Source organism: Microtus oregoni, unplaced genomic scaffold (assembly GCF_018167655.1).
Source record: "Microtus oregoni isolate MIOR12 unplaced genomic scaffold, Mior012 000038F_ref0000394, whole genome shotgun sequence".
NCBI lineage: Eukaryota > Metazoa > Chordata > Mammalia > Rodentia > Cricetidae > Microtus > Microtus oregoni.
In genome coordinates, this window is record NW_024543097.1 from 11,444,937 (window position 1) to 11,517,025 (window position 72,089).

Consider the following 72,089-nt stretch of genomic DNA (forward strand, 5'->3'; position numbering starts at 1 on the left):
AGTCTTTTGGGGGAGAGCTGGGGAAGCAGGATCTAAACTAGGCTCTCTGGGACAAGACTAAGCCAACCCCACTGAGCACCTGTGATATGGCTCAGGAACTGACGACATTATGACACACACACCTTTGATCCAGAGACCAGGAAGAGATAGTAAATATTTCTTGAGGTCATGGCTCTTACTTGACCTTGCAATAATTAGCTGCCTCTTGATAATTCAGAAAACTAGCCAATGTATTGTAACCCTGTGTGTTCTTGCTCCAGACAGAGTAATGTTCTCTGAATGTGTCTCATTGGTTGAACACTGTGGTGGTTTGAATGAGGTGTCCCTGGACAGTCTTGGGCGTTTGAATACTTCGTCCCTAGCTGATGTTGCCATTTGCAGAGGCTTGGGACACTTGGCCTTACTGAAGAGAGTATGCCATTGCAGGTGTTGGGCCATGTTAAGTTAGCTCTCTCTCTGCTTCCTGCTTGCAGTTCAAGAAGGAAGCTGTTAGCTTCTGGCTCCAGACACCGCATCTCTGCCAACATGGATTCTTATTCCCCTGGAACCATAAGCCCAAATACACTCTTTCTTTTATAAACTGCCTTGGTCCTGATGGTTTAATCGCAGCAACAGAAAAATAACCAATACAGGCACATTTGATCATCAGAGTCTTAGCTGCATGAAGTTGGCCCCTGACATTCAGAAAGGAATCACCAAAGGTTTTGGGAATGGCAAAACTGGGCCCCCAGATGGATATGTCTTCCTAGATCTCCTCTCTGGCCACCCTTCCCTACTGACAACAGCTTCTATCTAATGAGATACTGAAAATATACAGCTCCCCGAGAACCCATGTGACAGTCTCCATTTCCCTATGTAATCGGTGATTTCATTCACGCCCATCATCTCGATTACCATGCGTGCTTCTGACTGTGGTCTGGTTTCCAGTGCAGATCTGCCGGCCGAACACCCATCGTTTACTCAACATTTCTCCATGAATGTCTCAAAAGCACAGTCTAGCCTCCTGATTGTTCCGTCCCTGTATCCCGGCCCTCAATCTTGTTCCATGAATGGCATCACTCACCCGTGAAAGTCAGAAGTTGAGGTAGCCTTCACTGCCCCAGTTCCCCTTCCCACCTTACTGATTACCACCCTAATCGGTAACAGATCGGTTATTGATCCCACATGAAGAGATTGTGTTTTTCTGCATCTCCATCAGTTCCTACCCTGGCTTATGCTGCCACCCCCTGCCACAGCTTCCACTGTCATCTGGACTGTAGCAGGTCCTCAACTGGTTCTCCACTTCTCACTTTAAGCCAGTCTCCACAGTGCAATAAAAGAAATTTTACAGACTGCTCCTGAGACACCACTGTTGGGTGGGAGAGATGGCTCAGTGATTAAGACTGCTCTTGCAGAGGACCAGAGTTTGGTTCCCTGGGTCACGAGGCTGTAACTACAGCCCCAGGGGATCTGATGCCACATTTTGGCCTCCCTGGGTACTTATACTTACATATGTATACATACATAATTTTGAGAAAGACTCTGTTTTTAAACCCTTTGATGATTTCTCATTTTCCAGTGATAAAGAGCAACTCATTAGCATTCTTTAAAACAGTCTACATGACCTAGAAAAATATTCTCAGTGTGACCGGATTTAGAACCAACCAGGAGACACACCTGCGGTCAGTCACTCTCAGCCCTCCAACTTGCCTGCCATGGTGGTGGATTGTCCTCCAACAGTGACCCAAAACACACGCTCTCTTCCTTAAGCTGCTTTTATCAGGTGTCTATCACGCAACGGAAAAATAAAGGACACATCTGGCCTTTTCGTTTCCTCTCTCGTTTTGTGCTTCAGGGTTTATGCACTGTGATTACATCAGTCTTCCTTATGGATTTAGAATGAGCCTGGCTTACGTCCTTTAGTCTTTACACACGCTGCCTATTGGCCTTCAGAGCACACTTCTTTTTTTTTTTTAATTTTTTTTTTTTTTTTTTTTTGGTTTTTCGAGACAGGGTTTCTCTGTGGTTTTGGTTCCTGTCCTGGAACTAGCTCTTGTAGACCAGGCTGGTCTCGAACTCACAGAGATCTGCCTGCCTCTGCCTCCCAGTGCTGGAATTAAAGGCATGCACCACCACCGCCCAGCAGAACACACCTCTTATCGCTCTTGCAAGAGATTTTTCTCTCGAACCTCAAATCAGTTATCTCTGGTCACTCGCACGCTACTCGACTTCTCTGTTTCTTGTTTACTGCAATTTGGATAAAATAATTATTCGACCTTTGTCTCTCTAGGTCGAGTGTAAGCCTGCTGTGTAGAAACTGTATCCCAGCATTAGTCGCCAGCATCTTCCACGATACTAGATGTTGTTCTTAATTCCCGTTTGTCCTATGGGGTAAAGACGATTACGCAGGGAAAGGACACAGACACGCGGCGGTACCACGTGGTAGGTACACTTTTTAATGGGAAGGGAAAACACACTAGGAAAAGTGAAAGGAAGGGACCAAGGGAAGGGTTAAGAAGGGGAGGGAAAGGGCGAACTCGTGGCTTGTCCTTGCTTTTAACAGAGGATGCAAAGGCTTCTGGGAAATGTGTCCCGCGCTTGCCGTCCAGAGGGATGTTGGGAGTTGTAGTGTTGCAAGGGAACAACATTTCACCCTTTTGGTTTGATTAAAAAAAAATTGGGGGACCTTAAAGGGTAGGGAATGGGGGCGTAGTCCAGTCTCTCATGGCTGCTTCCTGCTGACTTTGGGCGTTGAGGGGTCCAGGGAATGTCCGATTATCTTGGCAATGTCCCACTGGCGTTTGCGGTCGCTGGTGCAGTTGGTCATTGATGTCCATGTCCAGGGTTGCTGGCTGGTGTAGTCGGTCGCTGATGTTTGAAGTCCTGGCTGTCGTCTGAGGCTGCTGATTGAAGAAATCTGTGTGGCTTTTCCTGAGTAGCTGGGTCATCATTAAGATGCTGGAAGGCAAAAGTTGCATTAGTAAAAGAAAAAATTAAAAGGGGGGGGATTTTTGGAGAGCTGGGGTGAAGAGAGGGGGGGGAGAGGGTCTTAGGATGTCCGGGGATAAGAAATGATAAAAAAAAATTAAGTGATACTTATTCCTTTGTGATACTTATTCCTTTGTGTTTGATCCGTTGGGCTGGCATCCCGGAGCTTAAGGAAACTGTCTTAAAAGAAATAGATTCTAACCATACATCTCTTAACATTTTAGGGAGCCGCTGCTGCAGTCAGCGGCTGACCTGTTACGTAAGAGCTTTGTAGAGGAGAATCTGCTTACCACTTGTCTTCGCATTTGTTGGGGGTACCTGTAACGACAGCTAGACGGTTATTTATGAATTTAAAGAAGGGAGGGTGTGTTAACACAGTGACGGATCGGGACCATTGTTGTCCTTAGACTGTAGTAGGGGGGCTGAATCCGGCGTCCTTTGGAACTTAAGAGTACAGGGTCCGGTTTGAGTCACCGTGTATGAAGGATTATCTTGAGCCAGTCGAAGTGGAGTTCTTGTGACATCTTATCAGGATCTGTCCAGGTGAAGGCAAAGATGTTCTGAGACTGAGGGCTCGGCTGGCCTGGCGGGTGCGGTGATCACGTGGCAATGATTTCTGGCCTTGTCATTCCTTGAGTGGTAGATCTTGAAGGCCATCTCCAGGATCTGTGCCTGTGGAGTTAAGGGACCCTTCTCCAAACGTCTGAGTTTCGCCTTGATGTCTGAGTAGGACTGGTTGACAAAGTGGGACATCAGGAGCTGTCTGCCCTCGTTGGATTCTGGGTCCATGTTTGTGAACTGTAGCATAGCTTTGGTGAGACGGTCAAGAAATGCGGAAGGATTCTTGTTTGTATCCTGAAATATTTCTGCAAGTTTAGAATAATTGACTGGTTTGAGAGCCGCCTTTCTTAATCCCACCAGAAGGCAGGTTAAGAATCGGTCTCTGGACAGAATGCCCCCGGGGGAGTTGTAATCCCAGTGGGGTTCCTGTTCGGGCACTGCCTCTGCACCAGGTGGGTGAGAAGGCTGAGTCTGGTGTACTTCGTCAGCATGCAGTCTCGCCTGCTCCCAGACCCGTCGGCGTTCCTCAGGAAGCAAGTTGTTAAAGAGAATCATATAAATATCATGATAAGTTAGGCTGTAAGATTGGGTTAAATATTGAAACTCTTTTGTGAAATTAGTGGGGTTAGCCGTATATGACCCTAGTAGCTTAGAAATATGTGAAAGTTCCGATAAGGCGAAGGGGACGTGCACCCGAAGTGGGCCCTCGACCCCAGCTACCTCTCGTAAGGGCAGAACGGTAGCTGGTTTGGGTTGATCAGGGTCTGCTGCTGCGGCAGCGGCTCGCGAGCGCGTAAGGGGAGGGGTGAAATTAGGCGCAAGGCAGCGGGTGGGGTTAGCGCCTGACGGGGTCTTGGAAGACCGAGGCAGAGGGGTGGGGCGGGGAGGTGAGACGGAAGAATCCGAAGTCGATTCGGCCCGCCTATTGCTCCTCCTGTGCTGGGAAGAAATTGTTAATTGTCTTCGCAGTCGAGTCCTGCTGCGAGAGAAGTTAGGTGAAGCTGGATCGGAAAGGCTGGGATATATGAGACGGGGGGAATGAGATTTTTTGGGGGATTCAGAGGAACAGGAAGGCGACCCAGAAGGATGTTTACGTGGAACTCCTGGAGACCTAGGAATGGAGCGTTTAGAGGCGTGGGGAGAAGGTGTAGGCGACTCCTTTTTGTACCTAAAAGAAACTTTTGAAGGAGGGGGGATAGAGGAGGTGGCCCCCAATTGGGTAGGGCGGGAAGGAGTGGTGTCACGAGGTCGGGGAGGCGGGGGGTCGTCATCGGGGTCCATGGTCGGAGCGGAGGGTTCCTGGAGGGAGGGTAGAGCCAAAAACATGTGAGCCGGTGAACAGTGTGACGAGGTAGATGGGTCAGTTTTTAGAGCCATATAAAAGAAGGCCATCACGTACATTAATTCCTTCCATTTAGCTGACCGGTGACAAAAATTTGCCAGCTCCCGCAGAGTGTCCGGGTCAAATGATCCCTGAGAAGGCCAGCGAATAGAGCCCTGTAAATTGTATTTAGGCCAAGTTTTGGAACAAAGCCGTGTTAACTTGGAAAGTTTTATGGAGGGAATGAGGGCGTGGGGTTCGAGAGCTTCCAGAAGCTGCCCGAGCGGGGAAGATGGGGGGACCGGTTTAGAATTTTTTGAGCCCATGGCCGAAGTGCAGCCCAGCCGCAAAAGGTACCAACAGAGTACCGCGAACACGGCAAGCCAAAAACGCAGGCGTCCGTGCGAATTTGGGGCGTGTTAACACTTAACTGCCCCGAGCCCAGCAACCGTACGGGAGAGAAAGTCCCGGCTGGGAGGAGGCGATTAAGCTCTTTAGGGCAAAGGGCCCGGAGGCGCCACAAAAAGTGGCCCGAAAGTGGACAGGAAAAAGTTAGAAAAAAAAGGAAGAAAGAAGGAGAAAAAAGCCCGGAGCACCGAACTCCGGGTGCGCGGACTGAGCGTTTCGGCCGAGGGCAAAAAAAAAAACTCGGGGAAATGGGTTAGCAACCTAGCCTTAGCCCGAGGTGTGCAAAGAAAGCCGGCCGGACAGTCTTTGAACGCCCCAGGGGGAAGGAAGCCAACTCAGGGTAACTCACGGATCAGGATGAAGCTGTTGAAATGGCCGTGGAAACAGGTGGTGGTGAGCGAAGGCTGTCGGTTCTTTGGACCTTGTCGGTGAAGCCCAGAGGCAAAGCCTCGGGTACCGGACGGAGAGGTCTCCGAGTCGATGCGGCGGCACCAAAATGTTGTTCTTAATTCCCGTTTGTCCTATGGGGTAAAGACGATTACGCAGGGAAAAGACACAGACACACGGCGGTACCACGTGGTAGGTACACTTTTTAATGGGAAGGGAAAACACACTAGGAAAAGTAAAAGGAAGGGACAAAGGGAAGGGTTAAGAAGGGAAGGGAAGGGGCGAACTCGTGGCTTGTCCTTGCTTTTAACAGAGGATGCAAAGGCTTCTGGGAAATGTGTCCCGCGCTTGCCGTCCAGAGGGATGTTGGGAGTTGTAGTGTTGCAAGGGAACAACACTAGACACACAGAAGTATTTTTAAAACTTAACACTAACACTGTAACAGTCCTGGGCACTGTTCCAAGCTTTTGTGTTATAACCCATTTAACTATTGTGACAAATCTGGAATGTACGCCTTCATGTCTCACTTTGTAGATGTCAAATAGGTAAAGAAAGATGTAGTGAGTTGCTAAGATCACATAGTGGAAACCAGGACTTGAACCAAATAGTTCAAAGCTGATGTTTGTACTGCAGTATGAATTCTAATTGGTCTTAATAAATAAAACCTGGAGCCAGATATTGGGGTGAAAGCTGAAGGATCAGGGAAGCAGTGCAGCCACTAGAGAGACATTTTACCTCGACCAACACCCAGATCAAAGGGACAATCATGTCCTCGGACTCTTTCCTAGACTCCTCTTTTTTTTTTTTTTTTTTTTTTTAGTTTTTCGAGACAGGGTTTCTCTGTAGCTTTGGAGCCTGTCCTGGCACTAGCTCTTGTAGACCAGGCTGGCCTCGAACTCACAGAGATCCGCCTGCCTCTGCCTCCCGAGTGCTGGGATTAAAGGCGTGCGCCACCACCGCCCGGCTAGACTCATCTTTAAACTGCAAATGTCTCCACCAAACCTCAGACTGCTCCCGAGCTTTTGTCTCCTTCCACCTTATACACCTTTCTCTGCCCAGCCATATCACTCCTGTCTCTACCTCCCTAGTGCTGGGATTAAAGGCATGTGATCCCAAGTGCTGGAATCATCTTTGTGTGGGCTCTGTTTCCCTTTTAGAAAGATTCAATCTTGTGTAGCCCAGGGTGGCCTTGAACTAACAGAGGTCCCTCTGCCTCCGTCTTCCAAGTCCTGGGGGATTAAAGGTGTGTGTCACCACTCCCTGGCATTTAGTGGTTTAGCCCTACACTCTGATCTTTGGGCAGGCTTTGTTAAAATACAGACAAAATATCACCACATTGTACTTTTACTGGTTGTATTTTATTAGTCTTAATGTTTATTAACAGCACTCTTCCAAATGCTCACTGATTCCAGTTATTCAGGAAATTACTCATAAACAAACTCATTGCTATAGAGCACTTTTATACTGAAGGTTAAGTTTACCTGTAGAGAAGGAATACTTTTGACAGACTGTCTGAGACACGATCTTGTAGTTTAGTCCAGGCTGGCCTCAAACTTGCAGTTCTCTAGCCTTGACTTCTCAGTTGCTGATACTTACAGGTGTGCACCAACATATCCAGGTAAGATAGGTGTCACTTGTACAACCTTGAAAAAATACTGTCGAGCCCATGGAGATAATTGGTCTAAAGGTGAATACTTTTAGTAGTACAAACCAGTTGAAATAACTGAGTAACTGAAATAAGTTTTCATATCTCTGAGGCTCATAAAATTTAGAGAACTGTGTTCAAGAATATGTATATGTTTATAGACATATATTTAAGGATACTAGAAAGACGTTTCTGGGTTGTCTGAATCAATCTAAGAAGAGAATAAGCATTAGTTCCCACGTTTTCCCCTTCTGTTAAACAATAGAAGTTGATTAGTCTTCCATTGTTGCCTGGACTACTGTGGGGTGTCGTTTATGGTGGCAGCGGGAAGAGTAAAAATACACAGACTCTGTGGCTGGAGAGATGACTCAGCAGTTGAGAGTACACCCACACTGGGCAACTCGCAACTGCCTGCAAGTCCAATGATAAGAATTAAACACCCTCTTCTGACCTCCATAGGGACCAGGTATGCGCACGAAGCACATGCTACATGCAGGCACTCACATGTACACATACAATCAAAACAAATCACTTAAAAATTCCCAGAACGGACGTGGGGCAGTGTTCTCCTTCCTGGGTTCGCTCCAATTCTGAAGTGAATGTCCTCATCTGTTTTCATTTCCATAGCTGACAACACAAGTCACACTTGCCAACTGTTACAAAGTTGAATAGTGTGTGCTGATGTTTTTTAGAGTTCTTTGTACTACAAGAAAGACACTAATAAATGCCAAAGCACAGATCGCTTAAACAAGCGTGCTCGTTTATGAGGGGCAGATGATTCCGGAGCAGCATTAATAGTAATAGAAGACTAATCCTAACATCTTGCATGTGTTCCTAGAAGAGTAGCTATTTAAATTCTTTTAGTAGTTCCTCCTCTTTTTTTTTTTAATTTTTTTTATTTTTCAAGACAGGGTTTCTCTATAGCTTGTTGGCTCCTGTCCTGGAACTAGCTCTTGTAGATCAGGCTGGCCTCGAACTCACAGAGAGATCCGCCTGTCTCTGCCTCCCAAGTGCTGGGATTAAAGGCATGCGCCACTACCGCCCGGCTCCTCCTCCTCTTTTTGAGATGTGGCCTCACCATGAAGAGGTGGATGGCCTGGAGCTCATTATGTGTACTAGGCTGGTTGAGATAAAGCCCCACGTGCCTATCCCTTCTGAGGGTTGGATTAAAGGCATGCACCACCATGCCTGGCTTGGTGCTTAGTTCTTATGAGTATACGTACATGACTTGCTAGTTTTTTGGCTTTTTTTTTTTTTTTGGTTTTTCTTTTTTTTTTTTTAAATATTTATTTATTTATTTATTATGTATACAATATTCTGTCTGTGTGTATGTCTGCAGGCCAGAAGAGGACACCAGACCTCATTACAGATGGTTGTGAGCCACCATGTGGTTGCTGGGAATTGAACTCAGGACCTTTGGAAGAGCAGGCAGTGCTCTTAACCACTGAGCCATCTCTCCAGCCCCTTTTTTTTGGTTTTTCGAGACAGGGTTTCTCTGTGGCTTTGGAGCCTGTCCTGGAACTAGCTCTGTAGACCAGGCTGGTCTCGAACTCACAGAGATCCGCCTGCCTCTGCCTTTCTAGTGCTGGGATTAAAGGCGTGCGCCACCATCGCCTGGCTTTTGGTTTTTTTTTTAAAGTAACACCAAGAAGCATTTGATTCCAGTGGTAAATGACTTACACAGGAAGAAGTTTCTGCAATCCACCCAATGTGGGTGTCACATTAAGCCACCGTGAATGGACATTCGCGGTCCCATTGCAGACCTCTGTGTGAGATTCTGCAGACTGTGGGCACACTGAGGATTCCTATGCTTCCTAATGAGAGGTGTCTAACCAGAGGTGAAGTGGTCATTTAGCCAAGGCTAGCATGTCCATACGAGAGTTCTTTGGCAATCACAATACTGGAGTTTGTCAGGACTCTTAGGTCTTCAGTTCAGAATGAGATGGATGTGCAACACCATCTTATGGACAGGTTATCAACCCCAATTCTTTTTAAAACTAAACTAAACCCACAAGCTCTCTTTCAAATTGTGTGTGTATACACACATACATATATACACATATACATATAATTGAAATATATTTTATATAAATTGACATTTCAAAAAGGCCTTTGTGGTTAAAAAGAATTCAAAGTAAAAGCAAATTTGCTTTTCAAACAATTTAAGCACCTCCATCTTACTCGGCTCTTCATGACTGAAGAGCTGTGCCTGAGGTTTGGCATTGTCTTTTGTGAACACTTCCGAGGTGGGGCAGTGGCGTGGACTCTATGTGGGCCCTCAACTTCCTAAACTGTGGGTTCCGTGTCCTTATGAGGTCACGTAACTGACTGTGGGGTTGGGAAAGGTTTCACAACAGCAGAAGGTTTCTGAACGCACAACAACAATCAGAACCAAACGTCAAAGGAGTGGTGAATCCAGAGGCTTTCTGGCGGTGCTCCTCCGGTCGCATTATCACGGCAGCCTTGGTTCTGAACAATGGGACCTGTGTTCTGTGCATGCCATCTCATAGGTCTAATGGTTGCTGCCTGAAACACCGAGGCTCAGATTTGAGATGACTGTGCTATGGACTGCAGTGTTTTTTTTTTTTTAACTGTAGTTTTCTAGTCTTAAAACAAAAGACATTTATTGTTCTTGATCATGTATCCTTGTGTGGGTCCGTGCACAGAGTGCAAGTGCCCCCAGAGGTCAGAGGCATGGCTGCCCCTGGGGTTGGAGTTTCAGGCATCCGTGGGCAGCTTGCCCTGGATGCTGGGCAACAAACTTAAGTCTTCTGCAAGAGCACATGTGATTTTAACTGCTGAGCCACCCCTTCTGCCCCCGTCTTCTACTCCTATAAAGACATAATGCCTTACGGAAAAAAAAGACTTAATATTTTCCTATCATTGTTTCTTCGAACCTGTCAAACTTACTCATCTTTGGGCTGTATTATGTTAGAATATTTAGTTTTAAAAATTGGAGTTTGGGTTACTGACTTGAATTTCACTGAAAAAAAAAAAGTCCCTAAATAAATTTGGCTGGGGATTAGGATAGAATTTCCAACTATTTCTGAAATGTTTCCAAACCTATTTTTGCCCTTTTGCACTAGGTATTTATATGAAATGATTCTCAGCACTGGTAATTATAAATCAAAATAGCAGTCAACTCCAAAAAAAAAGTTGAAAATGTTGAGTCCAGAAGTATCAAATATTCAGCCAAGAATAACTTTATTTAAAAACGAACAATCGAAGCTATCTCATTTCTATACAAACTTGCTTTTGTCTTAAATAGATAAACTTTTTGGTTTGCTTTTTGAAATTTACCTTCAAAATTCATTTTTAGGTTAGTATATAAAATAAGGCGTTTCATTACGAAAACAAACTTCTCTACGATCTATTATCAGTGTTTGCTTTGTACCATTATAATATATCCTATACACCCAGAGTGGCATAAAATTTTCTCAGGTGAAAAGGAGGGCGAGCTGAAAAAGTTTAAGTAGCTTTGGTATATATAGACGGTCCCATTTTCAACATTTGCTTCCTGGGGAGTTCTAGGGTGCTTCTTCGTGGCAACAGCATCAATATGTCCTTTGTTTGGCTTGGAGCTTCCTAGAGATTTAAATTCAAGCAGCACCAAAGGACACAATAAAGGTTTATTTTCTACAGCACATCCATTTGTTTTGTTTGCTCTTCCTGTCCCTGGATACGCTGGCAATGGGCTGAAGGTCTGTCTGCAACTTTGCTGCCTGGCATTTTTCCTCGTTTGGTACAGGCTCTCCTTAGTGATGCAGATAAAATGAGTTCCTAGCAGGAGAACGTGGCAGATTTATTTGGCTTGGGTTTGAAATGAGTTGTAGACCCAGCACGTGAATTTCACGCTGTAGGACCGGACATTCGTTGCTAGCCTGATTACATGCGTCTAGCACACATTTCCCCTGGAACCCATTTGCTTTTGAGCGAGGTGTGTTGCCTAGTCTGTTTTTGCTTGGGTGGGAGGAAGATTTGGGAGGAGGCAGCCTTAGAACACCAGGGAGAACAGAGCGCGCCACCGCAGAGGGCGGAAGGAATCCCGAGCCGACCAGACGGACACGCCCTGCCGCTCTCCCATAGGGCAGCCTCTATTTCTGGGACACGGGTCTCCAAGGCAGCCGAAAAAAAAAAAAAAAAAGAAAGAAAAAAACGCTTTTCTTTTCCAGGGCAGACGAGACGCCCTCGGCCAGCCAAAAGCCGTGTCAGCGGCCCCACCCACTCGCCTCCAACGGACCGTGGTCTCCTTCTCGGCTCCCGGCAGCCCCCGCGGAGGCCCCGCCCGCACGGAGCATGCTGGGAGTCGAGGTACCCGGCACTTCTTGACCCGCTTCCGTTCGGAATTCCACTTGGAACGCCGTGAGGCAGCACCGCGGCAGGCGCTCCAGCTCTGCACCCGCAGCTCCGGGAGACCCAGCGCTGCGCACCGCAACTCCCGCAGAGAGCCCCGCTCCGCCCTCCCGCCCCCATCCCAGGCTTGCTCCTGAGCGATAGACAGCCGCGCGGCGCCGGGAGCCGCAGCCCGGCCGGCGGTGCGCAGGCGCACTAGCTCAGCGTTTTTAGCCCGGTTAGTCCCGGAGGGCGGGGCCGGCACGAGGGCTGCGGGCCGCGGAGGCGCGCACGTCGGCACGTCGGGCCGGTCACGTGGGGAGCCGAGGATCGCAGTGCGCGTGGCCGCGGCGGCTGGTGTGGGGTTGAGTCAGTTGTGACACCCGGAGCTGCTGACCCGACAGGAGGCCCCTGGATCCCGCGGCCGAGCAGCAGGCGCGGAGCTTCGGGACTCGTGAGCCTGGCCCCGTCCTAGAGCTCCGCCGAGCCGGTGCCGCCACCGTCGTCCTCCCTCCTCCCCACGCCCCCGCCAGCGAACCGCCGCCGCGGGCGCGCCCCCGCTCTGCGCTGTCTCCGATGGCGTCCGCCTCCGGGGCCATGGCGAAGCACGAGCAGATCCTGGTCCTCGACCCACCCTCAGACCTCAAATTCAAAGGTAAGCCGCCTAGGACGCGCCCGAGCGGGGAATGGGGCCGGAGGGCGGGCGGCGGCAAGGCCGGGACGGGCCGTGCTCCCTTCCCCCACGCCCGCGCCTAGCGTCGGGACCGACCGCGGCCCCGCTGCGTCCCTCGGCCCGCGCCTCGCCGCCCGCCGCTGCCCGGCTGCTCGGGCCGCGGAGGGGAGGGGAAGGAGCCAGCCGGGCGCCGCGGAGGGCTCAACCCGGCGCCGCCGCCATCTTGCGGCCCGCGGGGGCGCCGCGGGAGCCCGCCCGCACCTTGCTCGCCCGCCTGCTGGCCCGCACTGCGTCCTTGCCCTGGGGCGGCCGCGGCGTGCTCGGGACCCCGCGGGCGGCGGCCGGGACCCGGAGCGTCGGGCCACGGCGCGGCGTGGTCTGCGGGGCCGGCGGTGGCCGCGGGCAGGCGCGGCCCCAGGGGCGAGGCGCTCAGGGCCGGGTGGGGCGGTCACGGGCCTCGCCCGAAGTCTCCCCTGTCAGGTAAGGGGCTCCGGAGAGCCGGGAGGCCCGGCGGTGGCTGGCTGGGACTGACCCCGAGTGTTGGCAGGGCCCCAAGCGCGCGGCAGAAAGCCGTGCGTCAGCTGGGGGAGTGGAAGGTTGTAGGTTGGTGGTAGTGGGTCCCCTGTGTCACTTGGGTTCGTCCCTGGGTACAGAGGACCTGCTGTCTGCTCGTAGCCCTGGGGGATCGCAGCTTTTTTTTGCTGAGGAATTAATTCTCAGTGTTTGTGGCTCACTTAACGTTTACGGTTTCCCATCATACCTTGAGAAAACTGATAAGGTGCCACACCGCTCTGGAACTGTTGACTTTGGAGCACGGGCTGTGCTAGGGAGGATCGCTGGCTTGGCGAGCCTTGCTCAGATCCAGGGCCCTTTGCCGTCTCTGTGTGTAGGGTGTAGGGTACGCTTGGGAAGAAAAGTTTAAGCAGAACAACTTACTAATTTTTAAGGAATCCCGATAGAAAGTGGAGCTAAAAAGACTTGCTCCTCCTTCTCTTTAAAATGAGACCCCCTTTGAAAGTTAATACCTTGGGCTTTAAAATTTTAGGAATTGTGATGAGAACACTTTCCCTTAGGTTGCATAGCAATTCCAGTATTAAAAGAAGTAAATCCATGATTGTGTAAGAGTGAGTCCGAATGAAAATTGCTGGCTGAATTGTCCCTGTGGGAACAATTTAAAAATAGTTTCAAGTATTTTTCAAAAAATTGTATTTTAAATAGTCTTAGGACTTATAAACATTTTGGTATTTTGCTAGTAGTGCTACTCCTCAGGTGTTCAGTGCATTTACACGTTTCCCTGAATGGAAACGTGTAGGACTCCTTATTAGACAAGAGTGTGATTTTTTTTTTTTTAAGGCAGCTCTAATATCTTTGAAACTATGGTTGGTGAATTACTCTTAGAATCCTGGCGTTTTGGAAGCCAAGCCAGGCCAGGAACCATGGAAAGTTTGAAACAAGCCTGGGCTACATGGGGAGACACTAGATAGTGTCTCAGAACCTCAGATATTTTGCTGTAGCAAATTTCTGTGTTGCCTGGGTTTTTGGAGGGGGATTAGATGGGGATATGCAGAAAAGTCCTTCAGGTATTTGTACTAAAGTAGCCATCGTTAGTTGAAGTGATTTAATATAAATCTTTATGATACTCGGTGTAGTTTGCTTTTCCCCTTTGACAGTTTAAGAGGAAATTACTGCATAGCCTGTGTGAAAAGCTTTTTATGAGACAGGTTTTAAAAATTAGAAGAAATATGCATTGTGCTGTATCCACGCATTTCATTTATTTTTGATGTTAAATAATTACAGCTGTGTTTATACAACAGGTTCTTCTTGTGTTATCAAAATAGTGATCCCAAGTCTAGTGCGGGAGACCAAAAAGGCACACAAATGGCATCGTGGAGACAGTATAGTCTGTCTGAGGAAAAGCTTTTTCTCTGTAGGAAGCTTTAAGGGAAAAGGTTCTTTTGAAGCAACGGGGGAAAGTTATGCAAAGGGAGTGGTAAATACCGAGGTGAGAACACCTGATACATACACTCAAATGGCCAGTTGTTCAAAGACTTGTGTAAAGGTGGGCGAAAGGGAGATGATAGAACAGAAGAGGATTGAAGTAGGAGTCTGACATTTGGGGTTTGATGCTTTCCTCCTTAATGTTACTTTGTTAGTCACAGATAATTTGGTACAATGGAAACCTCTGTCTTTAAATGAATAGCTCTACACTAAGTAGGGTGATTAAGAAGAATCCACAGTGTGTATGGTCTTTTGGTTGACCATACAAAAATTATTTGATTTTTTTTTACTAGTTTCCATTTAAGTGTAGGTTGTTTATACTTTTTTTCTTGAAAAATTCTGATTATTTGCTAGGTTTATTTAAATTATTTGGATTAAACATTTGTGTTGGGGTGGTTCCTTTAGGAGTGACTCATTCAACCATTCTGAGATTGATGGTTTTCCTTTAACATGAATAATGACTTGATATGACTTACTTTGCACAATTTTGGAAAAGTAGATGTAGTTTTGTGTATCTCCATTTTTTTGGTTAAAAATTTTAGCAATATGCAGAAATCTTTTTATGGCTGTAGAGTGAATTCTAAAGCATACATTTTGATGCTTTTGTTCATAAAAAGATACTTATGGTTCTATCTAACCATACCAGCAATCTAACCAGGAGTTTAGATCTGAAATTAGGTAGTTCATGGAAAAACCTTTTTGTCCTTCAAATTTAATATATTACAAAATTTGTTTATTGTTTTTTCATAGTTGTATTTTTCTAGCAGTATTGAAGGGAAGTTTGGAGGAGAAAGTTTTGCAAATGTTAAAACAATTTGGAGTGTATTCTTCCATTATAATGATCAGGGGAAAGGAAAAACAGACTAAAATAATTGTGTTGAAGGTAGCTCATGATAGTAGTACCTGATGAAGAGAGAGACCTGTGGTGTCACTGTCACCTAGCAGGTTCCCCTGAGACAGGATTTCTTTGATATAGCCCAGGCCAGCTTTGAATTCCCAGTTTAACCAAGGATCTTGAATTTTTAAAAATTCTTTTGAATCTTTTTTTTTAAAGATTTATTTTTATTTTCTTTGAGTTTTTTACTGCATGTACTAAGTGCACTGCTTGGTTGCTGGGTGCCTGCGAAGGTCAGAAGAGGGCATCATTGCTGCCATGTGGGTTCTGGGAGTTGAACCTGAATAATCAGGAAAGCAGCCAGTGTTCTCAACCATTGAGCCATCTCTCCAACCACTTCTTAAGATTAAAAACGACATACCACTTAATTCTTTGACAAATTTACACACACAATATGTCTTGATCATTCTGTGTTCTATTCCACCTAACCTCCCCTCATATGTATCCCTCCCACCTTCATGTCCTTTTAAAAAATTATTATTTTTTTTTGTATTGGTAAGTGTGTGTCTTCATGTGGCTATGTGCACATGAATGCAGGTGCCGTTGAAGCTGGAGGTGTAGGATTCCTTGAAAACTGGAATTACAGGTGGTTGTGAGCTGCCTGGTGTGTGTGCAGGTTCTTTAGCAGTAAGTGCTCTTTAGCTGCTCAGCCATCTCCCTAGGCTATCACTACTTTAAAAGATAGTCTGCTGAATCAATTTAGTGCTATCCCATGAGTATTGGTGTGAGGCTGTCCATGGGAGCTTATTAGCTGCCTCTCTTCCCCTAAAAAGCAAACAAACAAAAAAACCAAAAACTTGACTCTCTCAATAGTCAACTAGCTGGGCGGTGGTGGCACATGCCTTTAATCTCAGCACTTGGGAGGCAGAGGCATGTGGATCTCCATGAGTTCGAGGCCAGCCTGGTCTCCAAGAGCTAGTTCCAGGACAGGCTCCAAAGCTACACAGAGAAACCCTGTCTCAGAAAAACAACAACAACAAAATCAACTGACTTGACCATGTGCAGTTTTGTGTAGATAACCTCAGCTGCTGTGAATTTAGAGGTGCAAATGGCCTTGCCATGTCCCCAGAAGACAGTATCTTATAGCACTCTTTTCTGTCCCCTGCTCTTGTGTTCTTACATTCTTTTCACTTCTTCTTTGATATTCTCTAATCCTTGAGGGGAGTGTAGCTCATTTAGGACTGAGCACTCCCTGTCAGTATTCTTAGCAGTTGGCTGGTTCTGAGTCCTTATTGTTCATTACAGAAAGAGGCTTCTCTGATAAAGGTTGATCAGGAATTATCTATGGGTATAAAGATGAATGTTTAGAAGACAGATCAACAACTTGAGTGTTTAGTAAGTCAACAGTAGGAGGTTCTACGTAGGGTCCAGGATCTCCCCAGCAGTGGACTTTTGACCAGGCTTATAGTATCCATCTTTCCTGTGTGGATCAGGTTTCTAATACAATTAGAAACTGATTGGTTCCCCCATATTAGTCATGCTGCTTTTGCACCAGTGGGCATATCTTGCTTGGCATACAGGGTCCAATGCTGGGTAATTCTGTGGATATCTTTTCTTCCCGATTGACCTACATAGTTTTACCTCTGTTGATGCTATTTCTTTCATGCATCTCTGCTTGTGAACTTGTTATTTTTGGAATTAATACAGTCATAAATTTGTCAGGAGTAGGTGTTGCAGCCACAATTATAAACAGCCCTTATTTTTTGTGGGGGCAGTTCTAATGGGTAAGATCCAGTTTTTAGATGAATGAAATGTGGGAAGCCTTTGACAATTGGGAACTGAGATTCCAAGTGTAAGCAGAAGTTACCTAGAGCAGCATTTCTCAAGCTGTGCACAGGTCGTGACTCCTTTGGCAAACCTCTGCTTCAAAAACTATTTATATTACACTTCATAGCAATAACAAAATCAGTTATGAAGTAGCAATGAGAATAATTTTATGGTTGTGGGTTGCAAGATGAGGAACTGCATTAAAGGGTCACAGCAAGGTCAAAGGAAGGTTGAGAACCACTAACTTAGAGGAAGAAAGGAAAATGTAGATACAGTATGCTGTGATTTGGAGGGAGCAGTGATAGTGAGCTAAAAGCGTTCTGGGGGGCAGTTTTGTTTTTGATCCTAGGCTACTGAGGGATTTTAAGTTTTTATTTATTTATTTATTTATTTTTTTTGAGACAGGGTTTCTCTGTGGCTTTGGAGCCTGTCCTGGAACTAGCTCTGTAGACCAGGCTGGTCTCGAACTCACAGAGATCCACCTGCCTCTGTCTCCCGAGTGCTGGGATTAAAGGCGTGCGCCACCACCGTCCGACTTAAGTGTGTATTTTAATTTTTTTGGGGGGGGCAGCTGTATAGGTGGGCTAGCGTACCATATTAATGGTAGCCATGCAAATTGGTATTAGAAATGAGATGGCCATTGATGTTAGAAATAATGAAAGGTCAAAATAGATGTGTGCACTGAGAGAGAAGGTGTGGTTTCATTGATGGAGTGCATAAAATGGAAGGATGGTGGTACTGTTCACTGAGCTAAGAACATTGACTCTGGATGTGGGCTGATAACATTTTCTTTAGGGTATATGGGAGAAGGGTAGGAGGAAGAAGTCCATGCTTTACTGGTGTGATGTGTATGTTTAAAACTAATGAGGAGGTGTGCCAAGTGGGCGTTTGGTTCTGTAAGTGTATGTAGATGTGGATTAATTGAACTTTTGGAAGATAATTTTACCTGTAATTGCAATTCTGTTAAAATCTTTGGCTCCTTTGCAATTGCATTTTTCACCTGCCTGGTGCACATACTTGTGTAAAAAGTTGACTATGATTGTTCAATTTTTGTACTTTCGGCAGTGTAGGATTTTGGGGGGCTTTTGAAGATTTGTGACTACATGTAAGTATCAGAAAGTCATTTAGCCTGGCTTGTTGGCATTGGTGGCATAGTTTTATAATCCTGGCACTTGTAAGGTGAAAGGAAGCAAGAGAATCTGGAGTTGGAATTAGTCTGGGCTACATGAAACACAGTCTCGGAAAAAAAGAGGTGGGAGGCAAGGAAGATGACTCAGTAAAGTGCTTGCCTTGCAAGCATGGGAGCCTGAGCTTGGATTCCCAGCACCCAGGTAAAAGGGAGTTGTGATGGCTTGTGCTTCTAAGTCTAGCATGGAAAAGACAGACAGGAGGATCCCTGGGGGTTTGCTGGCCAGTCATCCTGCTGAGTTGGTAAGGTACAGGCCAATGAAAGACTGTCTCAGAGGAAGTGGGTGGTGTTCCTAATGACACCTAAGTTTTTATTCTTTTGCTTCCACATGCTTGCACATGTGTACCTGAACACATGTACACACACAATTAAAAATATAAAAAAGTCCCCTAAAAGTTAATCAAGTAGAAAAAACACAAGAGCCCCCCACCCCCTGTATTTGTAAGTTTTGCTATCTGTGCCTTATGATCAACTGTGGTCCCAAAATAGGGAAATTTTTTAGATACAAATATTTTATAAGTTTAAGTTTGTGTCCTTCTGAGTTGGAGGATAAAATCTAGCTTTGTCGTGTTCCTTCTTGCCAAGGACCTGACTATCTGTTGGACCAGTTATTTCTATACTGCAAATCTGCCCACCAACCAGTTACTTAGACATTTTCTTGCCAGATTGTTGGTATCACAACATTTGTTTTCAAGTTACCCTTACTTTATTTTTACTTATAAATGGCCTTAAAAGGGCTGGAGAGATGGCTCAGTGGTAAAGAGCACTGGCTGCTCTTCCAGAGGTCCTGAGTTCGATTCCCAGCAACCACATGGTGGCTGACAACCATCTGTACTGAGATCTGGCGCCCTCCTCTGGCGTGCGGGCATACATGGAAACAGAATGTTATATACTTGATAAATAAATATATCTTTAAAAAAAATAAATTGCCTTAAAAATATCAACAATAATACTGAAAATTTCAGTATGCCTGGATATGCCAAAGAGAAGCCAGTGTTTCCTTTAAGTGCAAAGTTCTAAGCCTACTAGGAAGGAAGGAAAGAAATTCTAGCCAGGCGCTAGTGGTGTACACCTTTAATCCCAGCACTTGGGAAGCAGAGGCAAACAGATCTCTGTGAGTTCGGAGGCCAGCCTGGTCTACAAGAGCTAGTTTCAGGACAGGTCCAAAGCTACAGTCTCCAAGAAAAGAAAGAAGGAAAAAAAATTCTCTGCTGATGTTGCAGCAAAGATCTACAATAAGAATTGTGAAGAAGGAAAAGGAATTGTTCTCCGTTTTGCTGTTGTACCTCAAATGGCGAAAGCGTGTGGTAATGATGTGTGATACATACAGGCTTAGTTAAAATGAAAAAAAAGTATTAAATTATACAACTTGATAACTGGATTTGATTTTAGGCATCTATTGGAGGAGGGGTGTTTGGGACCTATCCTTCATGGGTAAGAAGGGACATGTATGTAAAACATTGGGAAAATCTGCCTGGTGGTGGTGGCGCACACCTTTAATCCCAGCACTTGTGAGGGACGCAGAGGTAGGCAGATCTTTTCAAGCATTACTACATTGTATGCTGTTTTTAAAAATGTGGCTTAATAATTAAGCATATCATTAATATAATTTGCATATTTTTGTTTCCTTTTGGGGGATGTGTACTGGAATTAAATCGCAGGCTTTATGCATACGAGGCAAGCATTCTTTTTTTTTTTTTTTTTGGTTTTTCGAGACAGGGTTTCTCTGTGGTTTTGGAGCCTGTCCTGGAACTAGCTCTTGTAGACCAGGCTGGTCTCGAACTCCCAGAGATCCGCCTGCCTCTGCCTCCCGAGTGCTGGGATTAAAGGCGTGCGCCACCACCGCCCGGCCCGAGGCAAGCATTCTGCCACCGAGATATTCTTTAGTACTTGCCTAAGTACCTTTAAAACAAATATTCTACAACCTACATTTTGTTTCTTGTTACTTGAGAGATTGTATTTCTAACAACAAAAGGGAACATTTTCTTTGCTTATCATGATACTACTATTACTTAAAACCCAACAGTAAATCTTTAATAGTGTATAATAGTCAATCTGAAAATTTCCCAATTGTACTGCTTTTAGTTGTTTCTTTAAATATGCATGTGCATGGCGTTTGATTGCTGTGTGCTATGTATTTGTTTTAATCTTAAGTAATGTTTTCCTCTGTCTTTTCTGTTCCTTAAACCTACCATTGCTTTGTTGAAAAGACCTTATCTTATTCTGTTGTTGACAGAATGTGCCTATCTAGATGTCTTAATGTATTTTCTGTATGTTTTGTATTTGATTAAAGGCTTGATTAGCCATGGATTTCAGTATCTCTGGCAAAATGTGTTGTTCTGCTTGTAGTGATAAACTGGTGACAGTCTTATCCTTTAATTGAAAAGGTACATAAATATGATCCATTTATTGTAACATAGAAATAAGATGTTCTCAAGCCGGGCGGTGGTGGCGCACGCCTTTAATCCCAGCACTCGGGAGGCAGAGGCAGGCAGATCTCTGTGAGTTCGAGACCAGCCTGGTCTACAAGAGCTAGTTCCAGGACAGGCTCCAAAGCCACAGAGAAACCCTGTCTCGAAAAACCAAAAAAAAAAAAAAAAAAAAGAATGTTCTCAATATTTCATTCTATTGGGATTAGTGTTGTCTTGTTTTTTGTATTTTTATTTTGTTTTCTGAGATTGCTGCAGTGAATATTTAGTAGTTATAATGAAAATAACTTAAATGATTTATTCAATTTGATGCCTTTGGGAGGTCAAATTGATCTCCCATTGAAAAAAGATTTTCATTTGTTCCATATGGATTTTTCTTTCTCTCATTTATATCTTGATTATTTCTACAGTTTTACAGGAAATGTGTATAAAGATTGTGGTGTAATATCTGTGAAAGTTAAACTCAAAAGGGAATGACTTTTGTCAAGATTTGATAACATAACAAAGAAATATAAAGGAATGACTATGCTTAATGACCTATCACCAAAGATTGCCAGATCCACCCTTACACAAAGGCCACAGTAACCCTTCCACAGAAAGTAACTTCTTTTTTTTTTTCTTTTTGGTTTTTCGAGACAGGGTTTCTCTGTGGTTTTGGAGCCTGTCCTGGAACTAGCTCTTGTAGACCAGGCTGGTCTCGAACTCACAGAGATCCGCCTGCCTCTGCCTCCTGAGTGCTGGGATTAAAGGCGTGCGCCACCACCGCCCGGCAGAAAGTAAGTTCTGTAAGGGTGTTTATTCAATGTCTAGCTGCCATAGACACTTTGGACTATTACCATTTGTATATTGGTCCTTATTGGCTAGTATTGCTTCAAAGTGATGCAATCACCTATAATATTAAAACTGCTCTTACTGAGAAAGCTTGACTACAGACTACTGCTACATGCTGTAATGTTAAAAGTGTTCCCATTGCAATTCTGCTTCCAAAAAGTTCATTGATCTTGGGAGAATCTTTGGTTTAGATTGACACATGAAGCACTGCTTTACAGTTGTATTTTAAAAGGGTTGACAGGATGGCTGCGTGAGTAGAGACACTTGTCTCTGTACTTGACAATCTTGAATTTGATCCCAGGACCCATAGAGTAAGGAAAGAACATACTTTCTCAAATTGTCCTCTGACCCTACCTTTGCACTGTGGCACCAGTACACATGTATCACTGCACACAATTTAATAAAACCTAATCTGTAACAAATTTGCAAATGATAAAATTTGCTATATACAAATAATGTTGCCATCAGTTCCTGACTTGTGAGAATTTTTTTTTTCAAGACAGTGTTTCTCCATAGATTTGGAGGCTATCCTAGAACTAGCTCTTGTAGACCAGGCTGGCTTCAGACTCACAGAGATCCGCCTGCCTCTGCCTCCCAAATGCTGGGATTAAAGGTGTGCGCCACCACCACCTGGCTTCTTGTGAGAATTTTATTAGATGTATTTAGTGATACTCATTTCTCTGAGAATTGCTCTTGCACATAGGATTAAACAAGTAGGTTTAAGGTCTTTCCTCCTCAGATAGTGTGGATTGGTTCAGTGGGTCACTGTTTTAGGATTTTTTAAAAAAAATAGCTAGCTGGGCAGTGGTGGCACATGTTTTTAATTTCAGCACTCATGAGGCAGAGGCAGGCGAATCTTAGTTCAAGGCCAGCCTGGTTTACAAATTGAGTTTCAGGACAGCCAGCGCTACAGACAGAAGAGATCCTGTCTCAAAAAAACAAAACAAATTACTGACAAGAACAGAATCACACCTGAAAAGACAGTTGACATTATGTTCACAGATTCCACACCTTGAAATTCAAGCAACCATTAAAGAAAGGTATTTTTTTTAAAAAGTCTGTATTGACCATGTATAGACTTCTTTTGTTATTATTGCTAACTTGTAACAACAATGGCATAGTATTAACCTTGTATTTGATATTGTAATCTAGATATACTTTAACGAATAGTGGTGGGCTGCATATAGGTTATGTGTAAAAAATATTTGGCGTTTTATATAATGTGAGCACCGACAGGTTTTGGTTATCAGTGTGGTTCTAGAACCAATTCCCTTTGTGAGTTGTGGAAGGCCTAAATAAGCAATTTCAATGGCAAAGGGGAAATACATAGCTGGCCACTGGAAGGCTTGCTTTTCTATATACCAATGACTGACAAAATGTTTATGCTTTGATTTTAGACACAGGTGAATTGAAGGTAGATAAACTCTACAGTTAAAGATGTTATCCACTTAGAGATAAGTGACAGATTTGGTCCAGTGCATACAGAAGGCAGTTAGTTTAGAAGGCAAGGAGGTTTTTATGGTGCTTGCTTTTTTTCTTGGATGTAATTTTGGCTGTGATGGTAGCCCTACTCATTCCCCATACACCACCAGATTGCTTTCCTCTTGGATAGAGAACTCTTTAAAACAGATATTGGTTCTCTGTTTTTTCCTTACATATGTTTGGATCTTTACAATTTCTGGGAAACTGGTTTGGACCAGTGTGTTGTCCCCACCCCCGACTTTTGTGTGTGTGTGTGTTTGAGGTTATCCTGGGCTACATATGAAATCCAATAAAAAGACATTAACAAAACTAAAACCAAAGAACAGAGATCTAGAACAAAACTAATAACTATCACAGAAACTGCATAGTATATTAGAATCTTACAAAACAATCCTAAATGTTTTTATAATTGATTTACCATCTGCTATCTTATTTACCATTGAGAAGACAACTTTAATAAGGTGACCATAATGTCATTTAATTTTAGAGAATGAGAGGAACCTTAGAGATAGTTTCATTAATAGAGCTTAGATTGTTTGGGGGGGGGGATCAGTCACCTAGTTAGTAAATAGCTTTAGATTTTAAACCATTAATTCAGTATTATACATTATGTTTTTAAAAAGCTATAATACACCAATAATAGAAACTAGTCTCAAGTGTTTGAGAACTCACCAAAAGTTTTTGAGAACAATGAAAAGAATAATTGTTTTTAACTTTTAATTAAAACTGCTTTCTTTTGTGAAGGTGACGGGTATTGGATTTTATATGCCTATAATAACACTGTAGTATTGGAAAGTGGTTTAAAAATTAGTAGACATGATTCCTGCTCATTGGTAACTTTTAACGATGAATTTAACATACTGTGTGGGCGGACCTGTTGTCTTCCCTCTCTTCCCTCTCTCCAGTGACCACATACTGTCTACTGCCTGTGTATTAAGTGTATTTTGGTGAGTTTTTCATAAAATATTTGTAAACTGTTGTATAATGTAGTATGGAAAATTAGTACAGCAAACAGTGTAAATAATTAAAACTTTAAAGTTTTAGAGACCTCAAATTATGAAGTCTTGGTTTAGCACTAATCTCAAGATTCATACTTGAAATTTTACAAAAGATTATTTTTTAGTGTTTTAACTAAACCTTTCTGAATGGAGATAGAAGTCATTTTGGGGCTGGAGAGGTGGCTTAGTAGATAAGAGCACTAGCTGCCCTTCCAGGGGTCCTTAGTTCAATTCCCCGCACACACGTCATGATGGATCCCATGCCCTTTTTTGGTGTGCAGATGTACATGCAGACAAGATACCCATATACATAAAATACTTAAATAAATAAATCCTAAGAAAACTCATTTTGTATTTCTAGAAAATGGAACAGTTTATTTGAACAATAGTATTTATACAGTATTGCTTACCAGTAACTATGATTCAGGCATTGTAACTGTTGGAGATGTAGCAGCGAAAGAAATGGAAATAGTCTTCATGATATTTCAGCACCGTATAAACAGGTAAATAAGTTAGGGTAACTTTTTTGCTTAAGAAATTTGTAGGAGCCGGGCGGTGGTGGCGCACGCCTTTAATTCCAGCACTCGGGAGGCAGAGGCAGGTGGATCTCTGTGAGTTCGAGACCAGCCTGGTCTACAAGAGCTAGTTCCAGAACAGGCTCCAAAACCACAGAGAAACCCTGTCTTGAAAAAACCAAAAAAAAAAAAAAAAGGAAATTTGTAGGGTCAAGCCGGGCGGTGGTGGCGCACACCTTTAATCCCAGCACTCGGGAGGCAGAGACAGGCAGATCTCTGAGTTTGAGGCCAGCCTGGTCTACAAGAGCTAGTTCCAGGACAGGAACCAAAAAGCTACGGAGAAACCCTGTCTCAAAATAAAAATAAAAAAAAAATTGTAGGGTCTAGAGACATGGCTCAGCAGTTAAAAGCACTAGTTGCTCTTCCAAAGAACCTGGGTTCTATTTCTAGCACCATGTGGCAGTTTATAGCAATCTAACAGCTTTTCCAGGGTATCTGACACCTTCTTCTTGCTTTCCCAGGAACCAGGCAAACATAGACGTACACACAGTCAAAATACACATAAAATAAAGTTAAAATTGAAAGAAATTTGCAATGAGCATGTTTAGAGCTTTCTTGGAGGTAAACTACTTATTTCAGTAAGTGTTTAACATAAACCTATGGGGCCAAAGGAAATAAATATATAATGCTAACTTGACAGCTTTAATGCTTCAGAAGTATATATGATGCACCAATGGAAATAAAGTATAGTTGAGGCTCTAGAATCAGACCTGGTTTGACCTCCACCTCTCCACCTTTTTTTTTTTTTTTTTTGGTGGCGATAGGGTCTCTTTCATAACCTTGAATTCAATATGTAGACAGGCTAACCTTAAACTCAGATCCTCCTTCCTCCTGAGTGTTGAGATTAAAGGTGTGAACCATCATCTCTGGCTTAGGAAACTGTTTAGCCAGTGTTGCTTATAGTTTGATAGGACAAAACCTGTGAAACGATACTGGAAAGACCTCACTTTTATTTATATATTCACATTGAGAATATCAGCCCTCCTATAAGGATTTTTTTACCTTTTCTATTCTGGTAAAAGTACGTTAAAGGTATAGTACTGTTAAGGAGCAAAAATTGTAAAGCTAGAATGACTTATGAAGACCAAGAGTTACATGTTTGAAGTAAAACATGTATACTTTTGTCTTTTATGATTTCTTTTTTAAAAATTGACTGTTAGCAATATTTCTGGTAACTGGCAATTCATCAGATATTATTGAGTAGCTCAGAGACTCAAAGCTTGTTAATATCAATATCTTCAGTTTAGTCTGCAGTGAATTAAATGTTTCTTTGGGAGGTTATGATGTAATAGAATGAATGGGAGAAGGCATACACATACTAGAAAAATGTGAAATACCACAAAATATGTATGGATTGTATTTCATATGAATTGTATAGTCAGCCATGATTTCCTTATTTTTTGGTATTGAACTTTGTGCTGTTATGTAGAAGCCACTAATATAGTCTGTACCATAGTGGAGAACTGAGACTTTGTCAAACGATTGTGAAAAGACTGAAGATTTTGCTTGCTACAGTTTTATGGATATTAGAAGACTTGAAAAGAACTGAATTGGAGTACTTGTTCATGGCACTGTAAGAGCTTCTGTAATTGTGGTGTTTTTCCTTAGTCACCCCAGGTTCCAAGGTGGGTGACAAAGGGCTTCAAATTGAAGCTATCTATAGAGTGGCTTTGCATGGAGCTGAGAAACCCTTAGCTTAGAGAATCTTAATCTTTCATGGTGTGCTGCATGGAAATTTACCTGACCTTAGTTGCAGAATATCTGGTCCTCAGGAAGGACCAGACAATTATCTCATAGGACTATTTCTTTTTTCTTTTTTTTTTTTTTTTTGCAGGGTGAGGTTGAATGTTTATTCAGGGGGTTATGGAGGAGGAAGGGTGAAGGGGGGGACAGAGAGAGAGAGAGAGAGAGAGAGAGAGAGAGAAGAGGAGAAAGAGGCAGAGAAGGGGGGAAGCAGAGAAGTGGGGAGAGAGGCAGAAGTGAAGCTGCCTCTCCGAGAGGAAGATGGAAAAGAAAGGACTATTTCTTGAAAGGATTTTACATGTATTCCTATACATGTAGAAAGCCGGGCGGTGGTGGCGCACGCCTTTGATCCCAGCACTCAGGAGGCAGAGGCAGGCAGATCTCTGTGAGTTCGAGACCAGCCTGGTCTACAGAGCTAGTTCCAGGACAGGCTCTCTAAAGCAACAGAGAAACCCTGTCTCGAAAAACCAAAAAAAAAAAAGAGAGAGAGAGAGAAATGCTGGAGACTCTGAAGACCAATTGTGCCCAAAGGGTTGCATAGAAAATGTCTAAAACACAGCACAGTTTTGATGGAATCCAGTCTGTATATGTATGTGAGTGTGGTGTATTATTTCAGGTTCTTTATGAAAATTGTCAAAGTAAAGGAGGAAACAAAGTACTTTCTAGCTCTGGTTGATTCTATGCAGCTGAACTTAGCTTGACAATTGAAAAAAAATTATCAGTAATTCACATCATTGGGGATGGATGAAGTTTTTAAAACTTAGAATGGTTTTATTTTTAGCTTAATTTTAGAACCATAGTTAGAATTCCTTAAATGCTAGTGTTTGTATGTGTACCACATGTGTGCCTGGTGGTCAGAACAGAGGGCATTCACTGGGTCCCCCACTGTGTGGTTGCTGGGAGCTGAACCCTGGGTCCTCTGCAAGAGCAACCATGTTTGTTTTTTTTTTTTTTAAATATTTATTATGTATACAATGTTCTGCCTGTGTGTATGCCTGCAGGCCAGAAGAGGGCACCAGACCTCATTACAGATGGTTGTGAGCCACCATGTGGTTCCTGGGAATTGAACTCAGGACCTTTGGAAGAGCAGGCAATGCTCTTAACCACTGAGCCATCTCTCCAGCCCCCACCATGTTTGTTTTTTGAGATAGGGTTTCTTTACAGCTCTGACAGCCTTATAACTATGTCTACCAGGCTGCCCTCAAACTCATCAGAGATCTGCCTGCTTTTGTCTCCCCTGTGCTAGGATTTATGCCAGACTCACAACAAGTAAACTATAGAGTCATCTCTCTAGCTCTGGTAGGATTTCTTACACTACTTTAAAGAAACAATAATTGCAATCTCAGTTTCAAAGTTTTTCCAATTTACACCTGGACTTATATCCATTTTGGCTTAATGACACTGGCACTGAGGGGGGTAGAGAATGTGACAGCTGCTTCAAGGACAGCTTATGTAGTTACAAGATAAAGATTGTTTTCCACCCACAATAAAAATAGAAATCTGTGAAAGCGTTGTATGTTTAATGTACATACAACGTGTGTGTGTGTTTTAATAGAATGCTTTTCACTGTGAACTGATTTCTCACTTTGAGAAAGGAAATACATATAACACAGTGAACTGTGATTGCTACTGAGCATTCTTTACCATTAGGTGAACTTAGAATGGGCTCGTTCAGTAATTGTTTCCTAAATTTACGCTATTCACTTGGGATATATGACGGACTTATCTATGGGGGTGTTTTAGAAACTCCCTACATATAAACATTCATTTCTTAACATAAATTGCTCAATGTTGTCACTGTTTAATTTTTCTAAAGGTTACATAATGACCAGATTTTTTCAAAATTTTTTTGCAAATATTATGTAAAGGAAAATGTGTATAGTTCATATGATTCATATGTTCATGAACACGAGTTGCATTGGTAACTTAAGCATGACATTGCTGTTGATAGAGTAAGTTTTGTAATGGTGACCTTCACTTTTTAGTGCTGAAAAAACCCTTTTTTTTTTTTTAGCAAAGTCATCCTTGAAAGAGATTTTTTTTCCCTGTTTTATTTTGAAATAATAGTCTATTAATTGTCAATAATAATATTGTCTATGTCAAGTTTAAGACATAGACTAGAGAACAATGTGACCAGGTAAATAACACATTGTGGTTGGAATTTCTCATAGAATGTTCTGGAAGCAAATTAGCCTGGAATAGTTGGATCTTAACATCCTCTAAAGGGATCTATATATCTCCTCAGCCAGTGAAAGAGTCTATCCCCTCCCAGTTTGTCGCTCTGGGGAGTAGGCCTTTGGGGGACATTCAAAACCCCAATTATAGCAGGATAAACATTTGAAAGTTCAGTAGAATAGATTCTGTGGGACTTCATGGTATTGCAGATTGTTTGTCATTCTATACCCCGACTCCCAGTTGGACCATTCAGCTATAATGCCAAGGGAAAATATTTTGTGTCTTTAGGTAAAAGATTTTGTTTGTACTTCGTAGCAACCTTCAGTTTATATAACCTCTCTTTCTGAGATGGTGTGAAGGGATTTCTCTCTCTCTCTCTCTCTCTCTCTCTCTCTCTCTGTCTCTCTCTCTCTCTCTGTGTGTGTGTGTGTGTGTGTGCGCGCGCGCTTGTGGTGTTTAAGCATGTGAGTGTGTGTGAGAATGTCTGGTATTAGGGTGATAATAGCACCTGTGAATTCTAGCTAATGAATTCAGTGTTAAGTTTTTGTGGATGTATGCCTATGCATGCTTTTGGGGTAGGTTATAGCTTTCATCAGACCTCAAAGGATTCTATGGCTTAAAAATGTGGACCTTGTGCTAGTTTGAACCAAGCAGCAGAGTCTTTGTTAGTCATAAAGTTTGAATATTTTGCTCATGGTTATCCGTACTCTTTAATCTCAAGAAACAGCAGGCTTAGACTGAGGCTTGCCCAGGACACAGTGAAATAAAGAATCTCCAGTTTACCTGTCTTCTGACAGGATTTATGGCATTCTTTTCATAGGGTTAACATGTCTAAGCATTTTGTTTTGGAGAGATTCTTTGTCCTATTGATGTGTCATTTCATCTTCGCATTTTTGTGTTTAGAATATATAATCCCTATTGGGTAATACATTAAGTACTCTTTTCAGAATACATACAGTTCTTAGGAGTTTGTTGATTGAAAATATATAGTTATTTTTAAAATTATCTGCAAGCTGATCAGAAGGGTCAGCTGTAGAGGTCTACCACACTGCAAGTTCTGTTACTGTCCTGGGCATTGAGACTAGTGAGGAGGGAACTCCTTGCTTCATTTGTTTGAGTTGTATTTATTTCTAGTAAAGTGGACAGGTTGGAGGTCCTCCCTTTTATCTTGGTTAATTGTATCGTAGAGATGTTAAATCATCTGCTTTTCAAAAAGATAATTGGGGAGCCACAAGGGTGTAAGGTAGTCTGCAGAATGAATGGATAGCTTATAGTTAAACAAGGACTTAAGAATAAAACTCAAGGTTGAACCAAGCACTTTTTAAATTACCCCACTTTTGTTAAGTAGTTTCTTTTCTCGTGTTAAGCATTAGGCAGACCAGTTTGTTCTCTCTTGCAATCTTTAATGAATGCTTCTTGCTTTTCTGGAAGTCTTTTTGTCTTAGACAGTTTCCCAACATTCAATTAAACAACTTTATTGGACATGGTTGGAGAATTTTCTCAATCTGGATTCCAAAGTTTTAAAAAAGAACAAGAATTTTGTTTAAGATTTAAATGAACAGGGTCAGAAGAAGGTGACTCAGTGTTTAAGGGAGCTTGCTGTAAAGCTTGGAGACTGATTGATGTTCAATCTTTGTAAACATACACTCTGAACACAAATAAGTAAATGAAAAAGATTTAAACAAAAATAGGTAAGATTTTATAATAGTTCTTGGCAAATAAAAGCAAAAATAAAATTGATTTTCAAAAGACCGTTTAAAATTGAGTAATTAAATGGTATAGGTTTATTGTTTTCTATTTGACTTGTTTTTAGTTTTCTACCTTCAAATCAGTAAGAAATTCTTGCTGTGTAAAGTAGACTGTAAAATCTGTTTGTCTTGGTTTTTCAGCCTAAAGTAAATAGGTTTATTGTCACATCTCATAGCTTATTTTTAAAAATGAGGATATACTGGTTAGGTAGAGCTGGATAGCTTTTTGAGTTCTATGTCCTTGCCATTTTGTTGAGTTACAGAACCAAAGCTCTAAGACAAAAACTTTGTATCTAGATAGAATATGACACACTGTTCATAAGTACTTAAGAAGTATGTGAGTGTGTGGAGTGAGAATCGAGAAGCTTAAGAACAGAAACTTTACTGTTGGCCTTATGGGTGTGAAGATTGGTGCTGGTGCAGACTGCTGGGGAACTCTTTGGGTCATGTGGCATGAACATCGTAAGAATAGAATTATAGCTAACAGGGTGGCTCTTGGGTGGAGGTGCTTGTTGCTGAGTCTGAGTACCTGAGTTTAGTTTCTGGTACCCACAAATGGGAGGAGAGCACCAACCCCAAAACGTCTTCTGATCTTCACACAGGCACTGTGGCATGCACTGTTCTTATGTACATCACACAAATGTGATAAGTAAACGTAATTAAAGTTAAAGAACTAAAATCATAAACTTATGCTTAGATTTATTATTTTGAAGAGAGAACATTCTTGTTTTCTATAGAAAATGGGGTTGAGATTATACTAACTTAATCTTGAATTCTGCTTTTCTTGTGAATCCAGTTTTAATTTTTTTCTCTTCTTTTAAACCTTACAGGCCCCTTCACAGATGTAGTCACTACAAATCTTAAATTGCGAAATCCATCGGATAGAAAAGTGTGTTTCAAAGTGAAGACTACAGCACCTCGCCGGTACTGTGTGCGGCCCAACAGTGGAATTATTGACCCAGGGTCAATTGTGACTGTTTCAGGTAGCAAGCAGTTCATGCCCTGCACTTTTGCAGTTTTGAATATTGTCATTTCATGACTTTTATAGTGTTTTCATCTGTTTATTATTTGGCTTCAGTTTTTGCTTAAAGGTGTTCTTTGAATACTTCTGGTTTTTTTGAGACAGGGTTTTTCTGTAGCTTTGGAGCCTGTCCTGAACTAGCGCTTGTAGACCAGGCTGGCTTCAAACTCACAGAGACTTGCTTGCCTCTGCCTCCTGAGTGCTGGGATTAAAGGCGTGTGCCACCACTGCCCAGCTGTTCTTTGGATATCTTGCCATACAAAAATTTTACTGAAACTTTCACTCATTTGTGTTTGGTATATGATTAATTATTGTTAATTTGAAACTTCACATCTATTTATTTCTATAACTCACCACCATAGTCTTTGTTCTTACTAGTTTATCTTTGAAAATAGCACTGTTTTGCTGTTAAATCATGTTCCATGCAACTACAGAAGTGTATTTAGTCTTTTGCTTAAAAATGTATACCAGTTTTGGCCTCCTTATAAAGTCAGATGAGTCTTGATGCCTTTCAGTGTAAATGCTAGTGGTGTCTCAACGTGAAAACTGCACTGCTGTTCGTCCTTTGTGTGTTGCTTACAGTGGTTTGTTCCATACATGGGTCATTTATTTTGCTGGTGGAGTCTGCTGGTGTTATTGAAAATGTCTTCTATAAGCTGTTCATTCTTTTTCCAGGCAGCCCTTCTAAAGAGACAGTACTGCTTAACAACATCTATCATGTTGTGAAATAGGCAGCAGGTCTGAGGATGTGTGTGGCTCTGTGTAGCTTACTTGTGAGAGAGCCTCAGACTTCACACAGACTTCTTTTTTAAACAGTGCATCTTTCTTTTTTCTTTTTCTTTTTCTTTTTTTTTTGAGGGGGCGGAAACAATAGCTCTCAACTTCTGCTAATTACAGAGGGAGCAGGAAAACACATGATTCTCTATTTGTCATGTCAGATCTTTGGGGGAGCATGGCATAGAAACATATATTAAAATCCCTAGTGATTACTGATAATACTCTGAAAATTTTAAGATAACCCTACAGCTCTTACATTCAAACACATAGAGTATTAAAATATCAAATTATATAAGTCCCATTGGAAATATTTAGAAGTAAGCCCTCACTACAAAGATGCCATATACATTTGTAATAGTTACTAATTTATTATCTCCGATCTTGGATTTGTGTTACATAGATTTAGCATCTTGATTGAACTCAAAGAGCCTTAAAACTTTTGTAGGCTGCTCAGATCTATAGGCATAAAAAGTGAATGCTGTTGGGATCTTAGAATAAAGTCTAAACATCAAGAAGTCATGGTTTCCTTTGTTTTCTTAAAATTAGATCTAAACAAAATACACCCTTGAGTAATTGTTTAAAATCCAGTCTAGAAAACCAAATTATATATTAAAACAGTGTCTCAGTTGTCTAAACTAAAATCAACACAAAAATGAATTTAATAATAACTGAAGGTAATAAAGTTGATTGTACATCTTGAGAATGAGTAAAATAACATTTGAGTTTTTGAACACATCTTGATTTTCTTTAAATTTGTGTTACTGAGGTAATAGGAGATAAAATGTCAAAGATAATGTGTCTTTTCTTTTTATTTAGTAATGCTACAGCCCTTTGATTATGATCCAAATGAAAAGAGTAAACATAAGTTCATGGTACAGACAATTTTTGCTCCACCAAATATTTCAGATATGGAAGCTGTGGTAAGTGTAGAAGTACAGAAATTTTTTTTTTTTGGGTTTAATAGTTCAGACTTTGGGTTTTGTTTAGCTCTTAGAAATCCTGATTTCTTTGCTAAAAATTAAATATCTGTTAGTCTGTTCAGAACAAAATTTGATTTAAAGAATGAAAAAGTCTTGAATTACTGCTTTCTTAGAAACATTTAGAAATGCTAACACGAAGAAGAAAGTCAGGTATTGCTAATGTCATTGCCATTTTTCTCATTACATTGTTTAATTGGGTGTTTGAGGGGGGCATGTGGGGGTCAGACGGCAGCTTGGTGGAGTTGGTTCTCTCATTCTACAATGGGTTCCTAGGATTGAACTTAGGTCATCAGTGTTGGCAGCAGCTGCCTTTGCCTTCAGAGCCAGCTCATGGGCTCAGGGCCAGTGTCACTTTAGTTGATGGTGATGGTAGGTCTGCAATTTCTAAAGGTGCAGTGACATGGGCAGATGATTGCAGCAGTTGGTGAGTACCCTAGCTGAGCATAGTGTTCTGAGCTACCGTGCTCAGGCTTCAGCTGTCCCTTTAGGTAAAACCTCCTTGCCACAGTCCCCTCTCATGTTTTTTTTTTCTCTCTCTCTTTTTTCTTTTTAAGTGGAAAGAGGCAAAACCTGATGAATTAATGGATTCTAAATTGAGATGTGTATTTGAAATGCCGAATGAAAATGATAAACTGGTAAGTAAAAACCATCAGGTAGTTTATTATCGGAGTCCTATTTTGGACAGAGGGTGGCGAGTCTATCTAATGAGATTTAAGTTTAAAAAATCTTGATAATGTAGTTTGAGTTTTATAGTATTTTATTTGGCTAAGAAGAAATAAATATTATTTGTTAGGTCCACATTTTAGGGTGGGGAGAAAGAAATCTGGCAATGCTCTCAAATCTTATTTTTTTAAAATAAGATGCATACAGAAAAATAATTAAGAAAGATTAGATTAGAACCTCTGAATAACTGTATCAGCATTCTTGGGATAAAATACAATTTATGGGGATAGGTGTTTTTTTTTTTTTCCAGTTTAGCCTTTATCAAGTATTTTGAGTATTTTTGTTTTTGATCAAAGTCAATTTTAATTTTTAGCAAATGGTGTGTTGTTGTTTATTGATTAGTATTCAGTAGTCAAGTTTTTGGACCTTAGGGATAGATGTGTTTAGTAAAACCAGACCAGTGGCTTGGGATCTGTTGGGTGGCCGTGGTTCCCTTATTCCTGTCTTCTTTCTGGTTTAAGAATCTTACATGTGGGTGGTTGTTTTGTCTCAATATATGTCTGTGCACCACTTGTGTCCTGAAGCCCTCTGAGATCACAAGAGGGCTTAGGACCCTCTGGAACAGGGGTTACAGATGACCCCTGGCTTCTGTGTTGGTGTGTGCTGGGGATGGAACCCAGGTCTTGTGGAGGAGCAGCCAGGGCTGTAAATCACTGAGCCATCTCTTCAGTTCTGTGGATTTGAATTTTTCCTGTAGTTTATAGGAGAGAGTGTTTTTTATGTGTTTTAAAATATAAAATAATGTGGGTTAATATAATACGGTTGTTAGTCTGACTTGACTCTTGCTTTGATCTGGTAACATATTTGCTCTGTTCAAAAGCAAACCATATTTTAAAAAGCTGAAATGAAGATGCTTTTGAATGTTAATTAGGTATTGAACAAATAAACTCACTGAATTTTCAACACAACTTTTTAAAGTGAATCTGAGTTATAATTGCCAAGAGTAAAAAGTGTGGTATGTGCTTTTTCATAATAGTTTCCTTTTTTTTTTTTTTTTTTCCTTTTTTTCTTTTGTGTTGGCTCAAACAATGTTAATAGCCTCCATTGTCCTTTGTATTTAACAACAGAAAAGGTAATGCTTATATGGATTGACATTACTTTAAAATTACATTTGGATCTTATTTTACTTGAGACTTCTAACCATTATCTTTATAATAGTTTACTAAACACAGATCTGTTTATCTTTCTTTAGGCTTTCACTATACTCTCTATTGAACAAGTTAAGAGTGAAAAATTCAATCTGAGGAAGTTAGAGCTTAGAGAGGTTCTTACTGCTTTAAAAACCAGCAAGGAATTGATAGGCCTAGAGCCCGTTTTCCAGACCATGAGGAAGAGCAGGCATATGGACATACAAGAGAAGCCAGCGCACAGCCATGGAACAAAGCACTGGGGACCCTGAAATTGGAACATCTGCTATAGAGTTTTTTGTTTTCTGTTTTGAAAAACTAGGCATTAGGCAGAAAATATGACACACACTGGTGAGGATATACACAATGAATTCATGCCCAGCTTTTTATAATTGATAGGTCATAAACACTTAGATTTTACTTGTCCTTTTTGTAGCCTAGAGAATTGGTAATTTCTTCTGTCTCAGCTTCCCTGTGCTGGCATCAAAAGGGTACCACCATTCCTGGCTTTATGTATAATATTAAGGCCCATCTTAGACATTTAATTTTATTCATTAACATGTGTATTTCTCTTAAATACTTCAGTAGGACTTAAAGGCCTACTGAAGAGTTCTAATATTTTGATGTTATTATGTCTTTAAATTTTAATGTATTCACATTCATTAAACTGTCAAGGCAGCATTCAGATTTGTCCTTCAGATGTCATTAAAATATTTTTTTTGTAGTTTGTTTGAATTGAGATGAAAAGGAAATCCAAGTAATACAGATGATTTATTTCTTTAACTTAGTGGCTTCCTTTTGCTTTACTCTAAAAGTAATAAATGAACTGGATTTGCCTGTGCTTTGCTGCATGCCAGATTATTTAAAGATTTTTATTTGTGTATGTGTTTGCCATGTACTTTGGGGTGTGGATCAGAACAGAGTGCTGGATCCCCTGGAGCTAGAATTATAGGCAGTTGTGAACTACTTAATATTGGGGTCTGATCTTCAGTCCTGTGTAAGAGCAGCAACTGCTCTTAACTGCTGATACACAGTAGGTCTTGCTGAATTGCTGAAACCTGGGTCTAGGGGAGAAAGTCTTGGAAAATAGGATGGAAAGAGATTGAGGATGACACCCAACCTCAACCTTGGGCCTCCGTGTGCATGTGCTGGATATATGTAAACTTACAAATATACCTCTGTCTGTCTGTCTGTCTGTCTGTCTGTCTGTCTCTCTCTCTCTCTCTCTCTCTCTCTCTCACACACACACACACACACACACACACACACACACATATTCAAATAAGCATTTGTGTTTAACGTCCTACAGTTACTACATTATTCTTAGATTGGTTGGGTAGGAGGCTCTTCAGGTTGGTTCTTAGGACATTTGACCCAAGCAACCACTAGTAACTTTCTTTAATTTTTTAGTTACATATATTACTTGTGCATGATAGGTTTTATTGTTGTATTTTCATGAATGTTCATTATATATTTTGATCATGTTCATCTCCCATTACCCTCTTTTTTCTAATGCCCAGTCATTAATTCCTTTTCTTTTCCAACTGTCCCTACTTCTGCTTTCATGCCTTTTTCATTACGGTGGTTGCAGGAGGACGGGTGCCATTTGTTTACAGGGCTTTGTTGACCTTACTAAATGATGAGTGAAAAAGCCCACGTCTTCTTCCAGCAGCAGTTAACCGGGTATAAGCACTCAGGATAGAAGAATGGGCTCCGTGAGCTTTCTGTGACAGGGTTTTGGCAGGCTCAACCTTGTGGGTCTCTTGTGGTGTAGGCAGTCATAATTGAAGAGTGTTGCATTAGTGTCCTGCAGGGAGATCAGAGCTTCCATTTCTTCCAACATTAACATTTTTTCTTTTCTAGAGCTGTGGAGAGGATGCTATCTATAGCTCATGTTACTCAGTAGTTACGACCTTCTCTTATAAAACTAAATCAGGGCTGGAGAGATGGCTCAGAGGTTGAGAACATTGCCTCCTCTTCCAAAGGTCATGAGTTCAATTCCCAGCAACCACATGGTGGCTCACAACCATCTGTAGAGGGTCTGGTGCCCTCTTCTGGCCTGCAGACATACACACAGACAGAATATTGCATACAAAATAAATAAATAAATAAATATTTGAAAAAAAAAAAAACTAAACCAAACAAAACTCTGGGGTCCTTTAAGTTGGTAGGAACAGTCTGGTCACTAGATGGACAATGACTTTGAGACAGAGCATTATGTAGACCTCCTGAATGAAGTTTTTTTTTTTTTCTCGAGACAGGGCTTCTTTGCAGCTTTGGAGCCTGTCCTGGAACTAGCTCTTATAGACCAGGCTGGTCTCGAACTCAGTGGAGATCCACATGCCTCTGCCTCCCGAGTGCTGGGATTAAAGGCATGCGCCATCACCGCCCGGCCTGAATGATGTTTTTTGACATCAGTATAGACCTCATTTGTAACTCTCATGGTCCTTAGTCTTGCTGATCAATTTTTGTTTTGTTCTGTCATTTTGGAAGACAGGGTCTCTCTGTACCAGCATGCCCAGAACTCACTCTGCATAGGCTATCCTCAAAATTGTCACAGTCCTTCTGTCCCGGCATCTTGGAGTGCTTGTATTTTAGGAGTGAACTGTTGATTGTCAGTGGGTATTTTTACATGTTTAGAATTCCCATTTAAAGATTCACATATAAGGTGAGACATGGTGGGGATGTAGCTTATTTTGGGTAGTTGGCAGGTTGAGCATACCAGAAGCCCTGGGTTTAATTCTAGCACCACCGAATCTCAAGTGGTAGAGGCCACTGGCCTGTAATCCCAGCTACTCCAGAGGTTGAAACTGGAGGACAGTTAATTTCTGGAAGTGTTCTGAAAAATACTTTTGGAAATATGATTCTCTCTCAAGCTCATTTTGCTCTTGCCACTCACCTGCAGATTCTACAAGAAATGTTTAATTAGTGTGATCTGAGAGGTGCAGTTCCGTTTGGTTACATGTCCTGTCAGGTGTTGAGTTTAATGGTGCATCATCCTTAATGGAAAATGTGAAACCTCAGATCACTTGATCTAAAGTCTTGATGATGAATAAAATAGGAAGTTTCTTGGTAATTAAATCTTTTTTTTAACTGTCTAGAAGTACACACAAAGCACTTTATCCATATTACTCTGTGATAGTTAGATTTTGCTGTTAATGTCCAGTTCAGTATTATGTATAGGTGAAGTTGATGAAGGTGCTAAAAGTCAGTGTCTTGACATTAGTTTTTTCTTAGCTTTTTACTAAAATTAAATTGTGTTTACTAAAATGAAATTTGTGTTTTTGGAAGTTTGGGTTCAAAAATCTGATGCCGAGCCGGGCGGTGGTGGCGCACGCCTTTAATCCCAGCACTCGGGAGGCAGAGGCAGGCGGATCTCTGTGAGTTCAAGACCAGCCTGGTCTACAGAGCTAGTTCCAGGACAGGCTCCAAAACCACAGAGAAACCCTGTCTCGAAAAACCAAAAAAAAAAAAAAAAAAAAAAAAAATCTGATGCCGAGATGCAGTTTTGTCAGTTTACTTGAGTTATGGTCTTGTTGCTCTTGCATAGCTTGCAAAACTGAGTAAAGACAGATGGTAGATTTCCAATTCTGCAACATCATAAAAATGTTACAAATGGGGCTGGAGATATGGCTCAGTGGTTAAGAGCACTGACTGCTCTTCCAAAGGACCCGGGTTCAATTCCCAGCACCCACATGGCAGTTCACAACTGTCTGAAGATCCAATTGGAGGGGATCTGACACCTTTACACCAATGCACATAAAATAAAGTTAAATAAAGCATAAAAATATAAAAAAAATGTTACAAACAAGTATGTTGGTAGTGTATATTTGTTAGAATATACGGTACAGAACCAAATAGTTTCAGCTTTTAATTACTCTTGTGACACAGTAAATTGACTTATTTATTTGTCTAATGGGGCTGGAAATTTAACTCTGGTCCTGCAGCATGCTAGGTATTGCTCTATCACTAAGATATACACTAGGGCTGGTTTATTTATGAATTAACTTAAAATATGGTGCAGTTTTTTAAATTAAGTTGCTGGTAACAACTACAGTTCAGTATATGACACTATATGATGGCACATAGAATTTGTATTATCCTTGTTTAGTGTATGAAACTGGTGAAGTCTTTGTAGACATTCACACATTTTCCCTGATATATGTGCATTGTGGACTAATTGTGGGACTCAGTCTCATTAATAGCCACCACACCTGACTCAGTTACTGGTGATATTTTTAAGGACTGAATGAGGCTATACTATTTTTCAACTTTTATAATCTGTTCCGTCTGATTTTGATTTCAAAAACATCTAAAGCCTTAACTCTACTTGATATTTTCCATATTAAGTAGTGTATTGCCCTCTACGTAACATCTGATAAAAGTTTCTGCAAAAACTTTTGTTTTAGATGATAAGAGGGCTGAATGGAGCTTTTTTATAAAGGCATTTTATATTTCAAAATACATGGAATTTTTGTTGGGACAGAATAGGTTAGATGTCTATTAAATATTATTATTTTGTGCCAAGCTTTTTGAATTATTTCTTAGCTCTATTAAGAGAATTTGAAAGGTAAGTAGGGAACTGTGGAGTTATGGTAATCTAACGACAGTGTTTATTATGTGAATCTTTGGGTTTTTATTGGCCTTGTGTATTTGAGAGGTAATAGGATCCCTGACTATAAAAGGCGTACGAATCATTAGCGGTTTTTAGCTTTAATGGGACAAACTTTAGTGTTAAGTGTTACCAAAGGTAAGAGAATATGAAACTGAATATTTTTCAGGTAATGACAAGAATGAGTTTTCTTTAAAAGTATATACATTTTGTAAGTGAAGGCATATAAAAGACCATACCTGATTTTGTGAGAAATAAAAGCTAGTGCAGAAGTGTTTTTTTTTCTTTGATGTTCTGTTTCTGATGCATTATATTTATGGAATGTCGATGTTTTACAGGCTAAAGCCATTTCTTTTAGTCATTCCCAATATTATACAGGAGAAATCAGTTTGGTATGAATCTGAGAATATTTTTCCAATGCTACCTCAGGGTAAAACTCCACCAGGGATTGCTTCAACTGTCACTTCAGTGTGCAGCATCAGCAGTACAGTTGCAACACCTGCCAGTTATCACATGAAGAATGATCCCAGGGAACTAAAAGAGGTGAAGCAGGTTTGTCATAGGAGCTAACAGAAGTAGGAGTCTACTAGTGTTAGTAAGTTAATGTAGATATCTAAGCAGATAAGAAATATTGAGTATATTAAATAGTTAGAATTCTTTTTTTTTTTTTGAGACAGGGTCTCATGTTGCCTGGGTTGGCCTTTAAACTCACTCATTGTGTAGCCAAGGATGACCTTGAACTTATCCTCTTGCCTTTATTTAATAAAGCACTGAGATCGCAGCTGTGAGGACTACACCTGGCTCTGCTGGGGATAGAGCCCAGGTGCAAGCAGTCTACTGACTGAGCTTCGCCATCCCCAGAATTTACATTTTAAACTGTATTTAAAAACAGTGAACTGAAAGGAACAGAGACAGCTCAGTTCTGAAACAGCGAGCAATAGAGTCACTGTTGTTGAAAGTAAAGAATATTAAGTTGGTATAATTTTTCCTGTGAATGAGATTTGGGGAGCACATGATGGAGTTGAATTTGTAGCTTGTTTGAATTAGCACAGCAGATACATAGTAAGTAGTGAAGGTAGGAGCTGGCAAACACTTTTCAGCAAGCATTTGTGTTTGTAGGAAAGAAAAAAATACAAGAATGGTAACTTTTATAACTGTCATTGTTTACTTATAATGCCTGGATTTAAAAAAAATTGTGACTAAAAATTAGGCCTTAATTTGACTGTGTATATATGTGTGTTTGAATGCTAATAAGATTAGGGTAGCTGAGTTTGTTGGTGGAATGGGTGCGATGTAATTCTTAGCATTTGTTACTTACTGACAAGTTTAGAAATGTTATAATTAAGATTAATAATTAAATGCTATATGTTCTTATACTTTAATTTGGCTTAGAAGGAGAAATGCATACAATAAGGCTTAAAAATTTTTTTTTTAGTTTAATTTTATATGTGTGGGTGTTTGGCCTGTTTGTTGTATATATGTATGTGTATGCCTTGTGCCAGGGGAGATCAGAAGAGGGCATAAGATCCCCTGGGACTAGAGTTACAGATGTGAGTTACAGATTGTGAGCCACCATGTTGGTGCTAGGAATCAAACAGGTCTTCTGGAAGAACAACCAGTGTTTTTTTTTCCTCCACCGTACCATCTCTAGCCCCCTAAAAAGGCTTTAAAAATATCTTCTATTAGCTGCACCTTTAATCCTAATTCTAGGGAGGCAGAGCTAGGCAGAAAGCTCTTGTGAGTTCAGAGGCAGCCTGTCTATATAGCTAGTTTCAAGCTAGCTATGGCTGCATGGTAACCTGTCTCCAACATACAAACAAACCTTTTATCTAATTTCTAGTTATGTTTGGCTTTATAATTTGTAATTATTTATTTATGCTGATCATGGGCCTAGAGAAACCATACATTTGCTGTTTGTGTAGGAAAAAGAATTCAGAGAGCATTGTTTTTCAGATATTTCAATTCACAGATTAAAACTTTAATTCTGACAGTATAGCCATAGTTTAGGTATACATCTTTATGTATTGACACCCTTTACTCAAAATAGTGACCTAAAAATGTCCTTTAGTTCCTTTCTTCTCAGTGGAAAATGTATAACATATTGGTATGTTGTCTTCTTGACACACAGTCTTGACTCTTAGCTTGTTCTTATTTGAGGTGTTAACATGATGTTACTGTTGGTTTGTAAGGGTCACAGCATGTTGAGTCTTTTTTTCCCTTTTTTCTTCTTCCTTTTTTTTTGTGTGTGTGCTTATTTCATGATCCTAAGAGCTATCTTCTTTCTGGATCAATCTGAAGGAACTTTAAAAAGAGCAAGCTGGTTTTCTGCAGCCAGTCTCAATAATGGAGGTTCCCATTGGAAGTGCCTAGTCACCTGTGTAATGTTCCTCACAGATGACTCAGCTTCCCTCTTGACCCCCAGCTGAGCTAGGTTGTGCATGTTTATACATCAGAAATGCACAGATTAGATTCTTCGCATCTGCTAGGCATTGTGAATAGTTTTTTTTTAATATTTATTTATTTATTATGTATACAATATTCTGTCTCTGTATATGCCTGCAGGCCAGAAGAGGGCACCAGACCTCATTACAGATGGTTGTAAGCCTCCATGTGGTTGCTGGGAATTGAACTCAGGACCTTCGGAAGAGCAGGCAATGCTCTTAACCTCTGAGCCATCTCTCCAGCCCGTGAATAGTTTTTAAACAGCTACAAATCCCAAACAATAGGAAACTGCCCTTCAGACTTCTACAAATGAAGTGTTGAGTGGTTTTGTTAGGTACCAAATGGAGTAATGAAATGTTGTGTCACTTTAAGTAATTAAAAGATTCATAAAACAAGATGCACACCTACATTTTTATATTAATGCTGGCTCTTTTAATTTGTAGTACTTGGGATTGAACTAAGGACCTTAGTACTGGAGGATAATAGGAATAGTAGTTTGTTTTTTGATTAATACAGAAATAGTGGTTGCTATGTAACGTGTGTGTGTCTGTGTGTGTTTTGATCTCGATATAGTCCTGAATATTACTATGTAGACAAGGCTGGCCTTTAATTCATGGAGATCCCCTTTATCCGCCAGGATTAAAGGCATGCACTCACTACATCCCACATATAAATTTTTTGAGAATTAAAATTTTTTTATTTTAGAGTCATTGGGATTCCCCTCTCTCCCAATATTAGTTTTATATATGTCATCCTGTAGTCAACATTGGGCTAACAGTATGATTTTTCTCTCAACTTTTGCCCCCCAGTACTGGGGTTTGACCTTAGGTATGTGAGACAAATGCTCTAAGCCCAGTACTTTCTTCGTTCTTAAGCAATTCTTGAGAACTCTGTGTTTGCCTTTTGTTGAATATTGCCTCCTTTACAGAGGGAGGCACATGTCTTCCTTTTTGAAAGTCAAGTTGGATTGTGCGGGATGGAAATGAAAACTCATTTTGAAGTGGATTTTAATTGTTGTCAAGAAAAAATAAACATTTTAGCAATATATCAGGTACAGGTTTTTTATGTCAGAGATGGCCTTGGTTGGGCGTTGGCAAGATTATGGTAAAGAATAGTGTCAGCAAGAGAAGCTTAGCAAATTGAGGTAAGCGTCTCTTCAACTTTGAAGGAAGCTCCGCTTCTCAACTGTGAAACTTGCAAAGTGGGAAAATCTGCCGACAGGTCAGATATCTAGTGTTGTTCATTAGAACCGCTTGTTGCCTTCACAATGTACTGGCATAGGCAGCCTCAGGAGGAAAGCTTGGCTTACGGTTTGAGGGAACAGTTGAGTCTGGCAGTGGTAGCTGGTAGTCACATTGCGCCTTCAGGCAGGAAACAACAGTGAGTTCCGGTGCTCAGATTTCTTCTTTTATTCTGTAGTCCATGTAATGGTGCCACCTTACTTAACCTAGTATAGAACATTTCCAGGCCCTCCCATAGGGTTGTTGACAGTCAGTCCTAGGTGATTCTAGACCTGGCAGCCAGATGGATATGCAGTCTCTGATCTTGGTACAAATGACTACTATCCAATGTCATGAAATTTAATTTTGTAAATGCCTTGATTAGCAGTTTATAGTTGGATAAAGCTTGCCTTTATCTTTTATTTTTATTTATTTATTTTTTGTTGTCAGTAGCAAACCCAGGGTTTTCTGTTTGCTATCAAATGCTCTTTTACTGACTTAACCTCCTAAGCAACCTAAATTTTTAACTGCTGGAAATGTAAAATGAAAAAGATGACTGTGCTATGATGGTGTGTAGTGGCGTGAATGATGTTGGGGTGAAGAAAACAGTTTAGATTACAGACTTCGAAACACTGATAGTGAGAAGGATTAATTTGGACCTTGCAGTTTTGAAAATTGTTTTAATTTACTTCTTAAATAGTACATCACAATGGATCACACTAACTGGACAGTCTTAGAATTTGAAGACTCATTTGTTTTTTTTTTTGTTTTTGTTTTTTTTATTCTTTTTGGTTTTTCAAGACAGGGTTTCTCTGTGGCTTTGGAGCCTGTCCTGGAACTAGCTCTGGAGACCAGGCTGGTCTCGAACTCACAGAGATCCGCCTGCCTCTGCCTCCCAGGTGCTGGGATTAAAGGCGTGCACCACCATCGCCTGGCCTGAAGACTCATTTGTGTGTAAGACCACAGATCACTTCCTCCACTCATTGCAGTGATCTGCTTGTCTCCCTTTCAATATTTGTATCTTTTAGTTACTTTATTCCATTAGTAGACATGAGATTTGTTTTGGCTGAATGTTCTTAGGCAGCTGCAAATTTACTGGAAAGATTATCAGGCTGTCCTGTAACTTCTAGCTCCTAAAACCTCTTTTGATTGCAGAGTCAGACCATTGGAAACTACCTGGAGTTAGTCATTCCGTGTATTTTCCTGGACTGACTATTGTTGGCCAAAGTGTGTGTTTAGGGGTAAAAATAACAAGAGAAATGGCTCTCCCAGCTTTTGAAATTCTGGAGGAAAGAATGTAAAAGATCAATTATTATGATACCTTTTAAATACTATGTTAAGGTAAGTGCCAAGGGTGCAGGAGTAGAGGAAGTAGACTTTATTTTGGTTTATCTAACTGCTGGTATTTATTGACATACTCCACTGAAAACTGTCTACAGGTACCAGTAGAGTCTATTTGGTACTAGTAAAGTCTTAATAATTAGTTCAAACTTGTCACCTTTTTAGGAAAATTTTTAGAAAAATGTAGAGTTTAGATTTTTATTAGTTAAAATCCATAATTGTTTTTAGCTAAAGATTCCCAATATTTTTGAAATACAGAATGATATGGAACCTAGCAAAGCTGTTCCACTGAATGCATCCAAACAAGATGGACCCCTGCCAAAACCACATAGTGTTTCACTCAATGACACGGAAACAAGGAAACTGATGGAAGAGTGTAAGAGGCTTCAGGGAGAGATGATGAAGCTGTCAGAAGAAAACCGACACCTGAGAGTAAGTTTTCTGGGTTGGGAATGAATGAATTGGAATCACGGTACAAAGAATGTGTTAGTGTCTTTTAACAGTCTCTGTATGTTTATATTTAATCTTCTTGCTAATCTAATTACTTAACACATTTGATTGCTCTTACTACCTGGAGCTAATTAGTATAAGACTAAAGAAATGAAGTTTCTGGAAATCCAGTGATGGAAATAAAATAGGCATATTTTAGTCTTTTGACTTTTGATAGGATTATATTCCTGATAAACCCATTGGAAGGTGAAGTTATCCCAAGTTGAAAATGCACCTGATGCATATAACCTTAACTACACAACACACTAGTGCTGTTTATCCCCGCAGGCTAGGACAGTAGTGTGATGCTCAGAGGATAGAGCACTTGTCTCTACCCTAGATCAGAATTGACAGTACAGCTGGCAGTGACGTCTGTCACTTTTCACACCCTAATATCAGAGTAGGAAACTGAACTGTAATGAAGTTGGAGATGCTGTCTAATTTCCCCAGGACCACCTGACACATGCTATCATACCAGCTACCTGCTTTAAGAACCTGTTGCATTTTAGGAGCAGCTGCATCTCAAAAAACACAGGACTATCAGAAACCTAAACCTGGGACTTTGTGAGACCATTTCAGTAAGAAATTCTTTTACATGGAGTAAGGAAGGACTTTAATACAAAGCAGCAGTTTTCAGTCTAAGCGAGAGCTTCCATGGTAAACCTGTCACACATATCTTACTGATTTTAACATATTAAATTCCTTGGTAATGGTTTCTCACCCTAAAATATACTATCCACCACAAAATATGCCCTTGTGTGTCTTCCATGTGGGTTTCCAAGTTGTATTGAGTCAGTGAACCTGCTGAGTGTAGTGTGCTATTGCTAGTCCTTGGCTAATAGCTGTAGCCAATTTAAAATAGCACAGGGCATATGAGAAGTAAGAGTACATAGTTTTCTAGGAGTACACTCCTCAGCTTCTGTTTTTAAAGTCAGTGTTATTGAGATGTAATTTACATCACATGAACGCACTCATTGTGATTGTTCGGGCAGGTTTCTAGAATTATCCAGCTATCACTTTAATCCAGTTGTGGAATTTTTATAATTCCACAGTTTCCCACAGTAAATAGCAGTTAATTCTTGCTATTTGTAATCATATACATCTACTGATCTCCTTTCTGTCTGTAGGAACTTACAGCTCTGGCAACTGACCTGTGTGTGGTATTTGTTTTAAAAATCTCTTCTGTGTATTTTCCCCCCAGGATGAAGGTTTACGGCTTAGAAAGGTAGCACATTCGGATAAACCGGGATCCACCTCAGCTGCATCCTTCAGAGATAACGTCACCAGTCCTCTTCCTTCTCTTCTGGTTGTAATTGCAGCCATTTTCATTGGATTCTTTCTAGGGAAATTCATCTTGTAGAGTGAAGCATGCAGAGTGCTATTTCTTTTTTTTCTCTCGACCAGAAAAAGATTTGTTTACCTACCATTTCATTGGTAGTATGGCCCGCGGTGACCATTTTTTGTGTGTACAGCGTCATATAGGCTTTGCCTTTAATGATCTCTTACGGTTAGAAAACACAATAAAAACAAACTGTTCGGCTACTGGACAAATTGTATATTATCAGATCATCACTAGCAGATGTCAGTTGCACATTCAGTCCTTTATGAAATTCATAAATAAAGAATTGTTCTTTCTTTGTGGTTTTAATAAGAGTTCAAGAATTGTTCAGTCTTGTAAATGTTATTTTAATAATCCCTTTAAATTTTATCTGTTGCTGTTACCTCTTGAAATATGATTTATTTAGATTGCTAATCTCACTCATTCAGGAAATGCCAAGAGGTTTTCTGTGGGGAAATGGTGCCTCTTACTGTGTAAATTTTCTCCTTTACCTTTGCTAATATCATGGCAGAATTTTTCTTACCCCTTGTGAGGCAGTTTGTTGACTGAGTTTTTCATCCTTACAATCCTGTCCCATGGTATTTAACATAAAAAAATAAAACTGTTAACAGATTCTTGCTCGGATAGCTTGTTTGTGTTTGCCATGTCATTGGGGCTGGGATAGGGTGGGGGTGAGCCAGGAAGTTTCCTCTGCAACAGCGGGACTTTGTAATGTATACTATAGTCTGTGTGAAACTCTTCCCAGTATTTCACTGCTTGCAACTGGAAAGTCTTCAGTCTATTTGAAGAAATAAATAGATACAATTTCAAGGTAATGTAGATAATTTGGGAGACCATATTAATTTTAGGAAATATAAAAGTTATAATTTTAATGGCTTTTATGTATGCCAGCCGACTATATCATTGTTCAGTGAACTTTATTCTTAATCAGAGATTTTTTTTTTCCCCCAATTTTTTTATTGGGTTTTCGAGAAAAGGGTTTCTCTGTGGCTTTGGAGCCTGTCCTGGAACTAGCTCTGGAGACCAGGTTGGTCTCGAACTCACAGAGATCCGCCTGCCTCTGCCTCCCGAGTGCTGGGATTAAAGGCGTGTGCCACCATCGCCCTGCTGGCTCTGTATTTCTTAATAGTTAAAAACAATTGTTTTCCTGTTTTGGAAATCAGTATTACAAGCAAACCTTGGGGATTTAGTTTTTGAGTCAGAAAGTGTACCCACCTTTCAACTGAGCATAGTTTAATTGCAGGCGAATTTGCATTCTCAAACTAGGTGTTGGTTTTGTAAAATTCTCTTGGAAAAGAAATGGGGTTGTGGGGGCTTAATTTGCAGTGAAGTATGTTACAGTTCTACACATATCATAAAAGAGTGACATGTTCTCAAGTATTTAGGTTGCTTGAGTTTCTTGGATTATAGATAATGTATTATATTCTATGATGACTTGTAACAAAACTTCCTGCTTGATGTAGCAGTTAACTGAAAAAACAAAACAACAAAAAACCCAGAAGTTAAGGCTTAACTATTACTAGCTTGCTTCTGCAAGTAATGTTCCTGTTGTTGTGTGTAGTACTGCCACAGTACGTTCCCTCCCCTCTACTGGGAGAGCATGGTAACAATCTTACATTTTCATCCTGTAAGAATAGGGTCAGCAGCTCTGGGTTTGAAAATCTGTATAAAATCACTGTCAGTGGTGATAAGTTCAAGCTTGCTTAAACTACCTTTTAGAGAAGAAAAAAAATCGTGTTTAAGAAAATGCTCCCTGCAATTTTGTTCTGTTTTTCAGGCTTTTTTTTTTTTTTTTTTTTTTTTTTTTGTAGCTGAAGAGTCTTAAGACCTTACAAGGGGCTATAAGGAGAACTTCCTGGTGTCTCACATGCTCTTAGAGACCGTTAAAACCAGAAATCTGGTTTCCTGGTTGTAGCTGTAAAGAAATAAAGCATTCTTAATAGAGACTTCATACCATAGGACTACAGGCTACTGTTCTTTTAGTGCTCAGGCTGCGGTGTCTATTGGTGGTTGTACAGTACAGTCTAGGTTTTACAGAGTATGTTGTTCAGAGCCTGGTTTTGAGGTAGATTAGCCTATGTCATCTTTTGAAAATAGACATGGGCCTCCTAACTGCCTTTCTTTTATAGGAGACTTGATTTTTTGTTCTTTTTAATTGCTCTGAGAAACATGATCAAATTATTTCCTTTCCAAGTTCTACTTGGAAAGAATTCCATCTCCATTGACAGATGATATACATTGTCTTTGCCTTTACATGTTAGAGTTTTTACTTAGTGTATGTAAACAAGGGAAAAGACTAGAACTAACACTGAAATTAGTCTAGGAAGGCCTTATACGTGACACTAAAAACACTGCTGTCCCTAAGTTGTTTTTAACCGATGTATCTTAATTTCGCACATTCTTCTTGTGTTTGCAAGAAGTTCCTGTGTTCTGAGTATATGCCCTGCTGCCTTTGGGAAGGACACTGGAAAGTCCTTCCAAAGATGGAAGGTCACAAATTCTAGTCCAGCTTACAATTTTTTTAAATTTTTTTTTTTATGATTTATTTATCTTTATTTTATGTGCATTGGTATGAAGGTGTCAGATCCCCTGAAACTGGATTTTCAGACAGCTGTGAGCTGCCATGTGGGTGCTGGGAATTGAACTCGGGTCCTCTGGAAGAGCAGTCAGTGCTCTTAACGGCTGAGCCATTTCTCTAGCCCCCAGCTTACAATTTTTTTAAATAAGTATTTTAGGATTTTCTTTGGTGGTGATGTTAGCGTGGTGTTGCTTTTGTTCGTTACTTTTGAAAAATACTCCATGTGGGCAGATTTTAACAAGTCACAAGCAAACAAAACTTGACCTTTTTACAAGATCAAAATTGTGGATAAATTGTTCAAAGATGTAGTGAAATGTTATTTTCCTTTTCACATTAAAAACAAAGTCATTTGAACAGTCTGATGCTTATGAAAGGAGCTGAGTTTCAGTGTGTGTTTGCTAGTGTGTGAGAAGGCACACCTGGAGAGTCACGTGCATTTTAGCAGTGGCATCTTGGGAATGCCTAGTTGTCTAGGGCTTGCTGGGAGGTTGAGCATTGATTACTAGGGAAATGACTTGTAAATAAATACTCTTCATACATTTCTGGTTGCAGAAGTGCAGTTAAAATGAATAAAACCAAGTATGCAGCCTACCTTTAATTGCTCTGTGCCTAAGAAAATCAGAGATTATATACAACTATTTTTCTGCTTTCCCGAAGAAAGTGAGGGCAAATTATTTTGCTTAAGGGTGTGGACATTTCACGATCGCACCTTTGATTGGCCTGAAGGTCACTTCTACTTAATTATACCTTTCAGTTACATTTCTTTTAAGAACTGTTTCTTGGTTTCCAGTTGCTCTTATATGTAAGAAACTTGGAAATTACTTTTCAAAAAAAGGAAGCTGGGAGTTATTTTAAATATTTCGTACATATGCTTTGTCCTACAGTCCATGTTGTTAATAGAGGTTTTTAATTTCAAATGTAAACTACCACTGCAAAACACATAGGAAGCCCCATGAGCTCAAGTTGTAGTGGTTTTTGTGGCTCCGCTGAAGGTGGTCCCTATCTTTCACAGCTGAAAGTGTTTTTTTTTTAAAGTGTAGGCTGCTTTTCAGAGGTGCTTTTATATGCCCGTTCTCACCTGTGTTTGTCTACCTATTCTCGCAGATGTGGGGAGAGGTGGTTTATGGAGAGATTGGTCTAGAGCTTAACATGCTAGGTTAATTTAGTTAGATTTAGTGCTCAGGAAGGGAATTGTGCTCTGGTTTTTTAGAGGTCTGTAAGAGGTCCTTAAAAAAGTGGATACTGGCTGGGCGGTGGTGGCGCACGCCTTTAATCCCAGCACTCGGGAGGCAGAGGCAGGTGGATCTCTGTGAGTTCGAGGCCAGCCTGGTCTACAAGAGCTAGTTCCAGGACAGGAACCAAAAAAAGCTACGGAGAAACCCTGTCTCGAAAAAAAAAAAAAAAAAAAAAAAAAAAAACAAAGTGGATGCTGATAGTTGCTTTTAATGTCCTTTGGTTTCAAAATTTCAGAATCTTGCCCTTTTCCTCCCTGTTGGATTCTCGGCTGCTGAAGAAAGCCAGCATGCAAACTTGGTCCTTTAAGATGTAGTGATTTCAGTTGGGCCCCGTGCTGCAGGTCTGTACTCTGACTCATAAGAAGCTGAAGGGCTAGAAACACATGCTCAAGCTGTGGCTGGACTACAACAGAGTTCAGAGACCCCCTTGCCAAAATAAAAGGCCGCGTGGAGGTCACTGTTCCAGGTGTTCCCAGGGATGCCTAGCATGCATGATCCACTACGCTGCCTTTCTTCAAGTGGTTATTTAATGAGTTTGTAGTCAACATTCTTTACTATTTAGTCCCTAGCAAATTCATACAGGGTCTTCATGAGATGAGCTCTGCACTACTGAAGAGATCTGTTTCACGTTGGACAGTCAGGTTTCCTAACTAGGTAGAAATTAGGTGCAGAAAATGTTAAATATTTTGTGTGCTATTCTATCCAAAGTATATTGCTAATTTATATAATGTCAAGATAAATATTAAATTTGGGACAGTGGTTCATTTGAAAGAAGGTAAAGATTAGCTCTTGAAGTCAAAAGGATTTTTTTTGTCTCCCCACCCCCTTTTGCCAAGAGTTTGGGGTTTGGAGTACTTTTGTCATAAGTTTGTGAAACTATGAAACTTAAATTTTAGTGAGCATGTTTACTAATAAGTGAATTGTCATCCCTCTGAAGGAAAACCATCTAGGAAATCAATGGGGGTGGCTTCTTTATATGTCTTAGGAAGCTACAGCTACTTAGCAAAAATCTGTTTTCTAGTGAGGGAATGGCTCAATAGAAGTCTCAATTTGGGAGCTGATGAAACAGCTCAGGTCAAATGTTTGCCGTGCAAACCTGGTAATCTGAGCATCATATCCAGAACTTACAAAAGATGCCCCTCTGCATATGCACATCCCTTCCCCACTAATAGTTTAGATTAAAATAAAGCCGCAAATTTTGAGTTGGGTGAGATGGTTACTTTACGGAAGGTGGCAGGGTGGAAATTTCCAGGAGGTAAGTTCGTTGCTGGTAAACTTATCCTCGATGATGAACATTTTTAAAGGTTCTCAGCATGAGATTTCTGAAGTGACAAAACTTGGGTTAATAAGTTTTGCATCTCAAGGTTAATAGGGTGAGGTACACATAGATGGGTGGAAATAGATAGTGCTTATGTCTCCAACAAGTACAGAATTCTTCCCATCCCACACTCTGGTTTGGTAGTCCTAAAAAGTACACTAGGTGGCAGTAGAGAATGACGTTACGTATTTGCTCAGTCAGTGCATTTCCCATTCCAGTAGGAGAACAGTGTGAACTGATGGCTTCCTTAAAGTTTTCCTCAGCTGTAACCATTTATTTTTTGTATTTGCTTGAAAACTTTCAGGGGTCAGTATTATCAAAGGTATACTTGAGGCCTTTAGGTTTTGCAGAATGAAATGCATAAAAATCACATTACTAGAAAATTCAAGGCTGAAGACTTGATTTTACCTACAATTTCCATAAGTTCATACTATTAGGTAATTTTTTATTATCTGGTATTTATTTGTATTAGCTTAGATATTACTGCAATAATACTGAGTTTTCTCTATGCTCAGGGTGGCGCTGGAGAGTATGGTAAGATTATTTCATATTGAAATAGGTTGGTGTAGGGGAGTTCTGGGCAGTTTCATGTCAACTGGACAGAAACTGGAGTCATCAGAGTAGGTAGCCTCAACTGAGAAAACGTGTCAAACTCAGGCTGTAGGCAAGCCTTAGGGCACTTTCTTAATTAGTTACTGGTGTGGGAGGGCCCAGTTTGTGGTGGGTGGTGCCATCCCTGGCTGGTGGTCCTGAGTTCTATAAGAATGTGGGCTGAAGAGCCAGTAAGCAGTACCCCTCCGTGACCACCGTCTCACCTGCCTCCAGGTTCCTTCTGGGTTGGCTTTCCTTGGTGAACTGTGATTCAGGATTATGTAAATTGGATAAGCTCTCCCTTCCCTAACCCTCTCCAACTTGCTTTGATCATTCTGTTTCATCACAGCAATAATAACACTAAGATAGGGCTATTGCCAAGAAGTCAAAAAGAAAGTTGTGCCTGGTCATCAGAGCCTGGGCTTTTCATAGCAGTGAGGTGTGGGAGTGGCTTGGAGGCCTTGGCCTTGAGGGCGTCCTTCGGTCTCAACGCTAAGGAGTACAGAGTTAAAATGGTTGAGTTTTGAAAATCTCAAATCAAGGAATAACATACCTAAAGCACCCGTGGTTGAAAACTTGAGATTGGTCCCAGTGTGGTTTCAGAATTTTGGGCACTGAAATTCTGTATAGCTGGCTTGCCACCCAGTTAGTTGGCTTGAATATTATGATGCCAATGATAATTAGCATAGAACTTTACTAAGTCTGAGAGTGATTATGTTGGGAACGACGCCTCCTGCTGTGACTTAAGGCTGAATGAAAATAAGTTGCAGCTCTGGCTTTCTCGTTTTACTAGCTTTGGCTTTAGGTAGTTTATTTTGCTTGTCTCAGCTGCAAAGAAGTAAGCCTTTGAGCTGGGTGTGTAGCATGGTGGTGCATGCTCAACATTCAAGAGGCGGGAGCTCAGCCTTGCAGAAAAGAAAGCTTAGAATAGAGGCTTGCTAACTCAGCATTGACAGGTGGACACATGAGGTGGGGAGTTGTGGTTGTTTAGTTAGGTTAAAAAGTAAGTGCCAGTGAGGCCATCTGAAACTGGGCACCTACAGAGAGGCAGCAGGGATAACCATCCTGGGTTTCAAGGATCAAACAAATTTGAATTTGGATTTCAACCATTCCCACGAATACTCATGAGCCCCTGAGTAGTTTATGAAGCCATTCCAAGGTGCAAGCTTTCTCATTTTAAAAAGTACATTTTTTTTTTATTTTATCCCTCCTGCCCCGTGTGTGCGAACGAATGAGGGGTTCATGTGGCAGGGCCATGTGTACAGGCCAGAGGACCACATTCGGGAGCAGTTCTACCATGAGGCTTATTTTCCAGCACTTTTACCCACTCATCTTGCTGCCCAACACTTCTGAGTTTTATACTTTTCTACCTAACCTTGTGTTGTTATAAAAACTTAGTTTTAAAATTATATTTTTACTTTTTTTAGTCATGTAGGCAGGATGTTACCAGAATCAAAAACCCAGAATTTCGTGAAGGTAAAGGACATTATTCTAGGAAATGTGAAAATACTTAGAGAGGCTCACAGTGATACCTGTGAAGAATGGAATGTACACTTTTGCCTTGTGATTCTTAAACATGAAGGCGGCGTTAGATCACACTAGTCCACTGCTGCGAAGTCGCATTTCCCACTTTCTGCTAGCCAGTTTAGTCTAGGAATATGAAGTAGAAGATGGTCTAGAATCTCTGAAGTTATATGTAGCATGATAAAATCTTTTTTTTTTTTTTTTTTTTTGATTTTTCGAGACAGGGTTTCTCCGTAGCTTTTGGTTCCTGTCCTGGAACTAGCTCTTATAGACCAGGCTGGCCTCGAACTCACAGAGATCCGCCTGCCTCTGCCTCCCAAGTTCTGGGATTAAAGGCGCGCGCCACCACCGCCCGGCGCATGATAAAATCTTATACCATCCATCCTGTTCACATTAGGATCGGAATCACCCTTTGTCTAGCATGTCTGCGTTGTACACACTACGTGCCCATGAGAGGCAGGTAGTGGGCCTCTCAGCTATCAGACAGTGCTTGTGTTCACGTCTTTCTTATTTTACCCAATATTGGTCCCAAAGAACAAGAGCAGTACAAAGTGTGCTGCCAAGCCTAGACAGGAAGAGCAGAGCGTCTGGGTGGCTCCCCTGGGAGTTGTAGCCCTAAGTTTAGGCCAGCTTGCCTTACTGCCCCCTTCATGACGGTGCAGTGTGTACCTTCAAAACCATGTTTTTTGCATTCTGTACTGTGAAACAGAGCACCCACAATATTTAATACTGTTATAGGATAAGTTTTGTATGACTTGATTTTGCTCAACTGTAGACTGAGCATGTTTACCAAAGTGAGGCTAAGCTATCATGTTCCCCCAATAGGTTAACAAAATATATTTTAACTCACACTTTCAACTTTTGATGGGTTTTAGGTTATAATTCTGTTACTTTGTGGCGATTCTGCATATGTGGAGTTCAACACTGTCTTTGATTTCAGGCATATGTTGGGGTGTATTCTATAGGTAAGTTTGGAAATTAAAGTATGTAGTAAGAAAACATTCTAGTAGCTTCCTTCCCAAAGATAAAGACAACTCTTTAAAGACCTAGGTGCATATCATAAATATACATATGCATTTGTGTGTTTGTACACAATTATGTTAGTATAACTTTTAAAAAAATATTTATCTATCTGTGTGTACCTATGTGAGCACAAGAGTCAGTCAGAAAAGGACATCCAGTTCCTATGAACTGTGAACTGCCATGTGGATGCTGGGAACTTGGTTCTCTGCAAGAGCATCTAGTGCTCGTAACTGCTGAGCCATTTCTGTAGTTCTCCATTAGTACTGACTATTAGTAGTATAAAAATCAACATGTTTTGCTAGTTGTAATTATATATGCCTTTTTAAATGCCAGCATTCAGAAGGCAGAGGCTGGTGGATCTCTATGAACTTGAGGCCAAAGCTACATAGAGAGACCCTGTCTCAAAAATCAAAACAACAAAACCCCAATGTGTTTGATTATATAAAGAAGCTAATTTATAGTAAAAGAATATTTTTAGTTGAGAATAAAATTTGAAATTATAAAAACAATATTAGAATAGTATAAAATATATACTGAAAATTGAAGTATTTTCACAATTAACATTTTGCCTTATATTTGTATGGATACATACATATCGCAATGTACTTCTGTACATGTGTGCATACATTCACACAGGTGCATTTATACCTGCACATGCTTACCTACATTAGACTTTCTTGGAATCAGCTAGTGTTAATATTACATAGATGTGTTGTTATTCCTGGCTACTTCACTGCATCTCATGAGTGAGGCTATTTCGGTGGGGATTTATCTAGATTGGATTACACAGTAAGGGCCTGGTTGTCTTGGTAATGGCCACACAAGAAAACCTGATAAGTGATGGATCCCTCATTAGTCCCAGCTGGTACCAAAGGCCTAGAGAACCACTGGTCTTCAGTCTGGTTGGAGGGCTGAAGAAGCTGGGCTCTGATGTCAGTGGAGGGTGGCAGCAGCAGCAATAGGATAGATGCACTCAGCAGGGAGCACTGGAGATAGGCAGGCAAAAAGCGGGTTTTCCTCCTTAGCTCTTTAGATCTGGCACGTGGCTAGAAGATGCATACTCTGGAGAGGGTGTGTCCTGTCCACCCACTTCCAGCTAATCCTGTCTTGAAGTGCCCTCACAGCATCCAGAGATGTGGCTCTTAGCTAATTCCAGGTCCAATCAACATGACAGCCAAGATTAACCTTTGCAATGTCAGAGTTGACCGAAGAAGGATCAAATGCCACTTGCAGCATTCTCCCTGACCGGTGTAGGAGGAGCAGTGTGGGGTTACACTTTCTGCTTAGCTGTCATGTGCCTCATTCTGATAAGAGTTCTTTTTGTTGTTGTTTTTGGTTTTTGAAGACAGGGTTTCTCTGTAGCTTTGGGGCCTGTCCTGGAACTTTAGCTCTTGTAGACCAGGCTTGATATAGTTGGTTATACTTTTATATTTGAAAATGTTTCCTTGAGAATGGGTCTCCTCAGGGAGCCGCGGCTAGCCTCAAGCTTAAGAGTCTTCTGCCTCAGCTCCTTGTTGGGGTCTCAGGTATGTGCCAGTGCCACTATACCCAGCCATATTCATCGGTGTTTTTGGAAACAGTCATCCCTATCTTTAAGTGTAGGCTGTTTCTTGTTTGAGTTTAATTTTTTTAATTGATTTTTTCCCCCGTGTTTGTGTGTGTGGTAGGCATGTATGTATGTGTTCACATGTGTAGGAGTGCATGTTTGTCCTGTGTGTGTGTCGGGGCCTGAAGCTATGTTGAGGCTTCCTTAGTCACTGTGTACCTCATTCATCGAGGTTGTAGGGATAAGTCCCGCCCCTTGGGGGGCGTGTTCGCCTCGGGCTAATGTTTACCTATAAATCTGGCGAGCAGCACTCACTTCTGCTTTCCTGGTCTCCGCAGGAACGGTGGTTCTGTAAGTCTATTTCTCCATTAAAGCTATATATATATATATTTTTACAATCTGTCTGCATTCGTTTACGCCGTTACACAAGGTGGCATCTCTGACGTTTCCTCATGATTTGGTTCTTACCCAGGAGCCTAAAAACACGACACTATGTTCTTCTCAGGGTACCATGTACATGTCACTTGGGGCTCCCCAACTTCTCCTCTGTGTGAAAGAAGATCCTCACTCTTAGTTTCAGACTTGAATTTGACTGGAGGGGGCTCCAGGGTGTCCCCTCATTGATTCCTTTTTTCCCCATCATTTTCAGCAGTTTTGGCAAGTCTCCCCCCCCCCCCCCCCCCCCCCCCCGTTCAAAGTCTATTTTTAAAGCAGATTATAGACAGAGTGACCGGGTGTCTTTCCTGTGTGCAGAGTGCACCTGAGCCTTCCAATTTCATTTGCAGCCACAGAGAGTCCTCACAATGGCCTGTGAAGTCCCCTTGCATGGCCCCTCCTCTGCCCCTTCCTATTGTTGGATTATCACGGGGTACCGGCATAGTCTGCCTTAGTGCTGGGGTGTGCTGAGCCACTGTACCTCTATGCGTCCCATTCAGACCTTGGCCGCCCAGGTCTTCAGAACACATTCCTCTCTTGCTGCCACAAAACTGGGTCACCTACTACCTCCTTATGTGCTCAGACCCACTTTATTGAGCTCAGCACCTTTGCTTTATTGACATCCAGTGCTGAGGGACCGTGTGTGTGTGTTAATGGCTTCATCCCCATTGCCTAGAGCAGATGTTCCCTAGGCCTCAGCTGGGAGGAAATATGAGGTGGTGCACAAGAGTGTAACTGAAAATGTCAAATGGATCTCTGCCTTGCAGTTTGCGCAATCTGAAGCTTTGCACCAATTTGGTCTTATCCCTCCGACCTTTCCTAACGTCTTCAGAGTTCTAGCGTTCACAGGGTGTGGTTCACAGCCCTCCTCTCAGCTGAGCCTTTCACCTAGCTGGCTCTTGTGGCCACCTAGCTAGCCCAGATGCTCTGCAGAGTCTGGGCAAAGGAGACCCGGAGGAGTCATGGCAGGCTGTCATTACAGCCATTTCCCCTCCCCTGGAGACGGCTATCGCTCCTTGCTGGTGCCATTTCTAGCTCCCTACCTCCCTTTTATACGGTTTTCTTTTCTGACCCAGACCTGTTGTAGCAAGGTTCTGGACAGGGTTGGGGTAGGGAGAGGACCAGGGGACCAAAAAGAAATAAGATAAGGAAAGAGTCAAAAGCTGGGGTCAGGAGGGCTGCTGACCCAGGCCAGCAAGTTGTTAAACCACACGGCTCTTTTTATAACTCTCAGGGTTTTGTGTGTGTGTGTGTGTGTGTGTGTGTGTGTGTGTGTGTGTGTGTGTGAGAGAGAGAGAGAGAGAGAGAGAGAGAGAGAGAGAGAGAGAGAGAGGAAAGTTAGTAAAAAGGATCAGGCAGGCGAGTTATAATTCAGGATATCTCAAGTTCACCTTTAGCCAGGTGCATTCTGAGAAGGCAAACAGCATTTCAGAGCTCAGTGTCTGGAACATGCGTATGGAGGAATTGTCAAGTGTCAGTTTCTGAACTATTCCTCCCTGGGTCCAGCCATAGCTGGTCTGTCTGGCATGGCCTAGGCTAGGTGGGGGAAAGACACCCAATCCCATCATCAGGGCCTCAGTCCCCAATCCAGTCTGGCCCCCGACACTACTCATTGATGGAGGCTACTCATCTATCCGGGCTTCCGACCCTGCCTCTTCCTCTGACTTCCTCAGCAGGCTGTTCCTTCCATCTCCTGGGATTTCCTCCCAACCATGCTACAGAAAGCGGCTGGACATGCCTTGCACGGCACATGCTGAGAGTTTGCTTCCTACACCATGTCTGTCGCCTTTCATCTTACCTCTAGGAACAACCTCTGTGACCTCATCTGTCTTCACCCTTGGAGTCCTTCCCTTTCTCATCGAGAACAGCCTTTCCCTAGTTCTGATGCTCATGTTTGGTTCATGGTCATCCATTGTCCTCCCTCTGGACATCCTCATCACAGGACAACCAGCACACGTGGGCAATTGGGAATCCAGGCCTTTGAATGTGGTGCAGTGTTCCAGCTGAACACAGACTTACGGGAGCAGATACTTGACCATGGCTCTTACTGATTGCTGGAACCACTTGTCTGTACTTTTCTGGAAAAGGCACGGTTCCGCTCACCTGTCAGTTTAGGAAATGGTCCTCTTGATAGGGCAAATCTCAGGCCTTGGGGAGGAGAGAGACGGCCTCAGGGAACTGAAGGCGGAGAGCAGCAGGGTAGGGGTCGGTGACTTGAGTGGAAAGAAACACGTTCGTTCCTGGAGCTGGACTCCCACTCAGGAACTTGTCAGTGGCAGAGTCACTGATGGTCCTTCAGACCCTACAGGGACTTGTTTAATAGAGGAATGGGAGGGAAGCAAGATCCTTCCTCAGTTTCAGCAATCAAGGTTGCAGGAAAGCCTTGGGTTTGGGGTGGGAGAGAAGCGGCCCTTCCCAGGAACATCTCCATGTCTTAAGGAATCCCGTTCAAAGTCCAGACTGATAGAACAGGACTAGGGCGGCAGAGAAAGCAAATGGCTTGGCTCTACAGGGAGAGGGGTTGGGCCACATGCATGTCCCCTGCTTTGAACACCTAAGGCAATGGACTGCCAGAACCCAGCTGCTGCATGTATGAGGGCAGATCCTTGTGACGGGGAGGCCCGTAAGGTCTCACACCATCACCAGGTGGTTCCAGCGTCGTTCACACTGCTGGCTCAGAGTGACACAGCAAGGATGTGAATGTTACCAGTTCAGAAATAAGAGTCCCCTTGCTCATGATTTTAAAGTGTTGGTGTAGAGAAGGGGTCCCCCCCTCACAATGACCCTTCTGGTAGGCACCTGAGGGGACCCTGGGCCGAGCCACATGTCTTGTCTGTTTGGTCCATTAGCACACGGAGTTGCATCTGACCACGCCTCTCTTGATCCACCAATTGTTAGTTATCGAGTTGAGTCAATTTTCCTTATAAAAGTATTGTTAATTTAGCCACAATATTTTTTGCTTATTTGGGACCACAAGCATGATTAGATTCAAGTATTATTTATGCTCAGGGTCTAGGTAAATTCCCCTTATTTGAGAGTACACATTTCATGACCCTTAGGGGATGCCTACAACCCCATACTACCAAAGGGAATGGTTTTTATGAGAATTAATTTGTAAATTAGGCCCAGCAGGAGGTTAGCTAAAAGTAAACTAAAAGTTATAATAATGTACTATAATAAAAATCATGTGAATGTGGCCCCTCTTCCTACATACACCTTGTTCTTTTACTTTTACAGTGAATTCTTTTATGGCCTTTAAAAGAACTTCTAAGTTGCCAGCATCAGCCTTGAGCTTTGGGGCCATTAGAAAGTAAAATCAAGATTGCTTGAACATAGGCACTGCGATCCTGGGACAGGAGATTTGAGAACTCAAACAGCTTTTAAGCTTCTAGTGTGGGAAGGGGGTAGCACAAGCTCAGTGGATACACATTTTGGGCCAAAGGATGACTCATGTCTTAGGTGGCATTTGCTGCCCCAGAGGCGGTGGGAGAGTGGCCCTGAGGAACGAGGCAGACTAGCGTCTCACGCAGTAGCCAACCCAATCAGACCATCAGACTACGTATACTCTGAGAGAGGAGTCACGTGAGTAAAGTGTCCAATCATAAGGGCAACCCGCAGGCAGCAAAAACATCTTCCCCGACGAGGCATCTCAGCTAGTGACTGTAGCTGGTGTAATGAGTTAAATAAACCGGCTCCTATCCCCTATACCTGGGAGGACTCAAAAGTACAATCCAAGAGAATCCCGTGTTTTTGAAGAAACTGAGAACACAAGACTCTTGTCTCACAAGCACGTAGAATTTTCCTCACATAGCTTCATTCTTGGAACGTGTTCCAGCAGTGTGGGACGGTGGGGGCATCACTGGATTTCATCCTTCCACTCAGAACGGGACCCATACGCCCCACACGCCCCCCTCCTACAGGTTATTGTGGACATGGCTCGTGCTACTAATCAGTTGCTAGGTGTAATTGCTGGCCAAAGGGAGAAAAAAGCTTGGATAAAGGCTGTAAAAAAGTAACAAACATTTAAAACACAAATGATTAATTTCTGGAAATTTCCGTCTAGCTTTCTCAGACTGTTGTTGGCTAGACTACCCAACTCTGTTTTGGGTAGCTGCCTCTGAGAGGGTGTTTGAGCCCCCAGAGTCTTACTAACTTAATCTTAGGCACACGGCACTGCTAAGTTTAGAGTGTCCACTGGAGGTGGTTGGGTGCCCTCCATCCAACGGCTCCTGTTATATTTTAGGTCAGAACTGGGTATGTGGAATTTTCTGTGAGGACATTCAAAGGTTTGGTACTCAAAAGCAATGCCAATATGTAGAAAGAAGTTTCTGTCCCGCCTGGCCCCACGGCGGTTCAGTCCCAAAGAAACACACAGAAACTCAATTATAAACTGTTTGGCCTATTAGCTCAGGGTTATTACTAATTAGCTCTTACAACTTAAATGATCCCATAGTTCTTATTTATGTTTTGTCGCGTGGCTTGGCACCTTTTCTCAGTACAGCATTTTCATCTTACTTCCTTTGCATCTGTCTGGGTGGTAACTGTAGACTGAGCCTTTCCTCTTCCCAGAATTCTCCTATTCTGGTCTCCCTGCCTATACTTCCTGCCTGGCTACTGGCCAATCAGCGTTTTATTAAACCAGTACAAGTGACAAATCTTTACAGTGTACAAGAACATTATCCCACAGCACTTCACCTTTTTTTTTTCTTTTCAAAACAAGAACTCTGGATTTAATCTCTTTTGTTTAGCTTTTCTTTCTGACCATTGTCAATAACAACTTATAACCAACATTATAAGCAAAGACAAACATCCATAATCCATTTTTGGGAATGTGGAGACAGTTTTCTAGGCTACTTCCTGCTGATTGAGGTGCTGATAATCTTATGGGGACCCAAAGAAATTTAGGATTATGGTCAAGTCCTGATGGGAGTATTCTGCGAGACTGGATCATCTCAGCCAGCAGTCTTGAGGCTGTTCTGGATGTAGCACTCAGAGGAAACTGCAACAGAAGAGCTCTGAAACATGGATCATCTGGGCCATCTGCTCCCACTGGAGATTTTTCAAGGGGTCTTCCTTGATCAAACCTTGTTTTCCTTAACCCAGAATGAACCCACAGCCTCTCATTTCCTGTGGAAATAAAAGCAAAACCTCTTCTCCAAAGTAACGTTATCTTTTGACTTAAATTTTGAAGTCATATATATTTTCAAATTATATATGTTGCATTCATCCAGCAGCATTTACAAGCAAATGTCTTTTAGCAGCTGTTGCTCCTTCCTCAGCTATTAAACAATTCAAAGACAACACAATAACATACAGTATCCAGATTCTCTGTGTATTTTCCATCTTCACGTGGTTTTAATTTTTTAACTCTATTTCTTTTGTTTTATTTTTAAGTTTTGGTTTTTGAGTCAGGGTTCCTCTGGGTATCTTTGGCTGTCACTCACCAGGCTGCACATGAACTCATAGGGATCCCACAGCCTCTGACTCCCAAGTGTTGGGATTAAAGCTGTGTGCTACCATACCTAACTACTCTATTTTTAAAAAAGGATTTTCTTTATCCTTTTTCTTGTCTCTCCCAAGCCTATATTTTTAAACACACTGCAAACTGTTTAAAGGTGTTTCCCCCCCCCCCACAGGAATCTGTCTTTACTGTATATCTCTGTCTTTTTCTAAGCATTTAAAATGCTCAGTGGTCATGGCTAGAACTAACACTGTGTGCCTTTGCCTTTTGGCTCCTCCTCATCTGACATGGAAGACATATGCTCACCACCAGATCTGTGAGCCATGCTCACAGCCCTAGCTCCAGGGATGCAGAGGTTCTGTGTCACCATTAAGCAACTAGTAGCACTCTGTTCACAAACTCCATTTAAGTCCTTCGTAGCAGGACCTCCTGAAAGAGCCAGACCCCTTTGTACTCCAGTGCAAACTAGGGAGCTATCTCTTAAAGAAACCATGCTTCTGCTTGTAGCCAGCAAACAGAACATATCTGAAGAAAATGCATCTTCCAAGAAGCTACAATTGACTCCCATTTTTGTGGGTCTAGAAGCCCTTGAGATATATATATATATATATATATATATATATATATATATATATATGCTTTGTGTGAATGTACATTGCCAAATGTTGGGTGCCATTATGTAAACGGAGACTGAGCTTTGGTTTCCCAGCTGCCCAAACCCAAATAATGACACATAAATTATATTAATTACAACACTGTTTGGCTGATGGCTCAGGCATATTCCTAGCTAGCTCTTATATTTTAAATTAACCCATTTCTCTTAATCTGTGTATTGCCATGAGGCTGTGACTTACTGGTAAAAGTCTGACAGTTTTTTCCTTTGGCAGCTACATGGCGTCTGCCTGATTCTTCCTTCTTTCTTCCTGCATTCAGTTTAGTTTTCCTACCTAACTCTATTCTGCCCTGCCATAGGCCAAAGCAGCTTCTTTATTAACCAATGGTAAGAAAACATATTCACAGCATACAGAAGGGCATCCCACATCACCAGCACCCTGCCCTCCAGGTCATTTCATTTTTTCCTGACGTTAAGCTATGTGAACCTAAAACTCGGGTTTTTACTTTTTACTCAAGGGAAAGCCATCCAAACCAATTATTGTACAACTCAGTCATGCCACTAGGTGGCAGTATGGTACTGTTCTTTCCAGGGCTGCTGAAACTTTCGCACCTGTGATCCCTTTTGCCTGGAAAATCTTTACATGACCTCTAGAATACCAAATATTTCCTGATAACAATTCACAAGAAATTCTCGTTAATTCTTTGGCATACACAAACTTACCATTTATTACAGATGAAAACACATTTGCACATTAGTGAGAGGGATGTGCTTGTTTAATTTCACAGCATACTCACGTCTTGGGTGAATATTTGTACTGCGGGACGTAGAGCATTGCCATGTTTCTCAGAATTGGTCAGAGTTTGGGCTTTAGAATCTGCCTTGAGATGCCACTTTACATAAATATGTAGTGTAAAATGGGGGAATTATGTTTAGGGGTTGTAAATTCTGTCACAGTCACAGGCTAAAATTCATTAGACAGTTTTCAAAATATGAAGCAATGCAGGAACTCAAACAACTTACATTTATTTATTTATTTGTGTGTGCGTGCGTGTGTGCGTATGTGCGTGCGTGCATGTGTGAGCAGTATCACAGTTGGTACTGGTAGTCAGAGTGGAAGTCTATTCTCTTTTCCCACTATGCGGGTTCAGGAGACGAATCCACATTGTTTGGTTTCATGGCCATTGCCTTTACCTGCTGAGCCAGCTTGCCAGTCCTCAAACAGCAATTTTTTCTTTAAAAAAATATTTATTTATTTATTATGTATACAATAATCTGTCTGTGGTGCAGGCCAGAAGAAGGCACCAGACCTCATTACAGATGGTTGTGAGCCACCATGTGGTTGCTGGGAATTGAACTCAGGACCTTTGGAAGAGCAGGCAGTGCTCTTAACCTCTGAGCCATCTCTCCAGCCCCCCCTCAAACAGCAATTTTAAAAATCAAATGTTCCCTCTAGAATAGTCAAAGGTGACACTAATTTGATACTTAATGACAAGTGATAAGGAATGTCGGCAGTAAAATAAGGTTTTCTTGGATTAAACTATTATGTTTTTTACAAGAGCAGAAACCTGTATGTATAGTAAAAACACTGTAGTCCATAACCTGCAGGAGTCTTGAATCTGAACCCAGGTGTTTCTGGCTGCAATGTGGGCCGTGGCTGGGATGGTGTGCACAGTGCCAAGTTTGTGTGTGACGCCTTTGTTCAAAGGTGATCTTGCAGGGAAGCTACCTGGTGCAGTGTGGGCAAGCGCTGCCAGGACCCCTCAGAGTAATGTGGAGCTTGGTTTTGAACTAATGATCTTTGTTATGCATTCAGGAGCCTTTTCTCGTCAGCAGATTCACACACCTGCTCAGTGCATGCTCCCACGTGGAACTGTGGCCCGCAGTTTATGAGACTGTGCCAATGTGGAAATTCTTAAAAGAAAAAGCACACACCTGAAACATAATCAAATGTTTTTCTTTTCTTTATTCAGCTCAAACTGTAATGAAGCCGAAAGAAACTTACCTCTTGATTCCAAAGATAGAAAATGTCTGCCCCACCCCATAGTACTTTAGAATTTATCAGCTAGTCAAAGTTTGTTTTTAACATAAAACTGGGATAATTATAGTGATAATGTGGATAAACTCCTGTGATGAAAAGACACACAAGAATACCATTAATATAATTACTGACTTTCAACTATGCAATTCATTTTGTTACAAGCATTAATTTTTCATAATGCTTTATAATTACACCAGGCATTATGTGTTCATCTTTACTTGGTCCTTTTCCCAGATGTTGAATAACTGGCTAAATTCTGAATCCGAATGTATTCGCCACCCCAGGTTAATGTGTACCTATTGTCCTGTCCACTAGCTGCCAAAGGGAGAGCAAGGCTTAAATGGAGGTGGAGAATTAACGTATATAATTAAGAATTTAAGAAGGAAAGCCCCTGCTATTTTTATTGATAAAATGTTCTCTGTAATTGTCTTTGAATATTCTGTTCGGAGCACTAATGAGAATAGCCCCATTAACTGTGAATTTGGAAACACAATTTAGCGTTGCCTACTCTGTGGCAGGCAGGCCTGCTCCTCTGGATTTGCGCTATTCGGTTGGGGGAGGCGCTTGTTTCCGATACACTGCCGGCACGTCCCACAAACACCGCACCACCGGACAGCCTGGGATGGTCAATTTTGACCACCTGAGTCAGGAGGCAGCCATGGGTAGATGCAGGGCGTGGGCCTGGGTTAGTAAGTTGCCACCAGGTGGCAGCCCATGTAGGCATCAGACAGAAGGGGAGTCCTCCGGGGTCTAACCCCTCTGTGTGCACATGCTACATACATCCCAGACACATATAACATCAAGCCGTAGGCTCCTCTCAGTTCAAGTGCCCTATGACGGCGCTTCAGAGGATGTTGGCAAATTTGAAGGCAGGGTTCTCTGGGGATTACAGTGTGAGAACGAAGCCTTCTAGATCAAGGGCCTTCTGTGAAGTCTGCGGCTCTGAGTTTGCGGCTCTCCTTCCACATGGCTGGCCTTCGCAAGGAACCCTGACCTGGCCAGTGGGACACCTGCACTGGAGATCTAGACCATGCTGACCAGTTTCCTTACACGAATTCTTGGGTACAGTGAGGTGCTCGAGTCCCCTGAGTGGCTTTGATTCCATGTCCCTTGGAGTCCACTGTAGCCCTGATCTCTCAGATGGTCTCAACCAGGAAAAGCCACACCCCCTCCAGGTGGAGGCTCAAGATCTGGAACTGCTACTGTATCCCCCTCCTCCTGCAACTGTATCCCCCTCCTCCTGCTACTGTATCCCCCTCCCCCTGCTACTGTATCCCCCTCCTCCTGCTACTGTATCCCCCTCCCCCTGCTACTGTATCCCCCTCCCCCTGCTACTGTATCCCCCTCCCCCTGCTACTGTATCCCCCTCCTCCTGCTACTGTATCCCCCTCCCCCTGCTACTGTATCCCCCTCCTCCTGCTACTGTGTCCCTTTCCCCCTGCTACTGTATCCCCCTCCTCCTGCTACTGTATCCCCCTCCCCCTGCTACTGTATCCCCCTCCTCCTGCTACTGTATCCCCCTCCTCCTGCTACTGTATCCCCCTCCTCCTGCTACTGTATCCCCCTCCTCCTGCTACTGTATCCCCCTCCCCCTGCTACTGTATCCCCCTCCTCCTGCTACTGTGTCCCTTTCCCCCTTGTACTGTATCCCCCTCCCCCTGCTAATGTATCCCCCTCCTCCTGCATGCATCCACCCGCCCCCTGCCCTCAGAGGCAAGAACTCTGAGCTCCGTTGTCTCAAATCCTGCCTTGCCATCCAAGAGCTTGCCAGTACCACCACTACCACTGGCCCCTTTGCCTGCAGACCACTGGGGAAGATCACCCACCTTAGGCTGTGAAGGATCCAGGTTCCTTGAAGGCTGCCCAGCACCTCATCCAGTATCCTTGTATCTAATGTGTCAAACTCTGGGGCCAGTCACCCTTCAGGAGGAGGAGACTCTTTTTTTCTAAAAAAATTATTTATTTATTTATTAAAGATTTCTGTCTCCTCCCCACCACCGTCTCCCATTTCCCTCCCCCTCCCCCAATTAACTCCCCCTCGGAGGAGGAGACTCTTAGACCAGGCCTGGCTCAATATGTTTATCAGAGCTTCACCACAACTGAACTGGGAGCATCATACTCCACCGTACTTGGAGCAACCACAAGCTACAATCAACTTTCTGCATGGCTGCTAGCCTGTTTGGCACAACTGTCAATAGCACCTTACTGCCTGCCCTGCTTCAGATGAGTGGCATAGGATCTACCAGACAGTATATGCCTGGTTAATCACTCAGACACCCACTAATAACCTAGAGAGATTTACAGCTCTCCCTTTCAATGAGCTTCCCAGATGGGATCACAGCAAGCCAGAGGGCCTACAGACCCTTCCCAGGCTGAGGCAAGCCATTCCTGAGGGAGTTCTGAATGGAGCTTGCGGAGTTACAAACCTGGCCAAAACCGGAGAAGTCAGCCCATACTTCTTTAGACCCGGAGTTCTGCATGCATCAGACAGCGATCAACACAATTTTTGTTCAACAGTTGGTACCAGATGTTCACCCAAAGCTCCAAAAGTTAGAGGGGCTCACAGGGATGGATATAGATCAGCTCATAGACATCACCATCCAAGTGGTTGCCAACCTGGAAGAGGTTGCAAAAAAAGAAAAGGAAAAAGATGTAGAGTGGAAAAAAAGCAAAAATAATGGTGTTCACATTGCACACAGGGGGGAAATTCCGACACCCAGAAACCCATAGGAAAGGAGGATTGCAGGAGACCATTAGGCAAGGACCAATGTGCCTACTGCACTGGAAGAATGAATCCCCAAGGAAGAGGGCACCCATGTCCAGAGGAGATAAACCCTGAACAGAACAAAAAGACCTCTACAGTAGCTGCAATGAAGCTAAAGTCCCCACTGGCGGGTGAGGCTGCCACTTGGGAGGCAGATTCAGACTGAGAGCCATTGGGCTTGATCAGGATTGACCACAGGAGCCAGAAGGAGCCCATGGTCAAAAGAGATGTGTACAGGGTACACAGGAGCAGCCATCTCCATGGTAACCTCTCCCACAGGGAAGTTCACCAAAGACACATTGGCCCTTGTTGGAGTCACTAAGAAATACTGATTCTGTGGGTCACGGGACTGCTCTGTGGGAGGCCACTCAATAAAACTAACTCTCCCCTTTTGGGACCTTGTCTTCTTTCCTTCTGATGGTGCAGAGACTACCATAAAGTCAATTGCTGTCAGTCCTTCCAGGCATCCCAGAGAAATGCTGCAGCTGAGCCCTGGCTCAGTTTGCAGAGACTGGAGACAACTAACACCATAGCATATGGATGAGTCCCCTAGAATGAGCATGGCTGTGGAGGAGAATACTGGGGACTTAGTACCCTTGACTTTGCCAGGGGCAAGTGATAGTACACCCACGGAAGGACAAGGGGTCTCTGTGTCAGGAGCTAATGGGACAGAGGGACGAGAGATACTCTGCAAATTAAAGATAGCAAAGCTTCACTAGCGGAGGCCCTGTGACTTTGGGGCGGGATGTGTGAGGCACTGTTGGCACAGACGTAACAAAATGATGGTCCCTAAGCTGGTTAAAGTTCCCACCGATGCCTTTGAGCAAGGTCAGTATTCTTGACCCATGGGCCTCTGCTCCATCTTGAGAAAAGACTTGTCCAGATTTGACCCTGATGCCCCTCTAATGAAAATGCTCCAACTTGCAAATGCCAGCCATGCCTTACTGTCTGTGGTGGTTTGGAAGGTATGGTCCCCATAGACTCATGGGTTTGAACGTTTGGCCTATAGGGAGTGGCACCATTAGTGAGTGTGGCCTTGTTGGAGGAAGTGTGTCACTGTGGAGGCAGGCTTTGAGGTCTCATATGTTCAAGCCACGCCCAGTGTAGCGCAGTCTCCTTCTGCTACCTGAGAACCAGGATGTAGAACTCTCAGCTCCTTCTGCAGCACTGTGTCTGCCTGCCTACTGCCAGGTTTCCTGCTGTGATGATGTGATGATAATGGACTAAACCTCCGACGCTGTAAGCTAGCCCCAATGAAGTATTTTACTTGATAAGAGTCGCTGTGGTCATGGTGTCTCTTTGCAGCAATAGAGACCCTAAGACACTCCATGGTGGACCTGGAACTGGAAAAAGGTTGCTAGATCTGTCTAAAGGCTACCAAGGTAACTTACACCTGTGTCGGGATCCCTATCCTGACTTGAGAAAGTCAGACAGCCCTGCACAGCCTTGACAACTCCTGCCTGACAGGTCCACCTGTCCAGGTATCGAGAGAGAAAGAATGTAGAGGGGCAGGGGGAAGGCTGTGCCATGTTGGTGACTTGAATCAGGCTTGATTGTGTTGATAGAATATACCTGTTACCCAGTGGGGGCTTGTACGATGGTGTTCCTGACTCTGTACCAGTGGTAGACCAATACTTGGGCCCTCATCACAAGGAAAAGAGAAATCCCATCTTACTTTCGAAGTTATTGGAGATGGGCCTTAATGGCACTACTGCCACAGGGGCAATTGAGCTCAGGATCCAACAGGTCCAACATAGCCAGCTGTCCAACCAAATTGAAGAGGACCTCAGGTTAGTCTAGTGCAGTATAGTCACCCTGCAGAACCAGCCCCCCCCCGCCTCCCCCCCCCAAAGCAGCCATGGTCTTAGCAAAATCATAGAGGGCTAGACCTACTCTCAGTTGAAAAAGGTGGCGATATAAGTATCTTCTTCCTAGGAGAATGTTGTCTCTATGCAAATCACTTGGGGATGGTGGAGAAAATGCTAGGCAGTTGTTGGAATGGAGCAAGGCAGGAGACAAGACCAAAGGATCCCATGGTTGCTCCTGCCCCACACCCTGAAATCAAGGTTTTGGTTGTGATTCTCCTGTCTACTGTTTGAACCATGCCTTCTAAATCTAACTCATATCACCAGAGGACAGAGAATAGCAGTTAGACGCTGCATCCTCCACCAGTATCAGAGGATTCTCTTGGATTGAAAGAGATTCTGACAAAGAGGAGGGAATGTGGTGGAAGCCCCTCAAACTGTCATGTTAAAACAATGAAAACTCTCCAGGGCGAGACAGTTCCACTGAACGGACCCACTTGCGGTGGTAATCCAGGAACACAAGACACCAAAGAGGTCAGGGAACAGAATTTTAAACACTGCTCAGCCACCCCCACGTTTCTGTACGTGTACTTCCTGTTGTCTTGTTTCTGTATCCCACCTGACAAAAGGCTCCTGAACCCAAGGCTAGTGCCTGGCACCATGACGGTGTGATCCGGGAGCCAGGATAATAAATGTTCCTTTCCCCGGCCTCGTGAGTCTTAGGAAACTCAGTTTTCTGGAAAGTTCCACAACAATAACACCATCTGTCTTAGTTACGTTTTCTGTCACTGGGCAAAGATACTTTGACAAAAGCAACTTCTGGAAGGGAGGGTTTACTTTGAGTTGAAGTTCTAGCCTCGTGGAGGGAGTGGCGGGAGCCTGAAGGGGCTGGAGCCTGAGGGGGCTGGAGCTGAGGGGGCTTGGCCATATTACACTCAGCGCCAGGGAGCAAGAACCATGACTGCTGCCATTCGGCTCTCTTCATTCAGTCCGATCCCAGCCCTGAGAATGTTCTCTCTCAGTTAGTGCAGGCCTTCCTACCTTAGTTAAGGCTCTCCAGATAACCCCTTACAGGCGTGCATGCCCACCCATGTCTTTGGTGACTCTAGGTCTGTCAAGTTGACAATGTTAATCGTGACATCGGCGTTTGTTTTCTCTTTGCTCTCAGGCACCCGGCGGCCTGTCACTCCTAATCTCTTAGGGTTCTGGAGGTGCAGTTATATGAATGGGCCTGAGTACATGCCCTGGTCTATGGTGCGGAAGAGGAGGGATGTGAGCTTCTCATGTCGTCCATCCCTGCTACCCCCAACCCCTGCCGCCCCCCACCCCTCAAGATGAACAGCGAACATGGAGGTTTGTGCAGAACCTCAGCTGGCTCTGTGGGAGTGAGATATATATTAAACCACTGAGCTTTGGGAATTGTTTCACACTGGTCTCTTGTGACAAGGGACTGCTGGGAAATATGAGCAAGGCAGTGGAGACCCAACACTCCTTTCTTTCGGTCTCAGTGACTCATTGCTGCCTCTGAAGCAAAAAGCAATCGCAAGTAATGTATGATTAAATAGATATACCTGGGTTTCAATCAAACTTTTTATCAACAAAAGCTAGCAGCAAGTTTGGCTCATGTGCTGGTCTTTGATCTTGACTGACTCTTTTGATTTCTCATGCTTTATTACAAATACTCTAAATAATGAAATCCAAACGATTTCAGGTAAGACTGTCTGCTCTCATAACTTAATAACACAGTTTGGGACCCTCCGGAAATTGCTCTCTTCTGGTTTCGGATGACTGACTGCAGCTCCATCACCATCTTCAGCATCCACTCATCTAGGATACCTGGAAAGTAAGGGAGTATGGGTTTTGACTGACTGCATTTTGGTTTCCAGAATTACTAATATTTTCTAAGATGTGGGCTTGTGGTTTAGTCCTGGTAAGGAGAGGAACTGTTTTCCTCTCTCTCCTCTGGGGGAGCAGCCTTGCCAGAGAGTAGCTCTGGCCAAGAAGGTGGGAACAGTAATGATGGAGCTGCAATCAGCTCTGCAAAGCCACAGGGGGAAAACATGAAACCCAGCCTTTGCCAGTGGTGCGGGAGAATTGTCTGTATTCTGTCAATCATGTTTTAAATAAACGCTGATTGGCCAGGCAGGAAATATAGGCAGGAAAACCAGACCGGAAGTAGAAATGATGTAATGAGAACAGGAGAATTCTGGGAAGGAGGAAGTTGATTCCTCCCACTCCTGCCCAGATCACTGAAGCAGCAGGATGTGATCTGCCCACTGAAAAAAGGTACTGAGCCACATGGCTAACATAGATCAGAAAAATGGGTTAATCAAGATGTGAGAGTTAGCCAGTGAGAGGCTAGAGCTAATGGGTCAATCAGCTTATAATTTATGGAGACCTATGTGTGATTTTCTTTGTGGTTAAACAGCTGGGGGTACCTGGTGGGAGGACAGAAACCCAAACAAACAAGGGCTCTTCCCTGAATGGACAAGAAGACAGTGGGTCACCTGATCATGGGCAGCTGACAAGACAGATGTGCCAGTGGTGGGTTGGGTGAGGATGGCCCCATAGGCTCACTCAGCGCTGAATGCTCGGTCACCAGAGAGTGGTACTATTTAAAAGGATTAGGAGGTGTGACCTTGTTGGAGGAAGTGTGTCACTGGGGGTGGGCTTTGAGGTTTTCAGAAGCACAAGCCGAGCCCAGTGCCACTCTCTTCTGCTGCTTGTGGATGTGGAACTCTCAGCTACTACTCAGGCACCATATCTGCCTGTGTGCTGCCATGCTCCCCGCCACGATGACAAAGGACTAAACCTCCGCAACTGTAAGTCAGCCCCAAAGCTTTCCTTTTTTAAGGGTTGCCATGGTCATCCTGTCTCTTCACAGCAGTAGAACCTGACTAAGATGGCACCCACAAAAGTTCTTTGTAAAGGAATTTGAAAAGCAGAAAGATTTTAAATAT

General features: G+C 42.3%; 1 protein-coding gene across 1 annotated transcript; it reads left to right on the forward strand.

Annotated features, from left to right (window-relative positions):
- The first annotated feature begins 11,769 nt into the window (after positions 1-11,769).
- Positions 11,770-46,819, forward strand: Vapa (VAMP associated protein A). Its single transcript, XM_041631963.1, has 6 exons — positions 11,770-12,276; positions 30,955-31,107; positions 32,739-32,842; positions 33,457-33,537; positions 44,626-44,799; positions 46,058-46,819. Exons 1-6 carry the CDS (start codon positions 12,198-12,200, stop codon positions 46,214-46,216), a joined length of 750 nt encoding a protein of 249 aa, XP_041487897.1. The 5' UTR covers positions 11,770-12,197; the 3' UTR covers positions 46,217-46,819.
- Positions 46,820-72,089: the final 25,270 nt, after the last annotated feature.

Bases quoted from the DNA above. Each gene is read 5' to 3' on its own strand.
- Vapa (XM_041631963.1), top strand. From the start codon at position 12,198: ATGGCGTCCGCCTCCGGGGCCATGGCGAAGCACGAGCAGATCCTGGTC. The intron at 32,843-33,456 runs GTAAGTGTAGAA...TTTCTTTTTAAG, and splicing joins TTTCAGATATGGAAGCTGTG to TGGAAAGAGGCAAAACCTGA. The intron at 33,538-44,625 runs GTAAGTAAAAAC...TTTGAAATACAG, and splicing joins CGAATGAAAATGATAAACTG to AATGATATGGAACCTAGCAA.